The following is a 72,089-nucleotide window of genomic DNA, read 5'->3' as shown; positions in this document are numbered from 1 at the left end:
ATCCCAAAAATCCTTTATGGCTCAGAATTGTGGGGCCTCTCTGCCGGCTACCAAATTGAGCCTACTCAAAATGCGTTTATGAGAATAGTTCTAGGTTTACCAGCAGGGACACCAGCAGCACACCTAAGAGCCGAGCTGGGATTACCTTCGATTGCAGCTCGCATCCATTTGGCCAACTTAAGACTCTGGCAGAGAATCCTTAAAATGGAGGACGCAGCTCTGGTTAAACAATGCTGGCTAGAACAAATGCACTCTGAGGGCTGGGCCTCAGAATGTTTGAAGTTATTTATAAAATACGATCTTTCTCAATCCAAAGTGCTTGATCTTAATAGAATAGCGCTTCGTAATTTAATCTTTGAGAATGATGCAGGCCAAGATCGAGCCTATATTATGATGGCTTCCTTTTCACGTTGGTACCCACGTTTTAAATTAAACCATTGCATGTGTAATTATCTTGATACTCTAGACATACCTAAAATCAGAAGAGCTTTTACGGCTCTTCAATTTCAAGTCATGCCCACAGCTTTTCTTGATGGCAGGTACAAAGGCATCCCTCTGGCTCAATGCCAATGTTCTTACGGTTGTTCTGCCATTGATGAGATTGACCACTATTTGCTCCATTGTCCTCTTTATGAATAACCTAGGGAACAATTTTTAAAACTATTTTTAGAACCAATAGCATCTTACCCCGACGAGACTAAGGTCATTATACTTTTATCGGACTACTCCAGGTCAGTCTCCCTTGCGGTACCAAATTTTGCGATAGCCGCACAAAACTGAGGGAGTGTTTTATTTATAGGTTAACAGACCCATAGTATTGTATATTTAGTCTGTATTTGTTTATGTATATGTGTTTGCAAAAGGCTCATGGCTAAGATGCAATAAAGTTGTTGTTGTTGTTGTTGTAAAAAAAATATATTTAGAGCGAATTTCTCCTGATATCCTTACAGGCACATCGTTGTAGGCAATTTTGATTAATGTACACATTTTTGCAAACAATTTCTCATCATATAATGCATTTTTGCTTGTTATTTTCACTCATATATTCATTTTTATGGACCTTTTCCCCTAATATACACATTTTTGTAAATCTTGTTTGGTTGGCAAAGTTAATTGCAAAATTCAAATACATACAAATTTCAGAGGATGGTTGTGATTCAGTTCCCATATTGTTCTGGAAAATGCAATTTCAATGGATTCAGCTTGAAATGTAAAATGAATCGAAATTCTCATTCATCCCTAGTGTTGGAGTAGGGAGAAGCCCATATATCACCAAGCTCCTTGGGATAACAGGGTCCTTGCTGGAAGAGGGAAATTCCCCGATATAAGTTTTTCCTGGGTATTCTACAGCCATGAGAATGGCTGTATACTACAGTCAGTATGGATTTTTCTCATTCTGTAATGTTAAATTGAAAATACCACCTATGCCATGCTGATACTTCCCTTAAGCTCATTTCAAAGCAAAACCTTACAAAATTTATAGTCCTGAACTCAGAAATGCTGGCTTACCAACCCTCTAAATTTTAATGGAGATACACAAAACAGTCAGAGAGAGTGGAGAGTACAAAGTGCAAAAGGAGAAAAAAAAATCCAGACTCCTGTTACTGACCTTGCCCCACAATCTGACCTCCATCTTCCATAGTTTAAAAATAAAAAAAAATACCTGGTTCATTTTAATTAAAGAAATTTAGCATTGAAGTCTATCATAACATTGGGCATGCTCAGTAAGAACCAACTGTCAGTGTTCTAAAAGACAGACTCACAGCTGCTTGATTTAGCTAATCAAGGGACCACACCCACACCAGACAATTATTTCACTTTAAACAGTATTTGGGATTCCCCCAAACAGTAATGGAAAGTGTAGTTTGTGAAGGGTACTGAGAGAAGACTCCTATGAGAGAGCTCCAGTGGCCAGACAGGTTTAACAGTCAGCCACTCTGACTGAAGCTCTGTGAGGGGAACAGGGCCTTTCCTAGCAACTCTCAGCACCCTTCACTAATTAAACTTCTCAGGTTTCTTTGGGAGAAGCCATGACTGTTTAAAGTGAAATAAAGGTTTGATGTGGATGTGGCCAGTGATAGCTTTGATTTAATCTTGGGTGGGAGACTACTTGTGCCTGCTGTATAATAAAAAAAGTGGGGGAAATGCTGAAAAACAATGATACCGTTCACAAGGTTTTCCTTTTGGAGAGGAAAGGAGCTTCCCTTCTGTCCAGTGCCCACCCACCAAATCTCCTCCCCTCCCCTCTCTCCCTCCTCTTGTCCCTCCCTTCCTCCCTCCCCTTGTACCTCCCTCCCCTCCCTGCCCTACCCCCAGGTGAGTTTCACCTATGCTAAGCATGATTGCACAGGAGTAAATCCCACTGAACTCAAACAGCATGAAAATGATCAAACCTGCCCTTCTCTCCTCCTCCCTCCTCTCCCCTCCCTCTTGACCCTTCCCTCCCCCTTCCTTTGCCCCTCCCTCCAAATCCCCTTCCAATCCCCTCCTTTCCTCCCCTCCTTTCTCCCCTCCTCCTCTTCCTTCCTCATTGTCAATTTTACCTATCTTAAGCATGATTGCATTGGAGTAAATCCCATTTAACTCAAAAAGCATGCAAATAATCAAACCTGCTCTCCCCTTCTCCTCCCTCCAATTACCTCCCTTTTGCTCCTTCCCTCCCTTTTTCTTTGCCCCTTCCTCCCCTCCCCTTCCAATCCCCTCCTTCCCCCTCCTTCCACTCCCCTCTCCCCTCTCCCCTCCCTTCCTCTTTCCCTCTCCTCTCCCTTCCCCCTCCTCCTCTCCTTTGGTCAGTTTTACCAATCCTAGCCATTATTGCAAAGGAGTAAATCCCCTTGCTTTGCTCCTCCTTCCCCTCTTCTGCCCCTTCTTCCTCCCTTCTTCTTCCCCTCTCCCCTCATCCTTTTTCTTTCTCCCCTGCCCACTCCAGCCCTCCCTCCCTCTTCTCCTCCTCGCCACATGGTCAGTTTTACCTATCCTAAGCATGATTGCATGGAAGTAAATCCAAGTGAACTCAGTAAGCATGCATATAATTCAACCTGCTCTCCTCCCACTCTTCCTTCTCCCTGCTCCCCTCCCCCTGCTCCCCTCCCCCTGCTCCCCTCTGCCCTTTCAATTCCCACAGGAAGTGGATTAGACTGTGAAAGACCAACCCAAATTGTGTTTGCTTTTTTTAAAAAAATTGTAGGACATTACAATATCTCAGAGAGGAGGTCAGGTCTCCTGCTCCCCTGGTGCATTCCCTAAAGCTGCTTAATTTCTCTGCTTTTTAGTTTGATAGAAATATCTGTGGGCTATAGGTAAATTCTTAAACCACAAGCTGTTTTTGCCTATTATTGAATCCATTGTTGTTTTCAGCTAGTATCCTTCTCCTATTCAAGTCAATGGAGATATCTATCTTGTATTCCCAAAAATCTGAAAGGATGGAAGTGCATCCAAACCAATGACATTTTGGCCATAAGATCTTTGCTGATGGAGGGATTTCCTGCATACCAGTCTTCCCTGGAGATTTTCTACCACCCCATTCTCCTATGCACATCAATAGTGATATCTCTTTTTTCTCCCAGGAACAAGAGGCTGCATTTCACCAATGGCCCACCTCACCAATAACATTCTCTCTTCCCACCTTTTCCTGAGGATACATACTCTTTTCCTCACTGCACACTGCATTCCATATGATTCCTATTGTATCCACCCCAAAATGGTAAAGTCCGCCTTTCAGGAAGAGCCACTGCAGCTTTCACTTTGAAATTTGGTTGGCTTCAGTCCCTTAGAAGCAGTGGGCATGCCTGCAAATTGCATCCTATTTTGGCAGAAATTCAAGAAGTTATAGATTTTTCTTTTGTTTAAAGAACCACACTGTAAAGGCTTTCTGCATGAAACCCCTGGATGCAATTTATCCAGCAGCAGTCTGGATCCAATCCCTGGATGTGGAGAAATTCATTATCTTCCAAGGTGGTCTTGAATTTATCTTGTACATTACATTTGATCTGAAGTGCTGAATTGTATATACCTTTCCTTTGGATTTCTCAGTATGGGATGCTGCCTGATGGTAACCATCAGCCCATCCACTCAGCCACTGTTAGATTTCTGACTCTTCCTTCTCTCTCTCTCTCTTATTTTATCTTTATAGTTTAGTCATTTGCTTAACAATGTTATATGCAGGACTGTTGCCTCAGGCATATATTCTCAGTCACCAGCACAGGGAAGACAGAGATTACTTAGATAGAGCAGAAGCAAGAAAGATGGTGAAGGGGAATTTAGGGGTTCACTGAACTGGGGACCTGGAGAAATTGAGGGCACAGGCTTGTAGCAAAAAGTAGGCCTTTATTAAAAGGAAACGCACACACGGCCAGGCTCCCATGATGTTGGTGGAACTCTGCAATGTGGTGCTGAATGCCTGGAGTTTTATACATTTCAGGACAAAGAAATTAGCATTAACCAATCACAGGTCTCCAACCAAACATTATCTAAGCATTAAAGCCAATCAAAACATTCACAGCAACTTTCATACCAGCACAGTTCTATATTCCAGCCTATCAAACCCTTGAAAAGTAAAGGGACTGTCCTGTTCTAGTCTTCTTCCTTCTTACCTTTTCCTTGAGCTAGTCACCATGGATATCTCGCATACCAGTCAGGACTGTACCAAGGGCATAAAAACGTAGCTGGCCTACTACTTCTTTATTGTATTAAGACCTTATACATTTCTAGGAGAATATATTTTACTATATGTATACACACACACACACACACACTCCACAAGGTGGAATTCTTTCTTCTCCCTAGACAACTTTTAAAGATACAGAAGACCTCTTGGTTGCCAGGCCGGGCCTCCAAGAGGTCTTCTGTATCTTTAAAAGTTGTGCAGGGGGAAGGGAGAATTCCACCTTGTGTTTTTTCTCGTTACAGCATTGCAAGGACACCTGCACTTGGCTGACTTTCTCTTCTCCTAAAGATACAAGATCAGTCTCAGGCCAAAAACCTGGCAGCCCTAGTAATATGTACAGTGAGGAGAAGAACAAACAGCTTCTGCTTTAAGTTTACACACACACAAACACCCTTGGCCCCTAATCAGCATCTTAGTCTTACATACTTACACACACACACACACACCCTGTAAGTAGGTCAGAGAGCAAACAAAGTGAAGATTGTGCTGACAATATTTCAAATCTGATAGTTTACAAAATAACTACATATACATACTAAAAAATATGCTTAAGCTACATGCAAAAGCCTAATTTATTTGTGAAAACAAATAAGCCTGATGGGTACCTGAAGATAAGTAAAGTAGCATAAACAAAGAGGATATTATAGTATCAGTTATGGAAAACAGAGAGCCAGTGGGGTGTAGTGGTTAGAGTGTTGGACTACAACCTGGAATACCAGGGCTCAAATCCCCACACAACTATGAAGCTCACTGGGTGACTTTGGGCCAGTCACTGTCTCTCAGTTGCTGAGGAAGGCAATGGTAAACCACATCTGAATACCGCTTACCATTAAAACCCTATTCATAGGCTCGCCATAAGTCAGAATCGACTTGAAGGCAGTCCATTTCCATTTTTATGGAAAACAACATCAGAGCTCAGGAAAGACCTTTCTGCTTAAGCAACAAGGTTCAGCAGCAAAAGGAAGGCTTTTATACTCCTTCTTGCTCAGAAAGATCCCATGGTCAGGCTAGGTGGGTAGAGCCAACCTAGAAAGTTCTTCAATAAGGCCAATTAATGCAATTCAGTGGTTCATCACACAAGGCAACCACCCAGACCACATCTTTGACATGTTCAGTTATACAATATTCTATTTTAAAACTAGGTTCATTTGACAATATTCCTACCATCTTCTATGAGAAGGCCAAGGTTAGGGATGGGATTCTCTCTGCGCTAATCCAATCTTCCCTGCTCGCCACCAGCATCACAGAGGAGGAGGAGGCAGGAGAGAAGGGTGGAAGGATAGAGCGGCTGTCATGGCAAAAGCCTCCCAGAGCAAAGCCAGACTGCAGAGGAAGAACAGGAAGAGAAATTGGCTGTTTCAGACAAAGTGTTCTATCCAATGTTAGTCTTACTCAGTATAGATCTGCTTAAACTAATGAACATGACTATCTTAGGTCTATTAATTTTGGTGGGGCAAGTCAGTCTTAGCTGAATATACGGTCTGTAGCATAGAAACAGAAAAGCAGCAGAGGCAGAAGCAGTGAATACAACATCATGCATTTACAAGAGTTCCTACTCTGAAAGTTAATTTCCCATGAGGTTATTTGATATAGTTCAAAGTTGCAAGTTTTGCTTTTTCATATTAGACAGGCTGATGTTGTTGCATTTTTTAAAAATCCAGATGTGATGAAGTATTAGAGGTGGGGATGAATCCAACAAAGCTTTCAGTATATTACAATGTGGAGGAAATAATAAGGTGTTTGCCAGGTGTCTTGTGTCTTGAGGACCACCACAAAACTGTTGGTTCTGCAAAGGTGGAAGGGATCCAGAAGAAAATGTAAGTCAGGTTTCACCTTTCCCTTTTGCCACCAATCACAGTATAACAAAAAAAAGCATCCAAAGTTCTCAGAATATAACTTTTTGTTGACTCCACTTCATATTGTCTACCATTCACAGCAGCCATTGTTGCACAGCCCAATGGTCAGTTATGCCTGATGCTCTGCAGCAGAAGAGGCCAAAGTAGTGCCCTACAGGGTTTGTATTCAACTAAGACCTACTCAAAGTAGACCCACTGAAATAAATGATCCTATGTTATTTTTGTCCATTAACTTCAGTGGATCTACTTTGCTTAGGACTACCAATAAATATCACCCAAGGTATTACTGAACTACAATTTTCATCATCCATGACCATTAGCCATGTTGGCTGGGACTGATGGGAGTTAGAGTCCAACAATATCAGGAGGGCACCATGCTGGAAAACCCTGCTTCAGAGTCTTTGCATGCCAAAACATTCATACACCAGGATACCATTGCATACAAACCCACATTTATAACAGAAATCCATAAATTACATTCTTATAAGTCTACTTCAAGCCCAAAATCCTGGACATGGCAACCTTAATCTCTTTATTTCTCATGCTATAGATCACTGGATTCATCATGGGTGGAACCACAGAATATAAGACAGCAAATATCATATTTGTATGGGAGGATACATTTGGTATGGGTCTCAGGTAGACAAGAGCTCCAGCAAACAGGAACAAGGAGAAAACAATGAGGTGGGGAAGACAAGTAGAGAAAGCCTTTTGCCTTCCCTGTGATGAGGGCATTCTCAGCACTGTACTGAAGATTTTCACATAAGTTACAACTATAAAGATAAAGCAGCCAAATGCTACGGCAACACTTAAAATAAGAAGTGCATCTTCAATAAGGTATAAATTAGAGCAGGAGATCTTTACTAGCTGAGGAACCTCACAGAAAAACTGATCAACAATATTGGAGCAGAATGTCATTGCAAAGGTGGTGCTAGTGTGCAATACAGCATAGAGAAAACCACTAAGCCATGCACTGGCCGCCATCTGAATGCAGGCACCTTTGTTCATAATTGTCTCATACCGTAACGGATTGCAGATGGCAACATATCGGTCATGTGCCATGACGGTGAGGAGGGTATAATCTGATGCTGCAAAGACTAGAAAGAAATAAACTTGAGTGACACATCCAGAATAAGAAATCAACCGGGTATTTAAAAGAGAGTTTGCCATTGATTTGGGTATGGTGACTGAAACAGAGCCAAGATCTGTCATGGCTAAGTTCATCAGGAAGAAGTACATGGGGGTATGAAGGCGATGATCAAGAGCTACTGCAGAGATGATGAGAAGGTTTCCTGTAATGGCAGCCAAATAAAAAACCAGGAACACAAAGAACTGAGTTATCTGCAATTGTCGGATATGAGAGAACTCCAAGAGCAGAAACTCTTTTACAGATGTTTGGTTGGACATTGTTTTTCCCTTCTCTGTTTTAAATGGCAGAATAACCTATGAAAGGGGGAAAAAAGGAAAAAAAGCTGTTAAAATTATTGCTTAATTTAAAGAATAGTTAATCTAGAGTGCTATTAATTTAAATTCAATTTAGTGACATCAGTGAGGCGGGCAAGAATCAGATATTCTTAGCAGAGCTTGGAAAAGTTACTTTTTTGAACTACAGCTCCCATCAGCCTAATCCAGTGGCCATGTTGCCTAGGGCTGATGGGAGTTGTAGTTCAAAAGAGTAACTTTTCCAAGCTCTGATTCTTAGGTATGCTGGTTATGGGTTTCAAAAAAGTCAAAGAACAGAATGCGCCACAGTGGTATTCCTGTGGAGAAATTCTCATCTCATATGTCAATAGCTAAGCAAACCATTGCTTGTGTGAATGACAACGTGTGAGATTACCCATAAAGAACATGCAACTGTATCTCCTATTGGTCCTGAAAGCTATTGTATTAACATTAAATATAAATCACATCACTTGAGAGACAAGGTCTTTATAAAAATGATTTGTTTTTTTAAAATATCAAGCAATATTTATACAACATCAAGATATACAGAATATAAAAGCATAGAACAGAGCAGGGGCACCCAGCACAGTGGGATTGTGCCTTGCTGACACCCTCCTGACAGTGGTGTTGCTGCCACTTACTAGCCCCAACTTCCCCACTGTCCTGCCCCACCTCCACACCAGCCCAGGAAGCAGCAACGACACTGCGGTTGGGAAAGTGACAACACTTTGCTGCTCCTGGAGTAGAGACAAAACGAAACAAAAGACAGAATAGAAATAGTTGTAATAAGCAAAAACATACTGTAAAATCTGTCTAAGAATCTGAAGGAATTAGTTCTTAGTTATTTTCTGAGCTGTCCCAAAGGAGAAGTGAAGAAGCCAAGAACATGCTAGGGCTGGTGTCGGATGCCTGCTGAAACTTTATTTGAATCGACTCTAATATTCACATCAGGGATGGGGAACCAATAGGACTCCTGATGTTGTTAGATGCCAGCTCTGTGAGGGGAATAGGGTTCTCCTAACTCTCAGCATGTTTAACAAGCCACACTTCCCATGCTTCTTTGGGTGTAGCCATGATTGTTCAAAGTGGAATAATAGTGCTTTAAATGTATGGTGTGAATGTGGTCCATGTTAAAGAAGTTTTTTCCTCTGAACCCATTTCAAAGCATTTTGTTTTTTAATTCTTGCCAAGATTGGACTATAGCAGGTGAAAAGCAGAAGTTCACAAATACTGACTAGAAAACACTCAGCTAATAGGAAACAGCTAGCTGAAGAGGACAGGGTTAAAAAGGTAATGACAAGAGGTTAGCTACATTAAATCAAGCTTAATATGAGAGTAAATATAGCTCATATTTTCACCCTTTTAATATTTCTACAAGATCATGAAACAAAGGTTACAGGTTAAGCTGTTTATGCATCAAGACTTAACAATGAATCAAAATGTTACATTAAGCTCTAGTACAGAGGCTTCTGGGATCACATATTTACCTCCGTAATATCCATGGCAAGGAGGATTACTTTGACAGCCCCTTTTAATCACTGCAATTAATTGAACAGTACATGGTCTGCCTTATGACGTAGTAGTAGTAATTATTATTAGCATTATCTTTCTTATTAAATCCATAGTGCCTGCCTGTGTCTTACTGTTATACTTAGTGCCTATCTATCTCTGTGTATTACTGGATTACAGTGCTATTGTTTGCAGAAGCATTAACTGTTTTCAGCAGCAAAGCATCACAGAATACACTTCAAAAATTCATCATCATCACACAATCATACTTCTATTGTTACCAGTTATATGTCTGGCCATGATGGACTTTCCATATAGTGCCTCCAGGAGCAGAGATGGAAGCAAAGGCTGAGTTTTTTTCCTCATCAGAATCAAATGCACCTTCACTTTTCCAGGCAGAAGCAGTGATCATATGCAGCAGTTGCTCCGAGGCTGATGGGATAAAGCTCACCCCTCTCCTTCTTACTACTCCTGCACGGGCACTTTTTGTAGAGCAAGAGTCAGCAGGCAGCACTTAGCTACAATAGCTGGAGGAGAGGGCAGCTTATCATATGTAGAGTTTGAGAAAGAGTTTGCAGGAGAGAAATTTTCAGAAGTGGCAACCATTTAGTTGAGGAGGAGAATGCCTTCATCAGCTCTCCTCACGAACCCTCCTCACAGGTGTGCCAAAGGCCTAGTGGTGGGCAGTGGAAAGGAGCAGGCACAGACACTACTGGTGCCAAGGGATTCCCCATCAATAAAAACTGCCTCTGCTCATCCTGTGAAAGTCCTCCTGAAAGAAGTCCCCCTAAATTTTGGGTTCCCATAAAAGCAGCAGTATATGGCTTGGATTCATTTTGAATTGCCAGCTTATTCCAGCTAGGATGCCTGCCTGCATTTTCAGAGCACTATAGCAGCAGCAGGCTCAGAATGCACTGGCTTGGGAATGCAGAGGCAGGGTTAGTGAAAGTAGGCAATAAAGGCAACAGAGTGAGACTAAAAAGTCCTCCTCTCAGGATTGCATTTAGTTAAGTCCTACTCAGAGTAGTCCCATTAAAATTAATGAACCTAAGTAAGTCATGTTTATTAACTTCAATGAGTAGCATTAGCATTTAATACCACCCTCAATCTCAAATGCCACCCCACCTTCCACCTCCCACCTCTGAAGGAGCTTAGATAGGCAACTATGGAAGAAGATTTTGAGTGGAGAAGCATAGGTCCATAGTAAAGGTTAACTCCCCCCTTAAAAAAAATCAACTTAAAAGGCACCTAGCACAAAAGCCCCTGGACCCCTTTGTCTGGATTTGGCAGATTTGTTATCTAGAGGCACTTCTTATGGTTTCCTACTTTTCAGACTAATTACTGACAAAAGACTAGGGGAGACGATGTGATTCTTTTTTTTGTCCCACCCCAACACTGAAAAGGCTGTCCTTGTAGGAAAACCACTGTGGCTATCTTTATGGAATTTGGCAGGAATCATGCCCTCAGAAGGATCTGCCAAGGCTTCACATTTCATTTCAATGGGGTTGTTCACACATTCATTTGAACATTCTTACCAGGTGTTTATGCACCTTATGCACGTGTTTGGATGTACCTTTATTGCTACAGCCTTTCTAACACATGAATGCTCCTGTACTTGTCATTTTTAAAATCCTCCATGATGTCAGGTGCCACCTAGATATATCACTGAACTGAGGCTTTTCCAAAGTTAGACATACCAAAAAGAAGAGGAAGCAAGCCTGCCCCTCTCCCAAATATACTGCCAGAGATGATCTTCAGTCTTCTATCAGTATTCCACATATGTGACTTTTTCTTAACTATGATAAAGTAAAGTAAGGTAAGGTAAGGTAAGGTAAGGTAAGATACAAACATTGGTTGGAATCCAACATTGTGAGAGTGGACTTCTGTTCATGCAGTGGGACTTCATCTTCTTCTCCTCCCATTGCAGCCTCTCATGTGCCCTCAAAATATGTTCAGGATAGTTGGGTACCCCCTGGAGAAGATTTTGGGTGTGTGTGAAGGGATGCATGGGAAAGAGAGAAAAGGGAAGTCCAATTGTATGAGTGGAAGTCATTCTGCTTATGTATGACCAGGGTGGTATAAAACACTTTTTAAAAATAAAATAAAAGCAAAAACTGAACTTCTCCACTTTGAAGCTTTCCATTCTCCCTGTTGTACTTGGATATATGCCACAACAGTCCCATTAATATCTCTGTGAAAAAAATGATGAACAAATAAACTTGGAAGGTGTATGAAAATTAAATAAATGACATTATTTATTTATTTATTTATTTATTTTTATTTTATTAATTGTGCTTTTATACCGCCCTTTAGCAATAAGCTCTCAGGGCGGTGTACAACAATAAAAACAGGTTAAAATACAAGTGAGTATAAATAAAATGCACTATAAAACATATGTGAAAACCAGATTGCAACAAAAAAAATTAAAATTAACATTTGAAATTTAAAATTTAAAAAGATTCTCAGTATCATAATCACCATCACTATAATCACATATCATTTATTTTCATTTATTTTCCAAATTTATTTTTTTGAGAGCATTCCCCATGCATTATCTCAGTAATCCTTACAGCATGTTAGATCACTATTGATAATATCTACACATAGGAATGGACAGCAGAGCTGAGGATGAGGATTGGTGGCTTCTCTCACACTTATAGTTAGTCTCATGCTTACAGTTTGATCTGGTTTACTCCTCATACTCTTAACTACTATACTATACCACCTCATCTCACCTAATCCCAGGGGTGAGAAGTGGACAAAGAATAAATGTACGACGGGGAAAAAACATGGAAAATCTAACAGTATAGCTTAAATGAATGACTTACTTTTTAATTCATAGAGTTTTCCTCTTGACATGAAATTCTTCTCTATCAATTCGAGAAGATCATATAAGCAAGTGATGTAACTGTAATGTTCATTCTTTCTTGTGAGCCAATCACCAAGAGTGCAAGAAATATATGAAAATACTGGCTCAGGAATGAGATTTATTAATGAACCTTTGGGGAGCCTTGTTCTCAAGAGTCCAGCATAGCTAAGTAGAAGAGGCAAAAGTGAAGTCTAAACTTTTGCTTCATGTTTACTGAAGAACCTAAACTTATAATTAATAATAAATGAACTGGGCTCTTATATAAGAGAAAATGTGCTTATACATGTAGTTGATGAAACTGACGTCATCATACTTTGGACACATCATGAGAAGACATGATTGACTAGAGAAGACAATAATGCCGGGAAAAACAGAAGGGAGTAGAAAAAGAGGAAGGCCAAACAGGAGATGGATTGATTCCATAAAGGAAGCCACAGACCTGAACTTACAAGATCTGAATAGGGTGGTTCATGACAGATGCTTTTGGAGGTCACTGATTCATAGGGTCGCCATAAGTCGTAATCGACTTGAAGGCACATAACAACAACCACAACATGTAGTTTGTCTGTCTCTGTCATGATGACATTAGCTTGTTTGCTCCCTTTTTATTTGATTCACACACCAAAAATGGCCACTTGGCCATTTTTCACATTACAGAAATAGTGAGGTGTGATAAATGTATCTGCCTGTATGTGTCTCTGTGTGTGACCAAGAGGGAAGAGTACTTAGATTTATTTATGTTCTTGTTTCATGAGCCTGAGGTCAACCTGAAGGGGGAGATGGATACTAAGAACAAAAAAGATGTTTAAGAAAAATAAGTTGGCTTGAATCCGGCCTAATTGGTTGGATGCATATACCATATACATGGGAGTCATGAGTAATCTAGGTGTATCCTGCCAGGGCCCTGTCTATGATTAAATATTGGGATATCATCCGCCATGCCATCTGTATTATTTTTAGGTGCATGGCTTAAGAATGGTGATAATTTTCATCAAAAGGCCACCATAGACCCTTTCTTCCATTTGGACATGGAACATAAGGGTCTCTGGTTCAAATGCATGACTCTGGCACAAAGCCAGTCCTTGGCAGCTAGTCAGGGATTCCAGTGGGACCAATCCCATGCAATTTCCTGGAACTTTAACAGCAATGGCAGATGCAATTGTCACTCCTGCAGGTTCCAGCACACCTGTGCCATATACAGGGGACCCCACAGCAGTTAAGGTTGTGGCAAGAATAAATCCAATTCAGGTGAGCAGCAGCAGAAGGGTAAAAATGGGGAGCTGGCCAGAGTGCACTGTAAGTCTCAAAGCCCAGTTTGGGTCATCTGATTGACAAAGTTACTGAGGGCTTATCCTGACCAGGCTGTGGCTCATTATTAATGAATCAGTTTCACTGAAGGTTTTTTTTTTTTTTAATACAATACAAAGGGCCTCACTGCCATATCGAGTCAAAAAACTAAAGCTCAGTAAAAGGGCTGGGGGTAGTTGTTCCAGCCAAATTAGGGGAAAAGATGAGAGCCAGCAAGATATCCAGATCCTTCCCCAGCTTTTCCCATTTCAGTTCTTTTGATTTCCCCCCTGGGGATTGTCCCAAAGAAGGACCAGGTAAATTTCACCTGATGCGCAACCTGACCTTTCTTAGAGGAACATCTCTCAGTAATGGCCTATCTACTGAACTGTCATCTGTCAAGTATGCATCATCTCATTAAGTAGTGTAAGTAGCTAGGTTCCGTGGCAGATGTGCACTGCTTGGTAAGTGTAACATTAAGTTGGCATTTAGGTTGTTCCCACTTCATCCAAATGGTGCAGATCTCCTGGGTTTCAAATGTCAGGGCATGTACCATGCTGATATGGCAATGCATATGCAAAGTTTAGTTCCCTGCATGACCTTTGAAACGTTTAGTTCATTCCCTTAGTGGGTCTTCACTGTATTACCTGGATGATTTCATCTTTATTGGTAGAGCAGGCACCAAATATTCACCCACTTGGGGCATTATTTTAATGCTGACACAGAATTTTGGGAAGTCCCACTGGCCCCTGAGAAATTGGAGTCTTCACTACCTGAATTAGAACCAACAGGCAGTGTTGCTGCCTCTCCCGTGGACAAGTTGGTGGCACACATAAAATGTTGGGTGTGGTTATTAAAGCCAAGAAACTCACTCTCAAGCAGCTACAAGAATTAATTGGTCTTCTAGTTTTCACCTCCAAGATCATTTTCCCTGACATGAACTCTTATTAGGCAACTTCATGATGCATTAAATTCGATGTGATGCACATTTGGGTGATGGATAACTTTTCACTGATTATCACAGAATTTCATTCTGCAGGCAGGATTTGTTGCGGAAGCTGAGCTTCAGATAATGTGGGATGTTACAGGGAGATTCAGTTTTGGCCTTGTTTTTAGGAGTAGATGGTGTGCTGAGAGGTGCCACACACACACCCCTACTTGCACACACACACACACACACACACACACACTTGGCATGCTTCTGGAGTCACTATTGATCTAACTTTTCTCAAATTATTTCCTGTTCTGTTATCTATTCATTTGTGGATGCAGGACTTTAGGGATAGCATATTTATTTATTTATTTAATATCTGTGTGCCATTTTGCTAAAAGCCAAGTTGAGCTTGAAGCAGTCACATCAACAATAAAGCATTAACAAATTAAACATAACCGTTTTTATGAAAAACAACAATACATCCCAATACAGAAAAATATACAATAAAGATACACAAATCAATCAATCAGTACAATAAAGGGACAATTAATATAATAAATTTATCAAACAGTATAAATCACAAAATGTGTATCAGTCATACTAGATATATTCCAGGAACATCAATCAACCCTGCAGCCAAAATCTTCATCAACATCATCATTAAACAAGCCATCTCCACTTTGCACCCAGGGTGCACATACTCCTCTCCTGCTTCTTCCTTGAGGGGGATAGTTTCATCAAGTGGCTCTCACCATTGGGCAAAAACTAGTTCTCTGAGTGTAGCCAACCAGCCAGCAGACAAAACATCCACCAACCCTACATTGTAACAAGTAGAGCCTGAAAAGGATGGGGGAATCCTATGAGGCATAAAACACCCCCTCGACTTTTCTGTTTCTCACCCAGAGGGGATGTTCCATGACAGCAGGATATTACCATGGGGTGCAGAACAACTTCCATTCTCTTCTTCTAGTGATCCTCACACCAAATAATAAGTATTTTGTACAATGCAACATGGTTATATATGAGCCTACTTTTTAAAAAGAAAAATATAAGGAACAGATTAACAAAATAAAACTCAAAGAAGAAGTGACACCTTTGTAATAAACCCAAGGGAGACCCAAGATTCCCTTTGATATTTTCCCTTTGGGGTCATCCCATTGGGGCTGGCCTGCTACACCATGCGTGCAAGCTGTTTTATAGCTCAATGAGCCCAGTCACAACTGCCCAGAGTTTCCTTGTCACCGTTTTAGTGTGATAATGTATTTGTAGTATATATCATTAACTTCCAGACATCTTTGTTTGCTTGGGCGTTGCATCTGATCTTGGTGTGTCTTTGTTCAGCATGTTCCAGGGTTGCAGAATAGCTTCACTGATGTCTTATTTCACTTCCAGATGGAGTATTTTTGAGAATAGGCAACATGCATTTCCCTGGAGCTGACTGTGTTACCTGCAAGCCTGTGGAGATGTGGCAGTTATAAATTCAGTGGGTCATTGATTCAGCATTGGATGCAAGCAGCAGGACACCTTACTAGTGCTAATGCAGGGAATTTGATCCAGTTCGAACTCGAAAGCTTTGTGGCCCGTCCCAATTGAGTACATAATGCAATACTTATTGTTAATAGGTTCTCTCTGTTAGAACTGTGGGAGGTGCACTTCCATGATGGTGTTCCACAACCAAAAGTAACTTCCACATGTTAGTTATGATTTCCATATCCATGTATGAGTGGTGGGAATATGTTGATGTTGGAGGGGTGGGCTAAAAATTCCCCCTTCCTGATATGAGAAAATTATTTACTTCTAATGTTCTTGTATTGGGGAATGGCTATAGATCAGTGGTGGAACATCTCCTTTGCATGCAGAAGTTCCTAGGTTCCATCCCCAGCATCTCCAGGTGGGGCTGGGAATGTCCCCGTGTGAAATACTGGAGAGCTGCTGCCAGTCACTGTAGACAATATTGAGCTACACCAATGGTCTGACTCAATAAAAGGCAGCTTGCTATGTTCCTTAAAGTTATTAGGTTAAAAAACAACAACACATTTTTTGTTCTTCATCTTTTGAAATTTCTATATTTTCAGTGGTCATATTGATCACATTCTGTGGGAATATTTAAATACAATAATACAATAAAATCAAGCCAACAAAGGTAAACAAAAATAATCAAACAGCAGCAAAATACAACAATACAAATAATAAAACGCATTAAAATGCCTGGGAATATAAAAAGGTTTTCACCTGGCGCCGAAAAGATAGCAGCGTCAGCGCCAGGTGCACCTCATCGGGGAGACCATTCCATAGTTCGGGAGCCACAACCGAAAAGGCCCTATTTCTAGTCACCACCCTCCGAGCTTCTCGATGGGATGGTACTCGGAGGAGGGCCTTAGATGTTGAGCGCAGTGTACGGGTAGTTTCATATTGGGAGAGGCGTTCCACCAGGTATTGCGGTCCCATGCCATGTAAGGCTTTATAGGTCAAAACCAGCACTTTGAATTTAGCCCGGAAACAAATAGGAAGCCAGTGCAGATGAGCCAGAACGGGTGTAATATGAGCTGACCTTCTTGTCCGCGTCAACAATCTGGCCGCTGCATTCTGGACTAACTGTAGTTTCCAAACTGTCTTCAAGGGCAGCCCAACGTAGAGCGCATTGAAGTAGTCCAATCTAGAAGTTACCAGAGCATGAACAACTGAGGTGAGGTCATCACTGTCCAGATAGGGACGTAGCTGGGCTACCAATCGGAGATGGTAGAAAGCATTCCTTGCCACTGAGGCTACCTGAGCCTCAAGAGACAAGGAAGAGTCGATAAGAACTCCCAAGCTACGAACCTGTTCTTTCAAGGGGAGTGTAACCCCGTCCAGAACAGGGTGAACATCCACCATCTGGGCAGAGAAGGCACTCACTAACAGCGTCTCGGTCTTGTCTGGATTAAGCTTCAGTCTGTTAGCTCCCATCCAATCCATTATCGCGGCCAGGCAACGGTTTAGTACGTTAACAGCCTCACCTGAAGAAGATGAAAAGGAGAAATAGAGTTGCGTGTCATCAGCATACTGGTGACAACGCACTCCAAAACTCCTGATGACTGCGCCCAACGGCTTCATGTAGATGTTGAAAAGCATGGGGGACAGAACCGATCCCTGCGGGACTCCACAATGGAGAGTCCAGGGTATCGAGCAATGTTCCCCAAGCACTACCTTCTGGTGGCGACCCACCAAGTAGGAGCGGAGCCACTGCCAAGCAGTACCCCCAACTCCCAACTCTGTGAGTCTTCCCAGAAGGATACCATGGTCGATGGTATCAAAAGCAGCTGAGAGATCAAGGAGAATCAACAGGGTCACACTCCCCCTGTCCCTCTCCCGACAAAGGTCATCATACAGGGCGACCAAGGCTGTTTCAGTACCAAACCCAGGCCTAAAACCGGATTGAAATGGATTGAGATAATCAGTGTCATCCAAGAGCCCCTGGAGCTGGCCGGCCACCACCCGTTCCAGAACCTTGCCCAGGAATGGAACATTCGCCACAGGTCTATAGTTGTTCAAGTTATCTGGGTCCAAGGAGGGTTTCTTCAGGAGTGGTCTCACTACCGCCGCTTTTAGGCAGTCAGGGACCACTCCCTCTCGCAAAGAGGCATTGATTACCTCCTTGGCCCAGTCGGCGGTTCCGGTCCTACCAGCTTTCACCAGCCAAGAGGGGCAAGGATCCAGCACCGACGTGGTTGCCCGCACCAGTCCAAGGATCTTGTCAACATCCTCAAGCTGCACAGACTGAAACTCATCCAATAAATAAGGACAAGACCGTGTTCTGGATGCTTCATTGAATCCAGCTGCTATAATATTGGAGTCTAAGTCCCGACGAATGCTAGCGATCTTGTCCTGGAAGTGTCCAGCGAACTCATCACAGCGGGCTACAGATGAATCTATAGTATCCCGAGGGCCAAGATGTAAAAGCCCTTGTACAGTTTTAAAAAGCTCCGCTGGGTGGGAGAGTGATGCCTTAATACTGGCAGCAAAATATCTCTTTTTTGCTGCCCTCACCGCTGCTGTATATCGCTTAGAGCAGGCACTTACCAAGGCATAATTTCATTCGTCGGGAGTCTGCCTCCATCTGCACTCAAGCCTCCTCCTCTCTTGCTTCATCACTCTCAGCTCCGGGGTATACCATGGGGCTGCATGAGCTCTACATAGGAGGGGGCGCATGGGAGCGATCGTGTCAACCGCCCGGGTCATCTCCGTATTCCACAGTTCAACCAGAGCTTCAACAGGAGCGCCAGTCTTCTCAGTCGGAAAATCCCCCAGAGCCCTTTGGAAACCCTCAGGATCCATTAATCTCCGGGGGCGGACCAGTTTAATAGGTCCCCCACCCTTGCAGAGGGAAAGGGTCACTGTGAGCCTAAACCTCGGCAAGCGGTGATCTGTCCATGACAATGGGGTAGATGAAAAAACCCCAACCTCCAGATCACGATCTCCCCGTCCAGTGGCGAAGATCAAGTCAAGGGTATGTCCCGACACATGCGTCGGGCCAGTAACAAACTGAGACAGCCCCATGATTGTCATGGATGCCATGAAGTCCTGAGCCGCCCCAGATAAAGCAGTCTCGGCATGGACGTTGAAGTCCCCCAGTACCAGCAGTCTAGGGGACTGCAACAATACCTCCGAGACTACCTCTGTCAGCTCAGTTAGGGAATTTGTTGGGCAGCAGGGCGGGCGGTACACCAACAAAATTCCCAGCCTGTCTCTCTGGCCCAGCGCAAGGTGGAGACACTCCAATCCAGTCGTCACCTGTACAGGGTGCTCGGTGAGTGAGAAAGAGCTCCTATAGACTACGGCGACCCCGCCTCCCCGACCTTCGGCTCTACCATGATGCTGAACCGTATACCCAGGTGGGCAAAGCTGGGAAAGAGCAACTCCTCCTGTATCACCCACCCAGGTCTCGGTTATGCACGCCAGGTCAGCCGCCTCCTCCACAATTAAATCATGAACAAGGGAGATCTTATGCTGGACCGACCTGGCGTTTAACAACAGCATATGGAGATCCGAAGGCTGACTGATAGGACAACCAGCAGTCCTGGGGATATGAGGAGAACAGGAACGGGTCACAGACACTACTTGTCTGGGACGGGTTCCCCTTACCTGGCAAGTCCTCCTCACAACACCATACCTCCCATTACCCGTCTCTACGCTAATTGGGGCCCCCGAAGGTCTCCCCGGTTGGTGTATAATACATTCTCCGAGGCACATATTAAAACAGATAAAAGCACCAATACACAGACACCGAGTCACATTCACACGAATAATAAAACACACAAAACACACACTCACACACACACACACACACTTGATCAATAATACAAATACAGTAAACATACACAAAATACACTCAAATAGTATTAAATCGTTCCAACACATTCCAACTAAAGACACATAAACACTAACAGCTCAATCATTCACAAAAAAAAATAATACACATTCAGCATATGTATTACATCCAGGTGGCAGCAATGAGTTAAAATGTTGCAGTCTCAGAGTCGCACCTAGGTTAACAACACTGATCGTTCTTAAAGGGACCGTATACACACTCATACACAACATGCATTCAGCAAACACCAAACATCCAGTTAAAATTCACACATCAAACATAATCTCGCACTCCGCACATGGACGACAGTCCTGGTCCTCTCCTCGTCGCAGGCACCGTCCTCAAACGTCAAGACGAAAATTCAAATGAAGTTCAGATGACGGCGATGGCAAAGAGGTGCAAGCTGCCAAGGCCAAAGGCACCCCGCAGTGATAAGATGAAAATCCCAAACGGCAGCGAGAGACGTGGCGACAGCACCAGCAGCATCAGACACAGCCACGCCCATGGCAAAACGCCGCAAACGGGACCCGCAGCCCGGCAGCGACCAGCCACCGCCCCCCGACAAGCGACAAGGGAAACCAACCACAGGGAGAAGAGCAGAGCCCAACAGCAGCAACGAAGAGGGCACAGCAACCGCGACGAAGGAAGCAGCAACCAGGACACAGCGACAGCGACGGTGACGGCGGACGGGAACGCTGCGGCGGCAACACCAAAAGCTGCAACGAAACACAGCGACACAGGCAACGGGGACGACCCAGGTCACCCCAGCAGGCAGCACGCAACGGCAGCAGCCCAGAAGATAATGCAAGCAGCAACAAACAGCAGCCGCAAGAGGCACACAGCGCAGCACACACCAGCCGACAAAGGTAAAAGGCCTCACTCATCTCCGGCCTCGATTTTCCATTCCCTTCAGAGCCCACCGCGACCACTATCCAGCCACTGCTCCACTGCGCCACTGTTCTCAAGGCAAATTCTCGGGGTAAGGTAAGATGAATAATACCAAATACAGTCCCAAGCAACTTCCTCACACTCCTGAACAGGCACAGGCACAGGCAAAGAATATTTATGTCCAAAAGATGTTAAAATGATGTTAAAATGATGTTAAAAAATGATGAGCGGCAGGAGCTCCAAACACAAGCTCCTACACCTAAGCCGCCACTATTATGCCCAGTCTTGATATTATCCTGCTGGGCTTTTATTTTATCCATGAGAATGGTACCCTTCTCTCACAAATTCAGTTTTGGGGGGTGATCCACAAAGTCTTGTTAGCGTTGAGGCTTGATCCTCTCTCATATGGTTTGCATTCCTTCAGGAGTGGAGTAGCTATGGCTGTGGCTCTTATCTTGGTAGATGGCAATGTGCTTTGTTTAAGAGTTACATTCACCCCTGATGGTGGGCTTAACTTAGTTGGGGTTGCCTGTCTATCAGAGTTTGCTTACTTCTTTTCTTTTCTTTTTTGACAGTTCTTAGACAGTTGTCCTTTACTGCCAATGTCCTTCTCTGCAAACACTCCACCATTTGACAGAAATAAAGGGGGGGGGAAGCAGAAAGTAGCAAGCATCCAAAAAGCCAAGAATGCAAAAGGGGAAACCCCAAGATGCTGAAAAATGTGGTGTTTATATTATTTTATTTTTTTTTAAAAGCCCAAAGCTTTTTGGCTGCTATGTTGTCTGGCCTTCGTCAAGGGCTGTAAATAAAACTGCAAGGACACACAGCATTATTACACATATAATCCAAAGTGCATTACAGCATGAAATCATATTCTCCATAACTAATCTGTACACAAAGTATTTTCACTTACGTGGACTGGTCTGCAATATTCTTTCCTTAAACATAGGGGAATTATGAACTGGTTACACCAGAATTAAGAGACTTAGGGATATATAAACACATGAGCATGCTCATGTGAATTCTTCTTGGTGGTTGTCTATCATTTCAAGCAATTTTGCTGGAAGGCCAGACAACATAGTGGCCAAAACAAGTTGGGATGTTAAAAAAAATAAAAGATAAACACCACATTTTTCAGAAACAAAGGAGAGCCAGTTGTTCCAGCATTGGGACACAGTTACAGATGTCTGAGTGGGTTTCAGTTCACTTGGATGGAAGAATATACTTTGAGGTGAATATTTACCTATATTGAGCTTCTTAGAATCTACTGGCTCATTTCCTAATGTTTTGCTCATTCATCCGTGCAAGAATGAACTGTTTCAACAGACCAGTTTGTCTCTTAGCCATATTTATTTATATCCCACAAAAGCACTAAAAACACTTTAAAAAATCATAATGAATAACCTATTTTGTCTGCAATAGTGGGCTCCTAAACATTTCATGGTGTGGTCTTGGAAAGCTATTTTTGGAAACAAACATTGCATTCAAATAAAAATAACAGGATGTGAAGAATGGTCAACAGAGAGGTCAAGAAATGGCTCTCAGCCAGGAAGGGCTGCATATATTCCCATGAGGGTATATGTCACTGTCTACCTCAACCACACCAGGATGATGGTGTCCACCTCTCCACCAAGAGAATGTGACTTATTTCATGAAGATCTGTGGCAAGGTCATGGCCTATTGTGGGTAAAATAAAAGATGTGGCCAACCTGACCACTTTTTCTGACCTTTACTATGGGGAGATAAACATTTTTGCTTTGGACTGCCTTGAAGTTGATTCTGACTTATGGCGGCCCTATGAATAGGGTTTTCATGGTAAGCGGTTTTCAGAGGGGGTTTACCATTGCCTCCCTCTGAGGCTGAGAGGCAGTGACTGGCCCAAAGTCACCCAGTCAGCTTCATGGCTGCGTGGGGATTTGAACCATGGTCTCCCAGGTCATCGTCTAACACCTTAACCACTACACCACACTGGATCTCTAGGAGATAAGCATATTAGGACTATTTTCAAAAGTAAGCATCCCAAGGCACTCTTGGTTGAAGGACACTTTTCCAACAACCTTTAAATGCCTACTGGCTCAGGAAGATCCTTGGTCTGGTGCTCCTGAGGCCTGGGGAGTGTTTCCTGCTGAAAGCCGGACAGGAGAGTAGGATCTGCAAATCAGGTCCCATACACCCACTGCTCTCCTATGTGGGGGGATAGAAAGATTTCCTCCTGTCACACACTTTATAGTGACAGCACTTTGCTGGTGTAGCTTTGTCTACAGTTATAGACAGGACCTATTTCCTTCTTTGTCTACACAGTTTGCGCCTGCAGGCAGTAGATTAATTTTGCTCAGTGAGCTGCAAATACTCAAGGTATATTGAATAAATATAAGGTTAGACCAGTGTAATGTCTCTTGAGTCTGGGTGTGCGGACAAAGAAAGAGTCTACCCTATAGGGACCTCAACCCTGGTTCTTCATGGGGTGTGTATCTTTATGATATGTGTGGTTTTAATACATGTGCTACATTTTAGGGGTACACTTAAAAATAGTGTAATAGCTGGGAACAAGGCACTAACATCAAGAACATGCTATTGTTTACCTTAAATTTTAAATTATGTTGTACTTGGCTTATTTCTCACCTTAAACTTTTTAATGGGCCACTGAATATATTATCAAAAATGGTAACTAGCAATATTATGAGATCTATTCCTAAATATATTTTAATCAGTGACTGAGAAGAACTTAGTGCTCATTCTACCCAGACTGTTAGCAGAAGTACAGACCAGAAAATTAACTTCTCTTTACATGCCTTGATTGAGGATTTGTTTTTGACTTATGGGACCAAGCCTCATGGAACACAACTGTGGATTTGTGTTGGACTCTTGAGTCCAAGCTTCCAAGAACACAATTGCTAATTTGTGTTGAGCTCCTGAGACCAATCCTCCAGGAACATAAAGATTATGTTAATAATTCTTTGCCCCATTGTAAAAGCTTTACACCGCAAGGGCATACAAACATTTTAAACTGCAAGTGTAGACAACCTTTCTACTGTGTCAAGAAGAAAAGGAGACAGTGATTTATTTATTTTTTAAAGTTTCATGAGTGGCTTGAAGAATACAGAAAACTCTAAAGCAGCTGAAAAGAAGAAAATACATCTGGAAATCTATGAAGAAAAATAGTAAGATTGATATGCCTGTAACTGTTGTGATCACCTGGGTAGGTTTTTTTAAAGGGCTGAATGCAGACAACACTACTATATTGTATGTGTGTAGAATAGGACATCCTGCTTGTTTCATGGTCTCTTCTAGAGCTGATATTGTATAATCTATACTTAGCATACCCATTGGCCTGGTTTGCATGACATGCTAAGCCAAACCTAAGCAAGACTATATGGATGTGTGAGCTTCCACAGAGGAGCAATTAGCAGCCTTGCTCCCCCATGGTCCTTTTTACTGTTGTGCTAAGCTACACCAAGATTTGTCTTAGTGTGTCATTCAAAATGGGACTTGGGGTTAAGTCCTTTGTTAACCATAAAATGTAACCAAGAATAAAACTTAATTATAGCTCATACTTTAGTGAGGTTGAAGTGTAACCAACATTCCTAGTTTAGACAACACTTTGAACATCATCATCATCATCATCGTTGTTGTTGTTGTTGTTGTTGTTATCCGCCCTTCACCAGCAGGCCCCAGGTCAGGTTACAGCAGTTTAAAATTTAATATGAAAAATAGTTCAAACAAATTAGCTTGGCTTAGTTTAGCACAGCATGGCAGCAAAAAAGTCCAGGGGGCATCAAAGCAGCTGTGGACTCCAATCCAGGATCCTGAATATTCATGTGGTCTTTCTAACAGAAGGTTTGTGCTTCAGCAAGCTGAATACAACTTGTCTGCAATATTGCAGACTGTCAGGTGATTGAAGAAGAAGGGCAGAGCAATCCAAATTGGGGGAAGCCGGAGCAAGAGGAGCTGGTGGAAAGGCACCCAATTGCCATTTGGAAGTCTCTGGGCCAACTGAATGCTGGCTCAGTTGGGAGCTGCACATAGGGACCGGAAAGTAACAGCCAGGTCTGACAAATACCCCTACCAGGGAGTAGGTGCTCTCCATTTACTTCCATTGCAATTGTTTTCTTAGGCAGACCCTTTCCCTGGTATAACTTTTGCCTGGAACATGAGTTGAATGTACCCTAAGTCCTCCCATCCCATCCTCCTATATGTCCCCAGAAAGCCCCTTTTTCAAGCTTTCTGCCAGCTTCTGGGGTTTCTGCCAGCGTCACCCAACATTACCCAGCTAAGCTGGGACCTAGCTGGAAATCCACTATATCCATCATCCCTCAGCCTGACATAAATTGTAGGTTGGTTTGTGCCCTAATTTGTGGCCTGCTGGTCACTTCCTTTGTCTTTTGTTTCAGTCTCATATTACACATACAAACACACACTGAGCCCCTGGAGTGCCATGGTGGATGAGGTGAATTCAGGTTGCTGGCTAGCATTTTGTCTTGTCAGGCAGGGCAATCCTAAATCTTCTTAAACTAAAATGGCATAAAGTACACACGATCGAAACTCCACTCACACTAGCCATTAAAAATGATGTCCGTTTAATTTTTTAAATTTTAATTAACACAATGTATATACCGCTTGATAGCAAAAAAACCTCTAAGCGGTTTTAAGAAGACATTAAAATGATTGCTAAAACAGTTAAAATAATTAAAAAACATTTTAAAAACCATTAAAGCAGCAACAAACTAAAACTGTTAAAACACATCAATGTCTGTGCTATGATAATGTTACTAAATACCTGGCAAGTTGGTCACTACCAGGTTGTAAACCAAGGTACAGTGGTGAGCAAACCTCGTTTGCCAGAGCGAATGAATTTTGCAGTTTAAGATTTAAATGTCTCTAATCAGCTCCAGAGCCTTTTGCTCAGCTGTTCTACAGCAGCAGCACTTAACGACCCCATGATTGCTTCTTTCTTTCTGTTTCTTCCTAAGACTAGGGGTCACACTGTCTCTAGTTGACTAGGGTTGACGCTGTCTTTAAAAGACTGTATCTAACTGTTACTACTTAGAGTAAACCTATTAAAACCAATGGACCTAAGTTAATCATCACCATTAATTTCAGTAGGTCTACTCTGATTAGAAATAACAGTTGGTAGAATGAAAAGAGATACAGTGGATGAGCATGTGTTATTTTGATAAAGATAATTACTGATTACATTTATTTATTTGTTTATTTGTTTGTTTGTTTGTTTGTTTGTTTGTTTATATACCGCCACATAGCTGAAGCGCTCTGGGCTGTTTACAACAATTCACAACATTTGAAGGGGATGTAACACAAAGGGAAAACACACACACACACAACACAAAATCCTGCAGAGAGTTAAACAACAAAGACAAGGGAAAGAAAAGAGACCCTTTAATCCTCTTTGAAGAGTTCAATTTTAAGAGATATTTAACCAGAGGGGACTCCAGGAAAAAAAGAAAAAAAAATGAAATGGACTGCCATCAAGTTGATCCCTATGAATAGGGTTTTCATGGTAAGCGGTATTCAGAGGTGGTTTACCATTGACTTCCTCTGAGCTGAGAGGCAGTGGCTGGCCCAAGGTCACCCAATGAGCTTCATGGCTGTGTGAGGATATGAACTCTGGTCTCCCAGGTCGTAGTCCAACACTCTAGCCACTACACCACAAAAAGATAGATGAGTTTAGTTTTAGTTTATTCAATAAAGTATCAGTACAATACAAAAAGTATATTGTGAATACAGAGGTATTGCAAAGACATTATCACAGGAGCAAGGATACAGCTATGAGCATTAAATGCACATCTACTATGACTGAAAGCTGAGGGACAAATTGGACAGCAAGAATATTTGGGGAGAGTGCAGCTTTTATTTATTTATTTATATTATTGCATTTATAGATTGCCTTTCTGCCAAACCATCCAAGCTTCATCCCTCCTGTTCATAAAAGCCAGTTATTTTAATTTTAATTCTGATACTGAATTACAGTTTAAAAACATTGGGTTGGATTCAGTTAATGAACTTAAATTAGCTATGTTTATTAATTTTAATGGCTCTGAGTAGGACTAGCACTGAATACCAATTGCGTTTTCTAAATATGGAGATGATAGGGAGAGACTTCTGCCCTCTGAATGTTGATGTAGCTTTATTTCTCCTTATACCACAAGTATGGCAAGGATGGAGACGGAACTCTAATGAATGTCATGACAGAATTCACATCCAAGAGGCATTGAGAAGTGCTATCTACCAGTTTTGATGCCGTGATACAGGTTCCTCTTTCTTTACCTTTCATTCACTTCCTTCCTTCTCTTCCCCCCCCTTCCCCACACATACTCTTTCAAATCTGATAAATATTTTTTACCAGAACAGGATTTAAACTAACATTTATCTTTCTGTTTCCTTCCAGAGGCAGCAAGTGCTTTAGTAATGAATGACAAAACAGACAATGAATCCTCCATCTCTGAATTTCTGCTCCTTGAATTCTCAGCAATCCGGGAACTGCAGATTCTGCACTTTTTTCTGTTCCTGGGATTGTACCTGGCAATTGTATCAGGGAATCTTCTCATCATCTCTGCAGTAGCCTTTGACCACCGCCTTCACACTCCCATGTATTTCTTTCTGATGAACTTGGCCATCCAGGACATAGGTGCTGTTTCAGTTACTGTTCCTAAATCCATGGCTAATTCCCTCATGAATACCAGACACATTTCTTATGCTGCATGCGTAGCTCAAGTCCTCTCATTTGTTTTCTTTCTGTCATCTGATATTGCCCTTCTTACAGTCATGGCATATGATCGATATGTTGCCATTTGTAATCCATTGCAATATGAAATGGTGATGAACAGAACAGCCTGCACCCAAATGGTTGTTGCTGTATGGACTGCTAGCATACTTTATGCAGTCTTACACACTAGTGGAACTTTTGCAACCCCTTTCTGCTCAAACATTGTGAACCAGTTCTTCTGTGAGATTCCACAGTTACTTACACTGTCCTGCTCTAACTTCTACCTAATAGAAATTGGAGTTGTGGTAGTGAGTGTCATCCTTGTGTTTGGCTGCTTGGTCTTCATCATTGTCACTTATGTCCACATCTTCAGTGCTGTTCTGAAAATCCCTTCTGTTCAGGGAAGGAAAAAGGCCTTCTCCACTTGTATACCCCACCTAATCGTCTTCTCCGTATTTTGTTTTACTGTATGTTTTGCTTACCTCAGGCCTCCCTCTAAAACTCCATCTGAACTGGACTTTGCATTAACCATGATGTATACCCTTGTTCCACCCATGTTCAATCCAATAATCTACAGCATGAGAAACAAGGAGATAAAAAATGCCTTATCAAAGCTGCTGGGTTTGAGGCCCTCTTCTATGAATATCTTGTCCAGACTTGTTTAGAAAAGTTGAATTGTCTCTCTAAATAAAATCATAGGGAACCAGATCAGTGACAGTGACATCTTACAGATAAATTTAGATATGCAGATTCAAAATTCCCCATTACTCATAATTCCTCCAGCTCAGCTCCATCCGTCACACTTCGGCTTGTCAGATCACATGGCCTGCTAATCATATATTTATGTATTTATTAATTTTGAAATTTATACCCAAATATTCAGATGAATGATTCGCATGGAAGCCTACACTTTCACAACACAGCAGCCTCTGTCTGATGGATGAGGACAGAACATGTTTTCTTTTTGCTCTGTTATCCCAGAGTATGCAAAAGGCAATTGGAAAAAGGAATATTATTTCTATCAGGAAGCAGTAAAGTGAGTTCTTTCCACCTACTCCTTCTCTGGCTAGTGGATGGTACTAGGCTCGTCTCCCCCTTGTTGTGATGTTCTTTCTGGGATGTTGAAGGTGAAGCCTCCCAGTGGTGTTTAGTCTTCTGGTTGATGATAGAGGCCCCAGGATTCTTCCACTCAGCTCCATAATTATTGTTGCTTTAGCCTTTCTTGTTTGAATTTATATTTATGTATTTCCATGGCTAGGCATAAAGTAAGGTACACAGGATTGCAAAAAGTTTTTCATTAAAAGAGGAGAAAAATATTTCTTTTGAGGGACCACATAACCAAATGAAGGCATATAATGGCATCTGCCACCAGCCAGAATACCAAGGGCCATTGGGAGTCTAACCCCCCTGTCTTCCAGGAAGTACAACATGGCAAAGGAGAGACTAACCTGGTCCTGTCCATCAGATAGTGACACTTGATTTCCTCTTCTCTCCCCAATTATCTTTGTATTGTGCTTATTAGATTGTGAACCTGTGGGCAAGGACTTATCTTTTAATATATGTACAGTGCTTTAAGTATTTAGGCACTCTGTAAGGTAACAACAGCAGCAGCAGCAATAATGATAATGTTAAAGTGAGGGCACTCATTTTGTTCAGCTCTAGTCATTTTCCATCTGTTCCAGGCCTGCACAGTTTGTCTCCCATTAAGTTGAAAAAGGACTGGTCTGAATGTTCTTTTGAGAACATTTTAGCACATTTGTGGGGTGTGTGAGGAAGGCAGAAGACAAACCAAGGCACTTTTGAGGGCAGGAGATTTACAGTTTTGACATTCTATGGGACACTGGCACTCTCTTTGTTTTTGTACACCTTTGATGGTGCAGTTTGGGTGAGTAAACTGACCACCCTCTTACCTTACAGGACTGTTCTGCTATGTTCCCCCACTTCCACAATGCAGTGTTTAGGATGCTGTGACATGATGTAGCTTTCTCCTTTGGCCTCGGATCAGGGGAGATAGGGGCCACCACTTCCTTACAAAGGTAAACTCTGTTTCAAACAAGAAAAAGTGTAAAAGACACACACACACCAAAAGAAGCCACTTCCAGTGACTCACAGACTGCTAAAACTGTAAATTTCCTGCTCATCCCCTGTTCCTGAAAGTCCAGAAAATTTATTTAGAGAAAGTACATCACCATATTGCAGCCTAAGAACAGACCTGAAACATGTTCGGACCAGCCCTACCGCCAGCTATGTATGCCTGCTAATTACAGGGTCAATGAATAACCTGGTTTTGCGACCTGTCTAGAGCTGCAAAATTTAGGAAAAGGTACAAGGTATGAGACAGGCCATAACAGAAAGCTCTATACCATGCTGGAGGGTATCACCACTAGGATTGCATGCTAGGATTGACCCAAGGCATTCATAGTCATCTGGTATGGATAGAGAAGTAGCCAGTTATAAGATAGTGGTATCTGTGCTGGTTGCAGAATTCCTTATCTAGAAGAGGTGGGACACATAAACTAAGTACTCTTCTAAGCTGCATCTGATTTTTTTGGATACTTTGTGCAATATGGTAACACTGTTAGGGGGTTGGGTTCTTTGCTTGTCTTGGGGGTCTTGGTAAATGCCTACCAGTGCCACCCTCTGGATCAGGACCCAAGTGGATCTTTCAGTAAGATACCCATGTGACTTTGATTTAAAACCAACCGACAAACAAAAACCCTTACCAGTTCTTCTACTATATTAACATTTAGATTTTCCACTCATTTTGTGTATTCAAAAGATTTATTGATTTAATTATTCATTTGTTTGATTTTCATTTGTTTTCATAACTCCCATTTCATCTTTCCAAAACAGTTTCAATAAGAGACCTAGACAGTCTGCTGTCTGTAATTTCAGTGTTTTCCATTCACATAACATGGATTTTTCAGGCATTTTATTATCTTTACAAAAGATCACACCTGCCAAATTTCAGATAGCTAAGGGACAAAGGTCACACAATTTATAGGAAATTTAAAAAGGCAGACTGACACAGCATAACTTCCCCCTCCTCCTCCAGCAACCTTTCTGTAACATTTACAGGCTACTGCATAGTGCTTTGTTTTTATTTTTCTTAGGGTAAAATCAAAGTGGTATTTATACTAGGCTGAGGGGAGTTGGAAACGGCAGATTCCTAGCTGAGCTGGCTGAGTCCTGGCTCAGCCAGGCTATACTGGCAGAAGCCCCCCTCCCAGCACAGCTGTAGTGCACCCACAGGGCAGCTGGCCCAATCCAGCTCAGCCATGCATCCACCGGAGAAGCCCAGCCTGACATAAGGGAAGCTGGTGGAGCCTGGTGCAAGGCCTCCAAAAGGGGCATTCCGGGGGCATGTTGTGAAGGGGACAAGGGGAAGGGGACTCATGCTACAACCTGGATCCCTTTTGGCTCCATCCTGACACCCCCCAGTCCCAGCAGACATGATGCCAGGAAACAGAGTAACAGAAGGAAACATGCATTTTATTTCTTTCTGCTGTGCCCTGCTGGCACAGTCAGCATCCTCTTCTCCCAGTGGCTCCTGGGTGGCAACTGAATGTGGTGGCCCCTCCCACCAGCTCTGCTTCTGCTTCTCTGTTCCACCAGCTCTGCTTCTGCTACCTCTGGTAATTTGGATTGCTCTGCCAGATTACATAGCTAATTTTTCCAAAATAAATAACAAAAATGTCACATGATTTTCATTGGAAATGATGAGAAATTCTGCTTTAAAAAAACTTTAAAAATCAGAAATAGCATACAATGATCAAAAGCATGTGAGTTACAAGCCCTAGATTAAACAAGAGAGGATATAAGGAGTGGAAAGGAAAATAAAAGTATATGTAATCTCCCAGTTTTGCCTCTTAAAGTTTGACAAAAGCAAATAGTCAGCAAGAAAATTGCATCAAATAATTTAAAAAGACTGATATAATCTTTTTATCCCAACAGAAATAAGTGAGAAACCAGCAGAACTAATAGTGTTTTCATTTCAAACTCATTTTTTAAAAATTCCCATTTGTTTTTATAACTGAAACAAACAAGGCTCATTTCCAAAAACACTGAATGCGCACCACTAGTGCCATTGTAATTATTTATCTGTTTTGAACATTCCTCAGGTACACTAATACATTATTTCTCAGGGAATGTTGATGTTGCCAGTAAAGTTCAGTTGTGCACATGGAAGCAGGCAGGGATAAGAAGACAGAAATAAGGCATTAGAATCCACATTTCTTGTGGAATTGAGAGAGGTGAAAACTTTTCCCTACCAAGTTTTTACTTGGCAATTGACAGGCATCCATGGAATAGTCAGGTGCATATCTCTGAGGTGGTGTGATGGCCTTACCAGCAATGGATTGTGGATTTCATTTTCAGTAACAGTTTGAATTATATATTCTTAGAACTTGCCATGTGTATACCTTTGTGTTTATAACAAGGTGAATTGGCAGCCTCCAAACACTCAGGACTATGTATCCAAATATGGAGAATTACATTTTTGCATGTTTGTGAGTGTTCTCCTTATTTTGCTTCTTTCCTGTGTTACTATTGATTTTACAGAGGTTCTAACCTAGAAAATTATGTTTCACTCATTATTTATCATAGAAGGCTGTGTCAAATATATTTCTATTTTTTTCAATGCCTTCCTATTGGCCAGTGCCATTTGATGGTGAAGACGCTTTTTTTGTTTCAAACTGGAGGTTATATTCTGTATCTATTAACAGTTGCATCTGAAATGGCAACATTGATATTATATATACAGATTACAATATGTATATTATGATTATATACAATATGTATATATTATATGATTACATAATATGATTACAATATGTTGCTACTTAAGCAATGAATATGACTGTTTGAAAAAAAAACCATTTTTTTTTGGCCAAAGCGCATGCGTTCAGCCTGCTATGCTTAAACCACTCCAGTTAAGAGAGGGTAGGCATGACCCACTCTTAACATAAAGCACACCTAGATATTTGCATATATATATATTCACCTCCCACTGTTTTATCTTGTGCAAGAGGAGACACTCCTCATGACCATTAGAGACTACTCTGCACAATCAGTAGTGCCATTATTTCACAATTGTATAATTTACATTAAAAACTTCCAAAAGTAAAGTATTGCTGTACTTCACATACTCACAGAAACAAAAGTCAATAGGGGGAAAAAAAGAATGTACCATAAGAAACTTCACTAAAATTGCAAAGTATATCAAAAATATTTACAGTGAATATCTGAACTAAAAAGTCCTATATTGTTGCTTTCTTCCTGCGAAAAGGAGACCAAAACATCATAGTACATGTTTTGTTTCTGTCTAACATGGCTGTGCATGAAGACATTCCAAAGAATATACATTATACAGTTAGGAAGATGCAGTGCACCATTTTTCATTATCCAGAACACTTCTTTCTCTGAATTAAAAGAACAAAGTATAGCAACCAATTAACAATAAAATAAAATAAATAATAAATGATAGTTTAATTAGAACCAAAGCACATCACAGCATATGCTCAGAGAACATATTTGCAATGCAAGGTTCAGCCCTAAAAATGTGAACTAAAAAATCTTCACTCAGGTGCAGAGTCAGGGCTGGCTCCAAAGGGTGAACAGGTGGGGCCCTGGCTGAATGGGGCCTTGTTATGGTGGAAGAGTAGTGCTCCCCTAAAGTGGCAGACTCTCTGTCGTGGATAGCAGGAGGGAGCTGCCCGCCTGCTTGCTGGCCAGCCAATGCCCGCTTGCTTGCCCTCCCCTGCCTGTTTGCTTGCCCTCCCTCCCACCACCCCCTCATCTGCCCTCCCCCACCCCCTCACCTGCCCTCCCCCACCTGCTCACTCGCCCTCCCCCACCTGCTCCCCTTGCTCACTTGTTCGCTCCCCCAATCCCACCCACCCACTCAGCCCCCACCACTCACTCACCCTACCACCCTCCCCTGCCTGCTTATTTGCCCTCCCCACACCAACTCACTCACCCTTCCCCCAGCCCACTCACTCACCCACTCCCCTGCTTGCTCACCCCCCACTCACTCGCCCGCCATCCTGCCCCCCACCCTCTTGCTTGCCCAACCTCTCCCTCTGCCTGCCTGGTAGGTAGGTAGGTAAGTAGGGCATACATGCGTGCAGATGCCAGTGCCCAGGGCAAGCTGGTGCCCAAATGCCCTGGCATGCCTGCGGCCGGCCCTGTGCAGAGTGCATCACACTAGTGATAAATTGTAATCAGGGTGTTACATCTGAGATTCAGGAGAATATCTTTCAGTCATGAGAAAGAATTGGGAGTCAATCAGTATAGACAAGTTATCACCTTGGCAGATCTTCCATTTTTAGCCACACAGGGCCATATTGTCATTTGCTTCTGTCCCTTGAGTTATGCCATTTAGAAATAATCAAAGCAGCATTTTCATCCTTTCAGCATTCAAAATTTTCTGCACTTTAGCTAGGAGAGTGGCTTTTTAGATACAGATTGCCAAGGTATCGCTCCTGGAAGAAGGTTCAATCAGCAGGACTGCAATGGTGTCTATGGAGTTTTCTTCGCCTGCACCTGCCCCATCAGAGGTTCCAGTGGATCCTTCCTTGGGCACACCACTTGGTCCTGTTTCTCCTCCTCCTGTGGACCCTTCAGTCATACCTCTTGGTGTGGTTGCGCCAGCACCTGTCTTGGTATGTGCTGCCTTCAGCAATTTCTGGTGAGTCCCCTGCACCTCACACTTCACTGGTACTTACTTTGCTTGCCCCTTCATCCACCCAAACTACCCAAGGAGGGCTTTCAGCTTCTCTGGGGAGGGTGTTCCAGAACAGCAAATGGTCTATATGGGGGGAGTACTGGTTCCAATACAGCCTCATCTCCCATGGCCTTCAGTGACTTGGCAGCCTCCAGCTTCATCAGCAGCACAGCAGTCACCTTGCCTCTGCTAGCTGGTACATATCCTCAGAGTGACTCATCTCTTCCCCTGACATTCACACCCAATCACACCCAATCTTCAGAAGAAGATTGGAGGGGGGAATACATCAACATTTTCTCCCTTCTTTTCCATGAGGCGGAGGTGAAACCAAAACAGGGTGAGGAAAGTAAGGACAAAGTGGCAGAGAGTAAGAAGGCAGAATGCATTTGGCCCAATTGGTTGAATGCCTATAGAGTATATATGGATGTCATGATCCAGGCCTACCTGTCCAGGGCTTTATCTATAATAAAGTACCAGGACATCATTCATCAGGCCTTCAAGGATTTCTCGGGAACTTCATGGTTGCATTATGATGAGAATTTTAGGCAAAGGGCAGTCCTTGACCCAACCATGCTCTGGGATGTTTTGTTCCTCTGCATAACTGCAGCTCAGCCAGCTTTTGGGGACAGGGCAGATAGTGGCCACCTTTTGGTGAGAGCACAGATGTTGGCCGCTGGCTCTGGCCAGGGGCTACAACAGGTTCCATCCCAACAGGTCTGCTGGGCATATAATAGCTCAGGCCATTGCACCAGTAGGCCTTGCCGCTTTAAACATACCTGTAGCATCTGCGGTGGGAGTCACCCAAGTGCCTTGTGTGGCAAAGCATGCCAATTCTGACAGGGTGATAGCAAACAGGCCGAACCCAACTGTCAGTGTAGTAGTGCAGAACCCCCACCACAAGGCTAGTAGCCCTATAAAACTGGCTTCCCTGTCCCAGTTATTGGAATCCTACCCGGACCAAAGGGCTGCCAATTATTTATGATCTGGGTTTTCAGAGGGTTTTCGGATTCCCTATTCAGGTCTTAGACTAGCTGTGTCCTCCTCCAATCAGTCCTCTGTTTGTGTGCTGGATGCTATAGTCCTGGCTAAACTGGCCAAGGAAACAGAGGCAGACAGGATTTCTGGTCCTTATTCTTGCCCCCCCCCCTGGGCTTTGGGTTTCTCCTTTGGGCATTGTCCCCAAGAAGCAGTCTGGGGAATTCCGCCTAATACATAACTTATCCTTCCCAAAAGGGGAGGTCTGTAAACAACAGTATTTTATTTATTTTATTTATTATTGGATATATATCTCATCCTTCCTCCCAGTAGGAGCCCAGGGATGCAAACAAAAGCACTAAAAACACTTTAAAGATGCTGTCTTACAGGAAAGTGTGTGTATGTGTTACACTTCATTCGATGAATGGTTAGGGTAGTACAGTGTGTTAGAGTGGAGCATTATTGGTTAAATACCTGCTCCTTGTTCACCGGCTGGATGCTGACCTTCTGGGCTTCAGTCTTCAGGGCAAATACTATGATGACAAGGAAATGCCCATGCACTGTTCTGTCTCTTGCTCAGCCTTTGAAGCTCTCAACACCTTCCTTGAATGGGAGCTAAGGGTCAGGTCTGGTTCTTTATTACCGCCCATTACTTGGATGATTTCTTGTTTGTTGGAGCAGTGTTCCCACTTAATCAACACTTTCTCAAACCTCACAGAGGAACTGGGAGTTCCTTTGGCACCAGAAAAATCTGAGGGTCCAACTACTTCCCTTATGTTCTTGGGCAGCTAGCTTGACATCGTTTCCCAATCCTCTCGGCCTCCTGCTGACACATTACTGTGCACAGTTGGATAAGGTGGTGGTGGTTAAAAAACTGACTTTGCTACAACAAGAGTTGGATGGTCATCTAGTACATGTGTATAAAGTGATACCACCCAGTAGGGCATTCCTCAGGCATCCTTGTGATGCCATGAGGGGTGTTCACTCCTAGGCTCATTTCATTCAGGTATCTGCTAGCATGAGAGAGGACTTATGCATTTGGCTTGCCTTCCTCAAGGAATATAATGGCCTCTCTTTTAGGAGGGAAGAGTTGCTTCAAGAGGCTGAGCGGCAGGTGATTGATGCCACATAGGTTCTGGGCTTCAGGGCCATCTTCAGACACCAGTGGTGCTCAGACCAGTGGCCTGAATTTTCTCCCATAGTTGTAGCTGTGTACCCATGACCCTTGGCTTTTCAGAACCAGATTCTCCAGTTGTGGTGCGACAATCAGGCCATGGTGTGTGTTGTTAATGCCCAGACCTCTAAATCCATTCAGGTGATGTATCTGGTGAGGGTATTTGTTTTGCAGTGTTGTTATGCATTTTAATATCTTATTTGTATCTCAGAATATTCTGTGCTTCCTAAACTGCATAGCTGATGCCCTCTCTCATTTCCAGATGGAGCATTTCCAATAGTTAGCTCTTCATTCATCTCTTGACCCCACACTGATGCCAGCTTACCTTTGCAACCTTGAGAGCTAGAGGGCAGCCATCAAGTCAAATTGGCACCCAGAACTAGATGGGCTTACCAACGCACTGTAAGGAATTTCAGCAGTTCAGGGTTTCACAGGATGTGCCTCAGGAATGGCCCATCCTGGTGGATCACTTAATGCAGTTCATGGTGTCCCTTAAGGCTTCTGACAGGGTGGTGGGCACCATAATGGGTTATTTATCTGATCTGGCTTTTATTTCTAAGGCAGAGTGTCAGAAGGCAGAGCTGGGGTCAGATAGATCACCGGATGGAAGGAAGGCGCCTGGAAAGGAAGCAGGAGGTCCCAAAATACTCAGCCTTGGCATCCCGCAACAAGACCCTTCCCACTGCAGGGATGGCAGGTAATGCAACTGAGGGACAGGGAGGGGCTAGGCCAAGACTGTCGGAAGAAGAAAAGGAAAGACGACGCCGGGAACGTTTATGCTTTTATTGTTCAAAGCCGGGCCATGTGTCCAGAGACTGTGGACTGAAAGGGGGGAAAGCCGAGCCGTCGGGAAACTAGAACACCGAGCCCACGTGCAGGCTGGTGGACTGGGGGCAGCATTGTATAAAGGGCCCCCAATGATCCAACCTCCCTCAAAGGGGGTGTTGGTCTTGCCTATTTGGATTACAACTTCCAGAGGAGTGGTGTTTAATTCCACTGCCTTAATTGACAGTGGAGCCTCCACAAATTTTATTGATGCAAAGTTAGTCAAGCGTCATGGAATTTACCGGTGGAAACTGGACGCTCCCCTAGCTGTGGAGACTATCAATGGGAGACCCCTGAAGTCAGGAGAGGTGACACAAGCCATGGAGGAAGTAAAACTTCAAATCCCTGGGCACAAAGAGTTCATTTCGCTATACGTGTCAGATCTCTCGAACTTTGAGGTGATTCTGGGAATGCCCTGGCTAGCAAAGCATGAACCCAAAATAAGTTGGAAGGAGGCAGTGGTGTGGTTCACCTCACAGTATTGCCAGGAGAACTGTCAACCTGAAGGAATCAAGAACACCTTAGCGGGGGCAGTGCAAGAGATCGAGGAAGTGACCCTGCCGCCAAAGTATGAAGAATTCAAAGATGTGTTTGATGAAAAAGAGGCAGAGACTTTACCCCCCCACCGCCCTTACGACTGTGCGATTGATCTAGTGCCAGGAGCCAGCATCCCATCAGGGAGAATCTACTCTCTCACAGAGAATGAGAGGGAGGCCCTGAAGGAATTCCTGGATAAAAACCTGAGGCGAGGATTCATACCCCCCTCACAATCCCCTGCTGGAGTGCCACTATTGTTTGTGAAAAAGAAGGGGGGGGACTCAGACCCTGTAACGACTATCGCGCATTGAACCAGATCACCATCCCCAACAGCTACCCGCTGCCCCTGATCTCAGAGTTGCTGGACCGACTGTGCTCTGCAAAAATCTTCACGAAGTTGGATTTGAGAGGAGCGTACAATCTGATCAGAATGAAGGAGGGAGATGAATGGAAAACAGGATTCTTGACCGCTTACGGACAGTATGAATACCTGGTCATGCCGTTTGGGCTTTGTGGAAGTCCAGGAATTTTTCAAAAATTCATGAACGATGTGTTTAGGGACTTGTTGGACACATATGTAATCTGTTACTTAGATGATATCCTGGTGTTCTCAAAGAACCAGGAAGACCACGACCAGCATGTGAAGACGGTGTTGAAGAGACTGAGAGAAAATCACCTGTATGCTAAATTAGAGAAATGTGGATTTGACCTCAAGTCTCTAGACTTCCTTGGATATCGAATCTCAGCGGAAGGCGTGGAGATGGACCCAGGGAAAGTAAGCTGCATATTGGAATGGGGCCAACCTGTCACCAAAAAGAATGTACAACGGTTTTGGGGTTTGCCAATTATTACAGAAAGTTCATTCCAGGGTTTTCCAAATTAACAGCTCCTCTGACTGACTGTTTAAGGGGGAGGAAGAAGTTTCAATGGACAGAGAATGCCACCGAGGCCTTTGAGGAGCTGAAGAGAAGGTTTGCTACTGAGCCCATTCTGCGCTTTGCTGATCCGAACAGCCCTTTCGTAGTGGAAGCAGATGCTTCAGATTTTGCCATCGGGGGGATCCTGCTACAATTAGACCAAGAAGGGAAGGAGCTGCACCCCTGTGCGTACTTCTCTCGGAAGTTAAAGCCTGCAGAGAAGAACTACACAGTTTGGGAGAAGGAGCTGCTGGCCATCACGGACTCTTTTGAAAACTGGAGACAATACCTAGAGGGGACCTCTCATTGAATTGAAGTGCGCTCCGACCACAAGAATCTTGAAAGCCTCCAAACAGCCAGAAAGCTGAACCAGAGACAGATAAGATGGTCCCAGTTCTTCACTAGGTTTAACTTCCAGATTACTTACCATGCCCAAGCCAAAAACCAGAGAGTGGATGCCTTATCCAGACAGCCACAATACAAAGAAAGTGAATCTGAAGACCAGCCTCAGTACATAATCCCGCCAGAGAAATTAACGTTGGGAGTATGCCAGCCTTCATGGGAAGAGGAACTCAAAAAGGCACAACAAGAAGATGCAGACATGCTAAAATATCAGCAGGAGACGGGACAAGGTCAAGACTCAGAAGTAACCTTTCACTGGAGGAATGAACTGTTATGGTTCAAAACCGCCAGATATGTGCCAGAAGGGGAATTAAGGCTCAGAATCCTACGCCAGTGTCATGATTCCATCACAGCGGGACACTTTGGGATTTACAAGACCATTCAGAACGTGGCCAAGGACTTCTGGTGGCCTAAAATGCGTCGGGATATTGAGAGTTATGTAAAGTCCTGCTCTGTCTGTCTGCGGACAAAAACACAAACAGGGACACCAGCAGGACTGTTACAACCGTTGCCTGTCCCACACGAACCCTGGAAGGACCTCTCCATGGATTTTATAACTGATCTACCCAAGTCCCAAGGAATGACAGCCATCTTAGTAGTGGTGGATCTACTTACCAAAATGGCACACTTTCTTCCTTGTGCAGGGGCCTTAGAGGCTAAAGAAACAGCCAAGTTATTCATAAAAGAAGTCTACCGGCTGCATGGATTGCCAAACAGCGTAGTCTCAGACCGAGGAACTCAGTTCACAGCCAAATTTTGGAGAGCAATGTGGAAACAGTTGCAGACGGAATTAAAACTCTCCTCCGCCCATCACCCCCAGACAGATGGGCAGACGGAATGCTTGAACGCCGTTTTGGAAAGATATTTACGAAGTTATGTGTCCTATCAACAGACTGACTGGGTATCATATTTGCATTTTGCAGAGTTCGCCTACAACAATTCTCTGCACTCCAGCACTCAACAAACCCCGTTCTTCGCTAATTATGGATTCCATCCTAAAGTCTTTCCAAGCAGCTCAGAAGGAATGCTGGTACCGGCAGCTGACAACTTCCTTAAGGAATTGCAAGCGGTGCAACAGACACTGAAACAGCAGTTAAACGAAGCCAAAATGGAGTACAAGCGAGTTGCTGACCTGCACAGGAAGGAGGGCCCCCCCCTTCAACCGGGAGACCAGGTATGGCTGTCCACCTGCTTCCTCCAGATGCCGGGCAAATGTAGAAAATTACAAGACAAGAGGGTGGGTCCTTTCGAAACAGAAACTCAAATCAATCCCGTGGCGTACCGACTGAAGCTGCCTGACATGTTTAAAATACATCCTGTGTTCCATCGATCCCTCTTAACGAAAGCCGCCCCTCCCAGTGAGTTACGGCCGGAGGAACCTCCCGGAGCTCCACTCCTGGTAAATGAGCAGCTTGAGTTTGAAGTTGAGGAGATCTTAGATTCCAGGATCAGACGCCGCAAGCTGCAGTACTTAATTCACTGGAAAGGCTATGGGGTGGCTGACAGATCATGGGAAGATGCAGCTGATGTGCATGCTCCAGAATTGGTAAAACTTTTCCATCAACGTTTTCCCCACCGTCCCAAGCCAGACAAGGGGAGGGGGGCACAGCCTGGGAGGGGGGATGGTGTCGGAAGGCAGAGCTGGGGTCCCAATCCCGGGGAGCTGGATCCCGGAGAGTTGGGAGAAGAGTATTCAGATGGATGGCAGAGGGAAGGGGGAGGAACTTCCCCCCTTTGGAGCGAAGATGAAACAGAGGAACTGCCAGTGATAAGGTCGCTTAGCAACGGGGAGCCTGAGCCCTCCCTGGACATTCTCACGCCTCCCCCTCTTTCAGGCTCAGAGCAAGAGGGGGAAGAGGGAGGGCTGCTCACAGCCGAAAAGCGGGGAGGCAGTTTACCATCAGCCCCTCCCCTATCCCCCATCCTGGAATCGAAAACTTCAGAAGAGGAGGGGGTGATGCTTCCCCCCTCACCGCGCACATGCAGACAGCTGAAAAGACAGGAGAGAAGGGGGGGAAGGTGGGCAGTACCTGAGGTGCAGTTAAGGAGGAGCGAAAGATTGCGCGCCCATTTGGCCCCTTCTTAAAGAACAGGCGGGAAGAAGTCCCTTGCTCTGTCAACTTTCTCCCAATGCCGCAGGACCTGTATCCCTGTATTGCTTCATGAGAAAACGCAGTCTTTGTTTGGACATTACCCTAATAAAACACGAATTAACTACAACCGCTGGTCTGGTTCCTGAGTCACATCCTGGGCCTGACACAGAGGGAAAGAGGGAGTTTATTTCAGACTTCAGGATCAGGAAGGTGCTGAAAGATTGCATGTGTTCCTGCCCTGCAATTCCTGATAAGCATAAGCCTTTTATCCCAGACATACACCTACAGCTGCTGCCCAGGTTCCACTAATTGTGTTCTTCCCCCTATGAGGCTGATATGTTTACAGCAGCAGCTCTTACTGCCTTTTATGGGGTCCTAGACCCTAGCGAGCTCCAGGCATGTTCCAAGAATGATGTGTCTGGGAGGGCCTTGGGTTTGGGGGATTGCATCATTTCAAATTCCTCCATACAGCTTACTCTGAGGACATCTAAGGCAGACCAAAGAGCTAAGGGCAAGTTGATAGTGTTGGGCTTGTGCCCTCTGTTGAACTTATGCCCTGTGGCAGGTATGCTTGTTTATTGTCCTTCCAGGCCCATGGGTCAAGGCTGTTTGTTCATTCCCCACAGGGAGGAGCGGTCTTATATATCCGCTGATCCCTGTCTCCTAATTGGCCCTAAAAACACCACCTTCTACTCAATATGGGTGGCGGCAAACACCCCCCCTCAAAGTGGGAACGCCATTATCAGTTTTGGTCCATGTTACAGAGACCCTTGTTGACTAGTGGGTGAGAGCCCAGAGTGTTTGGTCTTCACTCATTCGAGACTGGAGTGGCTATTACCACAGTTCTCGTGGGCCTCCCCCCAGATGCAAACCAAGCCATAAGTAGATGATGGTCTGCTGCGTTCAAGGCCTATGTTAGGTACTAATTAGCATTTGCCTCTTGTTAATTGTCATTTTTACCTTTTTTCATGTTTGGTTCACCTTCCAGTTCCTGCACACATTGTCCTATGTGGACTCTCCATTCTTTTCTGGGCCCACCGGAGGGCTGGCTTATCTCAAGTCAGGACACAGTTGCAGCTTTCAGCCTGGGCCATGCTGCAGTGGGAAACTCGGAGGGGAATGTTGTGTGTGTGTGGGGAGGATTTCTTCCTACAGTATCCAGGGTCTATTCTACTGGACCCTGTCCTCATGTTTAATAATCCTCCTCAGTGAAAATGATTATGTGCAGCGTACCAGTTTGGATTTGCTGCGGAATATGACACACAAATTGAACTGGATTAAGCATATATTTCCAGGGCTGTTCACTGGGTGGTCAGATCTGCTTGAAAGGCAGGTGTGAAAGGGGCTATTCACACAGGCGGGGTTGACAGAGCCCAGAGGTGGTTTAATAGGAACATTCATAAGTTGCTCTTAGCTTTGAGATGGGCATTTATCCCCCATCATAGAATTCATTACAATGCACCCCATTTGTTCAGGGATGATGGGCTTCATCTTTCCATCGCTGATTGTGACTTGTTTTTGGAAGACCTGCAGAGAGGTCTAGCTGACCATTTTAGGGTGGGTAGAGATGATCAAGCTGCAGCTGATCACCTCTTGTGGTGTGGAGTCCGGGCAGGTGAAGAGGTTGGGGAGTAAAAATTAGGTTTATGAGGCATTATGGGGCTGGGGCCACCCTTTAGGGAACTATCATTGCTTCAGGCATGACCTGGTGGTACCCCTTGTGTCCTGGCTTGAGCATTCGGTTGAAGGCAAGAATAGCAGTGTCCAGGTTGGGTTCACACCCAAGGCTCACCTGGTAAAGAGGGAGGTATTTCCGTCTCATCTTTGACCAGGGAAGCACAATCTGCAGCTGTTTACATGCCCAGGGGGTTGGAGAGGAATATTTCCCTACTACAATTAGCTATAGTTTGCCTGCTCAGACAGTTTGAATTTGGTTAATTTGGTTGATTGGGCCTTCAGGTTTTTCCAAAGTTGTTATATTTTAATAAATATAACATTATTCCAGCTCCCGTGTCTGAGTCTTCCTTTGGGTGTGGGGGCAAAGAACATATATATTTTATTGAGTTCCTCAAGTACCATGATGCATGGGGTGAATTCAGTGTTCTGCAATTTCTTTTATTATGTTTCCTATATTATTTCTTACCTTCTACTCCTTGATCATGACCATTGATTTCAATGGATAATCTGAGTATAAATATTATTGGAGATAACAAAAAGACATACAGTGGACTTACTAACAGATTTATTAAATTTTTGATCCAGATAAAATGGTTAGGTTAGATTTAATCTAAAAAAAATTACAACCAATAAACTAGTCAACTAAGAAAAATTGATATATTTAAATAAAGATTCTGTTTGAGTTGGATATATATATCTGTTTGATTGCTTTAACTTGTTAGTGTATACTTGTTTCTCTTGTGAAAAAATATGAATAAAATATTTTAAATACCTGTGAGGCAAACCATGGCTTAGCACAATGAAGCAAATGTACCAGTTCCCAAAGTGAAGATCACAGCCCCTGTGCTACTCATTCCAGGGTCCTGTTGCTCCTCCACTACCCTTTGCTGAGCCATGATTTGGCTCAGCATTCCATCTGAACCTGGGTTCCTGGTTTGTCTCACTCCACATAAACCAAGAGCTGTAACTAAGGTTGTTCTTGTCATGGTTTGGCTCAGTGTTACGTGGGATCTGAGCCACAATCATTTAGAGCAAAATTGCCCCTTCAAGGCAGTGCACAAAATTTTACAAGACAAAGCAATAAAATAATCATTCATTGCATCTGCTTCAGATTGATCAATAACTGTTAAAACATGTTAGCCGTGATTAATAAAAACAATAAATAAAGAGTTTAAATAATGGTTAAAGACACAGTTACAATATCATTTGGGGAAGCAAACCTACAGCATGAGAAGCAAAGGCATAAAATGCTTTCTTAACGCTGTTGGAAATGAGTTTCTCTACTACTGATATACAACAGTGCCACTTACATCTTATAGATAAATTCAGATCTGATGCTTCAGAATTCCTCCTCTTTCACATAATTAGTCTTCTGCCATTCCTCCTGCACACTATTCATATTTTCATTTGACAGATCACACTATCTGGTGATCATTAATCCATTAATTAATTATTTTAAGTTTATACCCCACTGTTCAGTTAAGTGATCCTCTGACTGATGAATTGAAAGAGACCATAATTCCCTTCTGCTCTGTTGTCCTGGAACATGCAACTGGAATAGAGCATTCTTTTTGTCGGGGAAACAAGATCCCTGCAACTCCTCTTCCTCTAGCTAGTGGATGGGACTAGGCTGGTTCCCCTTGATGCTCTTTTTTAGGGGACAGGGGGCACAGCTTCTCAATGTTCCTTGGTCCTTTGGCTGTTGCCACAGAACCCAAGATTCAGCTCCCTAACCTTTTTTTGTTCTTGACTGAATTTATCTTCTTCTATGGCTAGGCATAAACTAAAGCACTCAAGACTGCAGAATGTGTTTTTCATCATAGAAGCAAATGAGCTTTGTATTGGCATATTGAGGGCTAAGACTGGAAACAAATGGTATATATTATGGCCTCTGCCACCAGCCAGAGCACCAAGGATCACTGAGTGTCTAAACCCCCTGCCCCCCAGGAAATAAGACATGGCAAGCAATCCATAGGCCAGTAATGCTTGCTTTCCTCTTCCCTCAAAAATCCTTTCAGTATCATGTCAGTAGTATAGAAAGCATACCTCCTGTTAATTTAGCCCAACCCCTTTCTGTTTGATGACATCACTGGATTCCCCACCCCAGATGTTCCACCACTAAATGGACAGGGAAGACATGTTTCCCCTCTATAAGCATGTGGTTTCCAGTGAACTCATGAAGTTTCAGTTCCCTAAGTCAAAATGTGGTGCAGGAAATGAAAGCCAAATGATTCCATTTCCAGCCTCCTCTCCTGATTGGCTCCATAGACGTATGTGATCCCTCTGTGGATATATCATCCCACCATGGACCATTAGGGAGAATTTATAAACCCATACATTATAGAGATGAGTAGAAATGGACCCCAAAGTGGTCCATTTCCATGCTCCTCCCTGGATATGATGTGCCACATTGGACAAATAGGTTTAGATTTTGAATCCCAGAGACGTTTCCTAACCACTCAGGAAAGTGGAGGGGCATTGTTGATAAACAAGGATAAAATTAGTAAAATATAAAAATGTAATATTGAAAACAAATAATTAAAAAATCCATCATGAAACAGTATCTGAGAAGACTATTCTCTTCATGTTTGCTTTGCTATTCTTATGTAGCTACCAACACTAAGCTAGTAGCTGGCTCCTGCTACTAGCAGAAGTACAGTCCAGAAAGTTAACTTTGCTCAGAATACCTTGATTGCTAATTTGGCTTGGACTTCTGAATCCAAATCTCAAGGAATGTAATTGTTGTGTTGGCTTGGACTCCTGAGACCAAGCCACTAGGAATGAAAAATCTTGTATTCTCCACCCCATGGTAAAGCTTCATACTGCAAGGGTATACAAATGTCTTCAACTGCAAGGGTGCACATATCTTTTCATGGTGTCAGAATTAAAAGGAATGACTTATTTGTTCATTTACTTAGAAATAGATTCATTGATGACTTGAAGAATGCAGAATACTCTAAAGAGGCTGAAGCGTAAAGAAGAAATGATATCTGGAAATTTACTTTCCATGAAGAAAAATGGTAAGTTATTTTTAGCATTATACCTTTAGTGATCACCTGGTTTATTTTCTGACAGTTGAATGCAAACAACAACACTATATTACATCATTGCAGGCTAGGACATCCTGCTTGTTATATACTCTGTCCTGGAACCTGAACTATAATCTTCACCTAGTGTATAGAATGGCTTAGAAAGACTGCACAAACCCTCTGCCTATTGACATCAGGCAGGCGCCTTCGCTGTATTCTTTCCAGTGCTTGCTTAAAACAATTTTGTTTAGGAAAACTTATCCACATACAAGCTACATGTGCTTAGAATTGTTTATAACATACTGTTAGCCCAAGGCAAGAGACAGACTCAGAGGTAATTATCTGCCTAATTGACATGTAAATAGAGGGGCAAACCATGTGGAACACTGTAATTTTCTGTAAGTATTTTTGTTAAAAATTATGTTCTTATTTATTCTGTAAATAAAAAAATATAGCGTATTGAATTGGCAAGCACCAGAGCAAGTGGAAACAAAAAAAGGGAAGATCGGGAATGAACAACAGACTATTGGAACGTAAGCAGACCGGAACAGCGAACCCCATCCTTAAGTATTGGTTACAAGAACATAATTTGGTTAAGCATTCATTGTTCCCTTTTCTTCCACAGTCAGGAAGCATTTCAGTAATGAATAAAAATTTAGACAACAAATCCTACGTCTCTGTGTTGCTGCTCCTTGAATTCTCAGCAATCCGGGAACTGCAGATTCTATTTGATTATTTGCATTTTATTGTATTTACTGTAATTACTGTATTATTGTATTTTATTGAATTTGTTATGTACGCCACCTAGGGTGGCTTCGGCCAGATAGGCGGCCTAAAAATTAAATTATTATTATTATTATTATTATTATTATTATTATTATTATTACACTTCTTTCTCTTCCTGGGACTGTACCTGATAACTGTATCAGGAAAACTGCTCATCATTGCTGCAGTAGCCTTTGACCACCGCCTTCACACTCCCATGTACTTCTTCTTGATGAACTTGGCCATCCAGGACATAGGAGCTGTTTCAGTAATTGTTCCCAAATCTATGGTCAATTCCCTCATGAATACTAGGCACATTTCTTATGTTGGATGTGTGGTCCAAGTTTTTGGATATCTCTTCTTTGCAGGCTCTGATTTCTTTCTCAGGCAGCCTCGGTGACACGGAGTGCCTTCTACCAACTTCAGTTGGTGGCCCAGCTGTGCCCCTATCTGGACAGGGATAACCTGTCTTCGGTTGTCCATGCTCTGGTAACCTCCAAGTTAGATTACTGCAATGCACTCTATGTGGGGCTGCCTTTGAAGATGGTTCAGAAGCTGCAGCTTGTGCAAAATGCAGCAGCCAGATTGGTAACAGGGACCAAACAGTTCAAGCATATAAATCCAATGTTGGCCCTCTTGCATTGGCTGCCTGTATGTTTCCAAGCTCAATTCAATGGGCTGGTTTTAACCTATAAAGACCTAGATGGCCTGGGACCACAATATCTGATGGAATGCCTCTCCAGGTACAAACCCACCTGTACACTACGCTCAACATCAAAGGCCCTCCTCTGGGTGCCTACACTGAGGGAAGCTGGGAGGCTGGCAAAAAGGGAGAGGGCTTTCTCAGTGGTGGATCTCTCTGATGAGGTGCGCCTGACACCAACACTGTTATCTTTTTGGCGCCAGGTCAAGCCTTTCCTCTTCTCCCAGGCATTTTAGCATGTGTTTTTAAATTGTTTTAAATTTTTAAATTGTGTTTTAAATTGTTTTTAAAAGATGTGTTTTAAATTTGTATATTCGTTTTTAATGTTTTTAGTTACTGTAAACCTCCCAGAAAGCTTTGGCTATGGGGAGATACACAAGCAAACAAACAAACAAGCAAGCAAACAGCCTTCTGGTGACTGCGGTGGCCTGAAGACACTTAAACGCTGCTTACCAGAGGCAAGTAGGTTAGATTAAATATTCCGTACCCAGGCTCTCTAAGCAGGCGTGAAGGAATGATCCTGTCACTTCAGCTGGACCTGGAAACCCCCTCATTTAACGAAGATTTCTATTTTAATTTCCAATCAGATTTATTGTTTGTTTAAGTGGTATGCTCCAAGCAACTGTGGTTGTTGCTTAATGTATCATGCTTAATGCCATCAGTAGGGCCTTACCCCATGACATCACTAGGACTCGCCCCTGAAACTTCAGCATTTGGGATGCTTCTACCCGACAACTCTATCATATTGCTCAGAAATGAAAGTTTTCAATAAATAATAGAAACTTTAGGTAATAGTTATCCCTTGTGTCTGAAGAACAGAATCACAAACAGGTTTACTCAAAAGTTCCTTTCACTGTTCAATGGAGCTTACTCTCGAGTAAATGTGCACAGGATTGTAGCCTTAATTTTATTGAATGCCTTATTTCCTTTATGTCTCAACTTCTACAAAGAGCTCAACATGGCATACGTATTCCTGCAAATCCCCAATAAATCCTCATAATAGCCCTATGAGGTACTTTAGGCTGAGAAGGTGACTAGCCCAAAAGTCACCCAGTGAGTTTCATGGCTGAATGAGGATTTGAACCCAGGACTCCCAGGCCCGAGCCCAGTAGTCTTATCACTGCACCACACTGGCTTTTGCAGAACCTGTACACTACAGTACCTGTATATATCACAATATCAATTACCCACTATACTTTTCTTCCTTGGACTTTTAAAACTGATTGAAATCAATGGTAATATAAATTCTGTTGTATGCTTTATTTTTCCTCCTAAACTTCAAGAGAGGGAAATATAGCCAGGGCTCTTCCAATAATTTGATGACATAGATCACCAGTGACAATGGTGGGGCAGAATGGCAGTGGCACTGAGACGGCAAGGTTGGGGGTACTTCAGTGGAAGGTAGCACTAGCCTGCAGGTGTGTACCCACCTGCTGCAGGATGGTGGTGCCACCAGCCCTGAACTGGCAGGTGCCTTGCCCCCTCCTCATTTAGTGAGTGGCAATGCTGCCATTACCAGGAGAGCCCTGTGTTTTACTAGAACCCCAAGAGCCACCAACTACATCCAGCTGCGAAAGACATACATCTAGTATGAAAGAACATGATGTCTCGGACAAGTTGCTGAGCACAGGGTTATCAGAACTGAGATGAGCCCACAGTCTTTCCACACATAGATCTATTCCTACTTTCCACAAGTATTCTTCATTTCAGTTGTCAAATTTCCAAACAGGTATGTGTCCTTTTGTTCCTATTGTTAAACACCTGGAAGCCAGAAGTGCTTGCCAATTGACTACAAATCTCCCAGGGATCTACCAATTGATTACAGTCTACCTTCTGGCCACCACTGCACTAAATCATTCGTATGGGCACAGGCCTAGTTGCAGGATTGTTGTAGCATGGTTCAAAGGAGTGCTTGCAAGAATGAAACTACAATGGCAGAGGTAAGACTCTTCAAAACATTGTCAAAGGCATTCTCAACAAAAAAACCCAAACAATGTCACCTTTCCAGAATCCAAGAAGAATTTTTTTTTATTTGCTCATCTCTGTGCAACTCTCACCTTCTGTGTCACGAGTCATGCATCAAAATTAGACACACATGATGGTCAAACACAGGATAATGACTGCCTCCATTAAAAACCGCCAGAAGTAGCTGCATCACACACTCAGCTGCTTCCTATGGTTGCAATACTCTAGATCAGGATGGCTTTGGGTATCAATGTTTGTATCATTATTATTACTACAAAACCCAAGATCCACCAACCAGAGCAAGCCACAAACTATCTACACTTAGAGTTAAATAATTCTTAGCCCAGGGATTTGTTTGGAGTTCCAGAACTGAACTGAGCTCACAGTATTTCCACACAAATATCCATTCCCAATTACCAACCCCCAGCTTTCTGCTTTTCTGCAGTATAATGGTGGGGTGGTCATTTTCTTCTTGTCATTGTGAAACAGGAGTGTGAAATTCTCACTGATCTTCTGCAGGCCATCCTGAGATACAACAATACATTTTGATCGACTTTCTGTCCACACTGCATTTAAAGTGCTATCCAAAAGCTAAACATCATGACATAGATCATAAAAAGAGATACTGGTGACCACTTTTTGATACTGAGCTACAAACATTCCCACTTAAAAACCATAAAAAAAACACAGCCCAGAGCTTTCCTGTTTCCCAAATACCAGGAAAGGCTTTCAGGAGACAGAGTAAGCTACAGTGGGAGCAGCAGTCTGGAAAGCCCAATTGATAAATAATTTTTCCTACATTTATATTTTGAAGGTGGTTCTGTGTATTAAAAACATGGTATTATCAAGAAAGAATCACGTGTACCATGTTGGAAGAATTATTTCAGTTCGTACTCATTTAAGCAGCTTGTTTTTGATGCAGCCCCCTCCTCCTCAAAATATTTTCATATATAAATATTCAATATATTTAGGTCTTAGCTTACACAGATTTATCTATAAGTCCTATTGAACTCCAGAGGACTTATATGTCAGTAGAGATGTATAGGATTGTTCCATGAAACCCTGCATCAAATAAAACCATACATACCTTATGAATAACAGGCAATGAAAAATGCAATATCTTTATAGCTATGATTATGACAATTACAGTAGCTGGTATTTTCTTCTTAAAAGTTGGTGTTTTGACTTTAAATATTTAAGAATATGCAGGAAAAATGAAAACAGTAAAACTACATTCCCCTTTCTGCCAAAATTCCTTCTATTGAATGTACGTCTTGAGGAACATTCCTCAAGGAACTTAAGCCACATCCGTAAGTCAGCATGCATACCGGCAGAAACTCGGATGCGATGAAGCATAGAATGCACTCATTTCATTGCATCACAAAGCCATCTCAAAAATGCCCTGCCTGATGCTATCACTTTGGATGCAAAAACCAGGTGACCAACCAACTCCTGGAGTTGCAAGAGAGTGAGCTTCTTGACCAGCATGGCTGTCCCTAACTTGCCCCTCAAAGCAGAGAGCTTGTCCTCTGGCAATCGAGAAGACTGTGCCACAGTGTCGAGCTGAATGCCCAGAAAGGTAAGACTAGTTGCCAGACCCTCAGACTTCTTGGGTGTCAGAGGCACCCCGAGGTCAGAGGTCAAATCGGCAAATGCATCAATCAGACACTGACAACAACAGGTGCCAGCAGGACTAACAAACAAAAAATCATCCAAGTAATGGACAGTGAGGGACAGCCTGGACTTGGCCCTAGCCGCCCACTTCAGGAAGGTACTAAAAGTCTCGAAGGCAGAGCAAGAGATGGAACAACCCATTGGCATTGCCCTGTCAATGTAATACTGGTCCTGAAACTTAAAACCCAACAGGTCAACATCATCTGGGTGCACTGGCAGCAAGAGAAAGACCAGCTTGATATCACACTTCACAAATAAAGCCCCTTTCCCCCCTTCCTTTATTACCCTCACTGACTCATCAAAGAAAGTATACCTCATTGAGGCATATTCCTGCAGTATGGCATCATTCACAGACCTGCTCCTCGGAAAGGACAGATCCCCTGCCCAGGAAGTAAAGCATGGCAATGGATAGACTAACTTGGTTCTGTCCATTGGTCAGTGAGGCTTGATTCCCTCTTCCCTTAAGAATTCCTTGGGTAGCAGGTCAGTAGTACAGGAAACATACCTCTGGTTAATTTACTTAAGCCTCACCCAAACTTCTGTTTGATGACATCACTGCATTCCTCAGTCCAGATGTTCCACCCCTGAATGTAGGGTTGTAGAGAGGGAAGGCATGTTTCCTCTTTATGAGCATGTGATCCTCAGTGAACTTATGAGTCAAAATGGAATGCAGGAAACAGAAGCCTAATAGTCTCACTTCCAGCCCCCTCTTCAGATTTGTTCCATAGAAGTATGTGATCCCTCTATGGATATATCACCCAACTATGGATGAATAGGGAGAGGTTATAAGCCCCCTAAGTCATAGAGATAAGTAGCAATGGATCCTGGTCCATTTCTGTCCTTTTTCCTGGATATGATGAGCCACAGTGGACAAATAGGCTTAGGTTTTGAATCCCAGAGACCTTGCCCTAGCCAATCAGGAAAGGGCACTAAGAATACAGGGCACTAAGTACAGTCCAGAAAGTTAACTTTCCTCAGCATCACTTGATTGTTAATTTGTCTCGGACTCCTGAGTCTAAGTCTCAAGGAACACAATTGTTGTGTTGTATTGGACTCCTGAGACCAAGCCAGTAGGAATGAATAATCTTATATTCTCCACCCCATGGTAAAAGCTTCATAGTGCAAGGGTATACACACATCTTCAGCTGCAAGGGTGCACAAACCTTTTAATGGTCTCAAAAAGAAAAGGAGTAACTTATTTGTTCATTCATTTAGAAATAGTTTCAGTGGTGACTTGAAGAATGCAGAATACTCTAAAAAAGCTGAAGCATAAAGAAGAAATTACATTTGAAAATCTACTTTCTGTGAAGAAAAATGGTAAGTTATTTTCAGCATTATAACTTTAGTGATCACCTGTGTAATTTTCTTAGGGCTGTATGCAAACAACAATACTACATTATGTCTTTGCAGCCAGGCATCCTGCTTTTTAAATGGTCTCTCCCAGAATCTATATAATCTACACTACAGCTTGTGTACAGAGTGACTTAGCAAGATTGCAGAAACTGCCTGCCTATTGACATCAGGCAGGTGCCTTCACGGTACTCTTTCCAGTGCCTGCTTAAAACAATTTTGTTCAGAGAAGCCTATCCAGATATACAGAAGCTACATGTATATAGAACTGCTTTTAGGTTATTGTTGATTGTAATTGACTTTGGAATGTTTTTAAATCGCTGTGTTATTGTCTTTTAATTATAATTTTAATGATTTATTTTATTGTAAACAGCTTTGAGGTTTTATTACAATCAAGTGTTATAGACATCTTGATAAATTTCAAAAAATGTTCAGCAGTTGTACAGTATCACAGTTTAAGGGCAGACTTACATCTCCTCTCCCAACAAAAATAGGGGACATCCTTTCTTCAGTAGCTTGTGATAACTGAGTAGACAGAAGTTTGTTCTGGCCATTAATTTCAATGGGTTTACTCTAATTAGAACTGAGTAGAGTCCACACACAAAAATGCAGTGAATGGAAACCCACTAACACTTCAACATTCTCCTCTTAAAGGGATTTATTTATTTATTATTTATTTATTTATGTAATTAAGCTTATATACCGCCCGACTAGCAACAGCTCTCTGGGCGGTGAACATTAAAAATACAATAGAAATAACACAAAACTGTACACAAAACTGTACAGTCTAAAATCAAAATATAATAATTTACAATTAACAGGAATTAAAATGCCTCAGAGAAGAGAAAGGTTTTAACCTGGCGCCGAAAAGATGATAGTGTCGGCACCAGGCACACCTCCTCGGGGAGACCATTCCATAGTTCGGGGGCCACCACTGAGAAGGCCCTAGATCTTGTCACCACTCTCCGGGCTTCCCTATGAGTCGGAACCCGGAGGAGGGCCTTCGTAGTAGACCATAGTGTACGGGCCGGTTCATATAGGGAGAGGCGTTCTGACAGATATCGTGGTCCCGCGCCGTATAAGGCTTTATAGGTAAGTACCAACACTTTGAATCTGGCCCGGAAGCATATTGGAAGCCAGTGCAAACGGGCTAGCACAGGTGTTATATGCTCAGACCGCTTAGTTCTTGTTAGCAGTCTGGCTGCCGCATTTTGCACTAGCTGTAGCTCCCGAATCGTCTTCAAAGGTAGCCCTACGTAAAGCGCATTGCAGTAGTCCAGACGCGAGGTTACCATAGCATGTACCACTGATGAGAGATCCTCCTTACTCAGATAGGGACGTAGCTGGGCTACCAACCGAAGTTGGTAGAATGCATTCCGGGCCACCGAGGCTACATGAGCCTCAAGTGTGAGGGAAGAGTCTAAGATGACTCCCAGACTACGCACCTGTTCCTTTAGGGGGAGTGTAACCCCATCCAGGACAGGGTATATATCCACCATCCGATCAGAGAAACCATCCACCAACAGCATCTCAGTCTTGTCAGGATTGAGTCTCAGTTTGTTAGTTCTCATCCAGTCCATTGTCGCAGCCAGGCAACGGTTCAGCACGTCGACTGCCTCACCTGAAGAAGATGTAAAGGAGAAGTAGAGCTGCGTGTCATCAGCATACTGATGACAACGCACTCCAAAACTCCTGATGACCGCCCCCAGCGGCTTCATATAAATGTTAAAAAACATGGGAGACAGAACCGAACCCTGCGGGACCCCACATTGGAGAACCCACGGTGTCGAGCAATGTTCTCCAAGCACTATCTTCTGGAGACGACCCGCTAAGTAGGAGCGGAACCACTGCCAAGCAGTGCCTCCAACTCCCAATTCCGCAAGCCTCTCCAGAAGGATACCATGGTCAATGGTATCAAAAGCCGCTGAGAGGTCAAGGAGAATCAACAGAGTTACACTCCCTCTGTCTCTCTCCCGACATAGGTCATCAAACAGGGCGACCAAGGCAGTCTCAGTGCCAAAACCAGGCCTGAACCCCGATTGAAATGGATCTAGATAATCGGTTTCATCCAATAGCGCCTGGAGCTGGTCAGCAACCACACGTTCCAGGATCTTGCCCAGGAACGGAACATTGGCTACTGGTCTGTAGCTGCTGACATCCTCTGGGTCCAAGGAAGGTTTTTTTCAGGAGTGGTCTCACTGCCGCCTCTTTCAGACAGCCAGGGACCACTCCCTCTCGTAAAGAGGCATTAATCACTTCCTTGGCCCAGCCAACTGTTCCTTCCTTGCTAGTTTCAATTAGCCAAGAGGGGCAGGGATCCAGTACCGAAGTGGTCGCACGAACCTGTCCAAGCACCTTGTCCACGTCCATAATTCAGTTTAAAGAGGTACTTAACTAGTGAGGGCACCAGAAAAATAGTTAATGTTTAGTTTAATCAATTTCTTAGTCACTTCCCTGTAAAAAAATCCTAAAGCAATTTACAACAAAATTATATGTATATATACATACATAAGAAACAAATAGAAAAATACAATCTCAGTACAACACAAAAGGTACTTTGCTGAAACAAATATACTATGAAGACCCTTCTTAGGAGAGCAAAGATGTTCCTAGGCCCATGAAATACAAATGTATTGTGATCGAAAGCTGGGGGAGCAAACTGGACAGCAGAGAGATTTTAATGGACAGCCTCTCTCTCTCTCTCATACTCCATTTTAGACTACATTTCTGCCAAGGGACCCAAGGCAGTTTACAATTTCAAAATGTAAATGTATATATTTCACCAATTTATATACTGCTTGACTCCATAACTTCTGAATGGAGGACAGTATGGTTGAAAAGTCACAATGAAGATAAAATCATTTAAAACAAAACCAGAAAACTTAATTAAAATCCCTGTCTATTTCTTTTCTGCCACATATTCCCCTCTCCCATAAACCCTAGAAATGTTTCCTTTTATTAGGCATATATGGAAGCCTTTTATTAGGCATATATGGAAAATAAAAAGCCTTTTATTAGGCAAATATGGAAAATTTCTTTATACAACTCTTTTTGGGGGGTGAGTGATGCAAAACCTTTATGTTTAAACTTGTTATGTGCCTTCAAGTCGATTACAATTTATGGTGACCCTATGAATCAGTGACCTCCAAGAGCATCTGCCATGAATCCCCCCCCCATTCAGATCTTGTAAGTTCAGGTTTGTGGCTTCCTTTATGGAATCAGTCCATCTCTTGTTTGGTCTTCCACTTCTTCTACTCCCTTCTGTTTTTCCCAGCATTATGGTAGTTACTAGTGAATCATGTCTTCTCATGATGGGTCCGAAGTATGATAACCTCAACCTCAGTTTCATCATTTTAGCTTCTAGTGATAGTTCTAGTTTAATTTGTTCTAACACACAACTATTTGGCCTTTTCGCAGTCCATGGTATGAGCAAAGCTCTCCTCCAACACCACATTTCAAATGAGTTGATTTTTCTCTTATCCACTTTTTTCACTGTCCAACTTTCACATCCAAACATAGAAATTGGGAAAACCATGGTCTGAATGATTCTGACTTTAGTGTGCAGTGATATATCACTCCATACATTTGAACTAATAGAGCTGATTTTTATATCATTTATATCATTTATGCCAATGAGATTTTAATGTTCTGTATTATTTTTCCTGTATTTAAATAAATTGTTTTTGTAATTTCCATCATATATATGTGTTTGAGTTATTATTACTTTAGTTCTAAATCAATTCACTACAATCATTGCAAAATACAGAATATCTATTCTTCAAAAGCAATGCATTTCATTGCAATATGTGGGATGCTTAACTTAAGAATTAAGTAATTGGAAGCACAGCCAACCCTTTATCCCTCTCCTCAACAAACTACAGGAATTATGACACTTTCATGGGGAGATGAGGGGGATCAGTCAGTGTGGTCTGTTTTTTTTTCCGTCAGTGGTACCTGCCTGTAAGTTCCTACTGCCTCAATTATTATACAATCCAATACGCACTCACCTGGGAGTAAGTGCCATTGAACCCAATGGAGTTTACGTCTGAGTAGACATGTATTGGACTGCACCTTAGTTATCCACATAGCGTCATTGAGCAGAAGGAATCTTTCCCTCCAAGTCTTTTTCTGTCTCACTTCCCTGCCAAACTGACCATGCGAGTGATTGTCTAATTCTGATGGATGACATTATTTCCCCAACCCTGTGCTTTGGCTTTAATTCTGTGTTGTCTTGCTGCTTCTGTCTGAAAGTATGTGTGCCTCCCTCTCCACTCCCTCCTTGCTCCCATCTCCCCTCACTTGATCAAGCATAGCTGAAAAAAATATGTACAGCAGAGGAGGCTTATGTGTCCCTTCATAACCATTAACTTGCCTCTTTTGAAGAGTACTTTATGTTGGGTTTAAGCAAGCTTGCATGCCCTCTTTGATAGGGAGCTGTCCCCTCTAGCTAGAACCTGGGAGACCAGGCTTCGAATCCCCACACAGCTATGAAGCTCACTGGGTGACCTGGGGCCAGTCACCGCCTCTCAGCCTCAGAGGAAGGCAATGGCAAATCCCCTCTGAATACCACTTACCATGAAAACCCTATTTATAGGGTTGCCATAACTTCTTAAAGGGTGGGGTTATTTACCTTCTCTTCCTCCTTCTTTCTTAAGGGATATTGATCTGTTTAGCATAATGCTCCATTAAGCTCAGGAGTGAGAAGCACTTATTTATTTATTAATTTATTATTTAATTTGTATCCCTCCCTTCCTCCCAGCAGAAGCCCAGGGCGGCAAACAAAGCACTAAAAACATTTTAAAACATCATAAAAACAAATCTTAAAATACATTAAAACAAAACAGTGTTAAAAACATTTTTAAAAAAAGAACTTAAAAAAGGGTTGAAAACATTATTAAAAACATATTAAGTAATTCTAACACAGACTGGGATAGGTCTCAACCTAAAAGGCTTGTTGAAAGAGGAAAGTCTTCAAAAGGTGCACAAAAAAGATAGCAGAGATGACGCCTGCTTAATATTCAAAGGGAGGGAATTCCACAGGGTAGGTGCTGCCACACTAAAGGTCCAATTCCTATATTGTGCAGAACGAACCTCCTGATAAGATGGTATCTGCAGGAGGCCCTCACCTGCAGAGCGCAGTGATCAACTGAGTATGTAAGGAATAAGACGGTCTTTCAGGTATCCTGGTCCCAAACTGTATAGGGCTTTGTATGCGAAGACTAGAACCTTGAACTTGGCCCGGTAGCAAATGGGCAGCGAGTGCAATTCTTTCAGCAGTGGGGTGACATGTTGGCTATACCCTGCCCCAGTGAGCAGTCTCACTGCTGCATTTTGCACCAGCTGCAGCTTCCGGACCAACCTCAAGGGCAGCCCCACATTAGGAAGCTGTGAGATTAACCCTTTCCCTTTAGTATAAATGGAAAAGAGCTGTTTGTGGGCTCATATAAGGTAAGAAGTGTGGACCTTTAAACCCTATCGCTATGAGAAAAGCTTCATCTTTAATCCAAAATTCAGCTGCAGTGTGAACCAGCCCTTAGTACTGATTGTTCTCTTTTCTTGCACAGGCAGAAAGCATTTCAGTAATGAATGAACATTTAGATAACAAATCCTACGTCTCTGTGTTTCTGCTCCTTGAATTCTCAGCAATCCGGGAACTGCAGATTCTACACTTCTTTCTCTTCCTGGGACTGTACCTGATAACTGTGTCAGGGAATCTTCTCATCATCGCTGCAGTAGTCTTTGATCGCCACCTTCACACTCCCATGTACTTCTTTTTGATGAACTTGGCCATCCAGGACATAGGAGCTGTTTCAGTAATTGTTCCCAAATCTATGGTTAATTCCCTCATGAATACTAGGCACATTTCTTATGCTGGATGTGTGGTCCAAATTTTTGGATATCTCTTCATTGCAGGCTCTGATTTCTTTCTCCTCATAGTCATGGCATATGATCGGTATGTTGCCATTTGCAATCCGTTGCAATATGAAATGGTGATGAACAGAACAGCCTGTACCAAAAGGGTTGCTGCTGTGTGGATTGCTGGCTTTCTTTATGCAGTGCTGCACACTAGTGGAACTTTTGCAACCCCTTTCTGCTCAAATGTTATCAATCAGTTTTTCTGTGAGATCCCCCAGTTACTTACACTTGCCTGCTCTAACTTATACCTAGAAACTGGGGTTGTTGTGATGAGTGTTATAGTTGCGTTTAGCTGCTTTGTGTATGTTGTTGTCACTTATGTCCACATCTTCACTGCTGTTCTGAAGATCTTTTCTGTTCAGGGAAGGAAAAAGGCCTTCTCCACTTGCCTACCCCACCTCATTGTATTTTCTGTATTTTGTGTCACTCCAAGTTTTGCTTACCTCAGGCCTCTCTCTAATACTCCATCTCATCTGGACTTTGTATTAACTGTGTTGTATACTATTGTTCCACCCATGTTCAATCCAATAATCTACAGTATGAGAAACAAAGATATAAAAAAGGCTTTGTCAAAGTTGTTGGGTTTGAGGCACTCTTCACGGTCATTGACAACATCCATAGATATGTAGATAACATATATTATGCTGACAAACAAACAAACAAACAAACAAAGAAACAAAGAATCGGACTGCCTTCAAGTCAATTCTGATTTATAGCGACACTATAATAGGCAAAAACCCTTGCAGTTTAATCTTAACTTAGCTTGCACTTAAACCACATTTTTTAAACTTATTACTAAATTTCTTTGCTTTTTAATTCAGGAGGTAAGGAATGGGATCCTCTGCACGTTTGTTGAGACTGGATTGACCATTTGCACGTTCACTGAGTTCAGTGGAATTTATTCCCCTGCAATCATGCTTAGGATAGGTGAAACTGACCATAGGGGGATGTGGAGGAGAAGGAAGGGCAGGGGTAGGGGAGGAAAGGCAGAGGGTAGGAAGAAGATGGAAGCAGGCAGGAGGGGGAGGGGAGGGGAGGAGGAGGCAGGTTTGATCATTTGCATGTTTTTTGAGTTCCATGGGATTTACTCTTGTGCAATCATGCTTCAGATATGTGAAACCGACCTGAGGAGGGGCAGGGAGGGGAGGAGGAGGGCAGGGAGCGGAGGGACAGGGAGGAATTAAAACTGTAATTTAAAACTTTTTGTTTTTATTTTAATTATATTGAGTATTATTTAGACTGATATTGCATTTCCAATATTTAAATAATATATATTTTATGCTGAATCGTATAGTTGTTTGTACAATGATTGACCACTTAAGAAGACTTTGTCGAAACGAGTTTGATCATATGTTTTGATACTTTATTTCAGGAGTTGTTTTTGTATATACTGGTTATATTTACTCTTGTTCATTTAGCTATGACAGATGTGTACATGTTATTCACTTTTTTTTTTAATAAAGCATCCACATCCATATCATAGGCAGTTTTGAGTCTGATTTTTTAATTCCCAATTATTTGTTTTTCCAAATGGTTTTCAACATAACAACTGCATCTAACTGATTTCTATTCAGAATAGACCTATTAAAATAATGAACCTAAGTGAGTCATGATGATTGATTTCAATGAGTTCATCTGAGTAGAAATATAATTAGAGATAAAAGGAGATACAGTAGACGGAAACTCACTCATTTTTTTAATAAATTATTGATCCAAGATGACACCAGAAAAAATGGTTAGGTTACATTTAGTTTATTTAATTTGTCCATTGCCCCACCCCCCAAAAAAGTGTTTTAGAATGAAAGTTTTAAAATACAGTACAACAAAAATGACATAGATGCTTTTAACTCAACACTAGTAGCATCAACAATTCATAGCTGCTTATGAAAGGATAACAAGAATGCATTGAAAGAAAGATTATGCATCAGATCTCTATATACCTCAATTTGATTGACATTTAATTGCTACTGTCAGGGCCGGATCTAAAGGGTGGCCAGGGGGGCCCTGCCGGAGGTCCCTGAGGTCCACAGGGCCCCTGAAGGACCCCTCATTATGGTGGGGGAGTTGCACTCCCTTTCCATGGCAGGCTCCCTGCCACAGATCGCAGGGAGGGAGCTGTCCATCTACTTGCCGGCCCACCCGTGCCCACCTGCTCACTCTCCCCACCCCCAACCTCACTTGCCCTCCCCCCCACTCACTCACTCACCTGGCATCCCGAGGGCCTCTCATTATGGTGGGAGAGTAATACTCCCCTTCTGCGATAGGCTGCCATGGAATGCAGGGAGGGAGCTGCCCACCTGCTGGCTGGCCCACCTGCCTGCTCCCTCCCTCCCTCACCCTCCACACCTGCTGGCTCCCTCGCTTGCCCTCCCTCCTCTCCCTCGCTCAACCTCCCTCCTTTCCATCGCTCGACCTCCCACCCGACCTCCCGCTCCTCTGCCTGCCTGGTAGGTAGGTAGCTGGGGAGTGTGTGTATGTGCCAGGGCCCAGAGCATGCTGATGCCCAACAGCCCTGGCATACCTGGGGCCAGCCCTGGCTATTGTATATCTGCTTGTACTATGAAAAATATGAATAAAATATTTTTAAAAATGCTGAGCCAAACCATGGCTTAGAACAATGAAGCAAATGTACAGGTTTCCAAAGTGAGGATCCCAGCCTCTATACTCTTCCCTGGCTTTTGCTGCTGCACTACCCTGGGATAAGCTATGGTTTGGCTCAGCATTACATCCAAACTTGGGCACCTGGTTTGTCTCACTCCAGATAAACCATGAGCTATCCCTAAGTTTTTTTCTTGCCATAGTTTGGCTCAGTGTTAGATGTGAATCTTTTAGAGTGAAATTGCCCCTTCAAGGCAGTGTACAAAATTTTACAAGATATTGTCAATAAAAATACTATCCATTACATCTGCTTCAAATTTAAAATTGGGGTTGGGAAACATGTTTATTTATGTTATTTATTTATTTAAACTATTTCTATTTGGCTTTTCTACCCTACAGTGGGGCACTTATCTATATGTTCGTATGCCACCATGAACTCTTTGAAGAAATGTGGGATATAAATGTAATAATAAATAAATAAATAGCTGTTAAAAACATTAGCAGTGATTAATAAAAACAAAAACAATAAATAAAAAGGATTAAAACACATTTACAGAACAATGTCAGTGCAACACAAAATATCATTTGGGGAAGCAAATCTATGGCAGAAGAAACCAAGGATTAAAATGCTTTGTCAGAGCTGTTGGGTTTGAGTAACTCTATTACTGAAATACACATCTATGCCAGTTATAACTTAGATAAATTTAGATCTGTTGTTTCAAAATCCATCCTATTTCAGTCTTCTTCCATTCCTCCTGCACATCATTCATACTTTTGTTTGTGAGAACCCATGACCTGGTGATCATTAATCCATTATTATTATTTTTAGATTCATACCACCCTGTTCAGTTGAGTGATCCTCTTCTCAGTGTTCTTCAGTCCTTTGGCAGATGGTATAGAGGCCAATTGTTGTCTCATTCAGCTCCATAATCATTTTCATTCTTGACTGAATTTAGCTTTATATATCTTCTTCCAAGCCTAGACTTAAAGCCACACCAGACTGCAGAATGTGTTTATCATCATAGAGAAAAATGAGCTTTGCATAGGCATATTGAGGGCTAAGATTGTGGAACCAAATGCAGGCATATATGGTGACCTCTGCCACTAGTCAGAGCACCAGTGGTCATTCTGTGTCTGAAGCTCTTGCCATAGGAAGTGAAGCATGGGATAGACCAACCTGGTTCTGTCCATTGGCCAGTGATGCTTGCTGTCCTCTTCCCTCAAGAATCCCTTTGGTATCTTGTCAGTAGGATAGGAAGTGTACCTCCTGTTAATTTAGCCCAACCCCTTTCTGTCTGATGACATCACTGGATTTCCCATCCCAGATGTTTCACCCCTGAATATAGGGTCCTGGAAAGGGAAGGCATGTTTGTCCTCTATGAACATGAGATCCCCAGTTAACCCTTGAGGTCTTAGTCCCCTAAATCAAAATGGTGTGCAGGAAATGGAAGTCAAATGTTTCCATTTCTAGATTGACTTCATGAGATATGTGATTCCTCTATGGATATATCACCCAATCGTGGTCCAATAGGGAGAGGTTATAAGCCCCTAAGTAATAGAGATGAGTAGCAATGGACCCTGAAGTGGTCCATTTCTATCCTTCTCCCTAGATATGATGTGCCAAATGAACAGTGAACAAATAGGCTGAGGTTTTGAATCCAAGAGAAATTCCCTAGCCAATCAGGAAAGGCGACTAGGAATAAAAAGCGGACATTGTTTATAAATAAGGATAAAATAAATAAAATTAAACTTAATACAAATATTTTTTAAAAAACTATGTTGAAACAGTAGTTGTGAAGACAATTCTGTTCATGATTGCTTTGTCTTTCTTATGTACCTACCAACACTGAGCTAGTAGCTGACCACCAGGGGTGTATTTGTCCAGGGTCTAGGTGAGGTTTTAAACCTCTTACATAGGGTTGCCAGGTTCATGGCCTGAAACTGATCCTATATCTTTAGAAGAGAAAGTCAGCCAAGTGCAGGTGTTCTTGCAACACTGTAATGGGAAAAACCAAAAGGTGGAATTCTCCCTTCCCCTTCCACAACTTTTAAAGATACAGAAGACCTCTTTGTTGCCAGGCCCGGCCTCCAAGAGGTCTTCTGTAAGTTTTACAGGGGGAAGGGAAAATTCCACCTTGTGGTTTTTCCCATTACAGTGTTGCAAGAACACCTGCACTTGGCTGACTTTCTCTTCTCCTAAAGATACAGGATAAGGATCAGGCCAAGAACCTGGCAACCCTACTCTTACATTTTTGGAAGCAGTATTCCAGCAGCGTCCCTATGTCTCCAGCATCATATGAGTTAATCAGTAAGAAAGGGGAGTGTGTCTGAAAAGAGTATTCTAACAAGTTTCCTTGTTTGCAGCCAATCAGAGTGAAAGGAGGCGAGTCAGCCACTGAGAAGACTCAGTAGCTAACGCCCTCCCCTTTCATACTGATTGGCTCCTAGTGATGTCTGTTGCTGTGGGAGAAGGCATTAACAAGGAAAGAGAAAGCAGTAGTGAAATCTACCTAGATTATTCTATAATCTTAAAAGGTTGTATAATTTTAGAAGAGGGTGTGATTAACATGAAGAGACCCTGCACTTGTGAATCTGCCACTACACTACTGCTGGCTGCTATTACTATTACTAGCAGAAATACAGTCCAGAAAATTAACTTTGCTTAGCATGCCTTGCTTGCTAATTTGTCTTGGATTCCTGAATCCAAGCCTCAAGGAACACAATTGTTGTGTTGGCTTGGACTCCTGAGACCAAGCCACTATTAATGAAAAAAAGTTCTATTTTCCACCTCATGGGAAAAGCTTCATACCACAAGGGTATGCAAAAGTCTTCAGCTGCAAGGGTACACAAACCTATTCATAGTCTTAGAAAGAAAAGGTGTTACTTATATTTCATTCATTTAAAAACAATTTTATTGGTGACTTGAAGACTGTAGAACACTCAGAAGTGACTGAAACATAAAGAAGAAATGATATCTGGAAATATACTTTCCATGAAGAAAAATGGTAAGTTATTTTCAGCATTATAACTTTAGCGATCACCTAGGTACTTTTCTGAGGGTTGAATGCAGACAACAATACTATAGTACATCTTTGCAGGCTAGGAAATCCTGCTTGTTATATGGTCTCTCCTGGAAGCTAATTAATCTACAACTAGTGTAGAGAATATCTTAAAAAGACTGAACAAACTCTCTGCGTATTGACATCAGACAGGTGCCTTCGCTGTACTCTTTCCAGTGATTGCTTAAAACAATTTTGTTAGATAGGTCTATCCAAACACATACAAACTACATGTATTTAGAATTGTTTTCCACATATTGCTCATTTTAATTAGTTTTTGAATATGTTTAAATAGCTGTGTTTCTGTATTTTAATGATGATTTTAATATTTTATTTTATTGTAAATGGCTTTGAGGTTTTATTACAACCAAGTGTTATAGACATTTTGATTGATAAATAAGTAAATAAATTTTTCAGCAGTAGCAAAACCATTTAAGGGCAGAATTACATCTCTCGCCTCCAACATAAATAGGGGGAATCCCATTATACAGCCATGAGAGTGGCTGTATACTATAGCCAGTATGGATTTTTCGCATTCTGCAATGTTAAATTGAAAATACCCCACATTCCATTCTGATGCTTCCGATAAGCTCATTTCAAAACAAAACCTTACAAATATTCCTGAACCCAGAAATGCTTGCTTAAGAACCGTCTTCATTGTGATACAAAAAATAGTCAGATAGAATTGAGAGTTCAAAGTGTAAAGAGAGAGAGAGAAAAGTAGACCACTGTTGGACTTTTTTTTCTGAGAGTTCTCATAATCTGTTGAAATTAAATAAAAATCAGCCATGTTTACAGAGTACCTCTAATCCTATTACTGGCCTTGGCCCATACTCTGGCCTTCATCTTCTGCAGTTTAAAGTTAAAAAAAAAATGCCTGGCAGATTTTTAATTAATTTAAGAATTTAGCATTAAAGTCAATGACAAGCCCGGGCATGATGAGTAAGAACCAACTGTCAGTGTTCTAAAAGCCAGACTCATAGCTGCTGGGCTTGCCTAATCAGGGGGCCACACTGACACCAGACTTTGATTTCACTTTAGACAGTCCTGGCTTCCCCCAAAGAAGCTTAGTTTGTGAGGGTGCTGAGAGGAGACTCTTATTCCCCTAACAGAGCTCCAGTGGCCAAAGTGGTTTAACAGTCAGCCGCTCTGACTGATTCTGTGAGGGGAACAGGGCATCTCCTAGCAACTCTCAGCACCCCTCGCTAACTACACTTCCCAGGGAGAAGCCATGACTGTTGAAAATGAAATAAAGATCTCTGATCTTAAATGGATTCAGTTTTAAGAGATACTTAATCAGTGAAGGCTCCAGGGGAAAAAAGTGAGCTTGTATTTAGTTTAATCAATTTGTTAATCATTTCCCTATAAAAAAAATCCTAAAGTGATTTACAAGTTTAACAGAGCCTCTCTGACCTCAGCTGGAAGGGAGCTCAACAGAATTGAGCCTGTAGTCTGAAATCATGGCCTTTGGTGGATACACGTTTTGCTTCTGAGCCATGGGGAGCTCTCCTGAAGACTGTAGGGATCACACCAGGATATAAGGAATCAGGTCATCCTTATGGTATCCTGAAACAATGTTTTTAAGCATCTTGAAAATTAATAAAATAATATTTAACTTGGTCATGTAGCATATAGGCTGAGAACCTTTCCCCTTAAGAGCTAATTACTTCAGTTTTAATGCTGAATAATAGATTAAATTTGTCCTCTAGCCCTGGCAAAGTTTGTATGCATCTACTATTACACATTGTTGTTGTTATGTGCCTCCAAGTCGATTACGACTTATGGCAACCCTATGACTCAGTGACCTCCAAGAGCATCTGTCATGAACCACCCTGTTCAGATCTTGTAAATTCAGGTCTGTGGCTTCCTTTATGGAATCAATCCATCTCTTGTTTGGCCTTCCTCTTTTTCTATTTCCTTCTGTTTTTTCCAAGCATTATTATCTTTTCTAATGAATCATGTCTTCTCATTATGTGTCCACAGTACGATATCCTCAGTTTCATCATTTTAGCTTCTAGAGATAGTTCTGGTTTGATTTGTTCTAACACCCAATTATTGGTCTTTTTTGCAGTCCATGGTATACACAAAGCTCTCTTCTCCAACACCACATTTCAAATGTGTTGATTTTTCTCTTATCAGCTTTTTTCACTTTCCAACTTTCACATCCATACATAGAGATCGGAAATACCATGGTCTGAATGATCCTGACTTTAGTGTTCAGTGATACATCTTTACATTACACTAGTGGAGTGGTAACTCACAACTTCAGGGTCTCTTCATGAAAGTCACAGCCACATCTTGTTTCCCGCTTTCTGTTGTTGCTGCATTGAGAGTGACAACCTTGTTAATGCCTTCTTCCTCAATAACAGACATCCCTAGGAGCCATAAGTATGAAAGGGGAGAAGCTATCAGTAGCTGATTGACCTCCTTTCACAATGATTGGCCCCATTCAGCAGGAAAGGACAAGGAAACATGTTAGAAAACTGTTCTCAATGGCTAACACACTTTTTTGTGATGATTGGTTCATAAGATGCTGGAGATATAGGGACCCTGCTCCCAAAAAAGTAAGGGGTCTAAGACTCCTTAAGAACCTGGATGACTACACCCCACTCTCCCAGTATTGAAACAGTGCTACAGCTTTTTCAGAGAAGCATGTATTACATATATATGGAGATGAGTGCTCTAATCCTTTATAAGAGGCAGATTTATAATTTCTTTATTTTCTGTTTGTTCACTTCCTTCCTTAATCTCTTCTCTCCCTTCCATTGAAAACCTATTAAAATGTATTAAATATTGGTAGAGATGGTGCAGAATATTTAAAAAATTGGAATTAATACTGAATTCTGACTCAATCCTCATTCCCAATTTTCCTTTAGACTCGCTCTGTCTCTTGGTGTGCATTTGTGACTGTCAGTGATGCCAGTTATTTAAAAAAATAAGTTGTGACTGAAAATTACGTAATTATCTTTGTAATCAGCTTTCCTCTGAATTGCTGCTGTGTGTATGAGGTGTTAACGATTGCTAAAATCCATTAAACACCCTCTATCCGTTTTATTTTCTTTTGTTTATTGTTACAGTAATCGCCTTTCAAACTAATGTCTAATCTATTTCTTTTCTGCCAGGTATTTGCCTCTCTCATAAATCCTACAAATGCTGCCTGAAAAGCCTTTTATTAGGTACAAGATATATTGAAAATGAGACTATAGAACTCATTTTTTGTGTGTGATGCAAAAACCTTCCATTTGAACAGATAAAATTGATTTTTATATTATTTGTATCATTTGTGTCAATGAGATGTTAATGTTTTGCATTAATATTTCTGTATTTAAATGCATAATTTATTTCATTTCCATTGTATGTGTATGAGTTATTATTACATTAGTCAATACATTGCAATCATTGCAAAATACAGAATATTTATTTTTCCAAAAACAATGGATTTCATTGCAATATGTGGGTGGCATAATTTATGAATTAAGTAATTGGAAGCACAGCCAACCCTTTATTCCTCTCCTCAGCAAACTACAAGAATTATGTCAGTTCCATGGGGAAATAAGGGGGGGCAGGCAGTGTGGTGTTTGTTCCATCAGTGATACCTGCCTACAAATTCCTGCTGCCTAGATTATTATGCAATCCAATGCACACTCACCTAGGAGTAAGTGCCATTGAACCCAATGGAGTTTACTTCTGAGTAGACATATACTGGACTGCAGCCTTAGTCAACAATGCAACTTCATTGAGCAGAGGGAATATTTTCCTCCAAGCCTTTCTCCCTCACTTTCCCAACAAACTGACCATGTGAGTGATTGTTTAATTCTGATGGATGAGATTATATTCCCCATCCCATGCTTTGGCTTTAATTCTGTGTTTTCATGCTGCTTCTGTTCCTCCCTCCCCACTCCCTCCTTCCTCCCGCCTCCTGTCACTCGATCAAGCATGGTGGTTAAAAGTGCACACAGCAGAGGAGGGTTATGTGTCCCTTCATAACCACTAATTAGCCTCTGTTGAGGAGTACTTTATGTGATCGATCTGAATATTATTGAATATGATGATTATAATTGAATATCATTAATGTAAAGCAACAGACCAAAGCAATCAGTGAGCAGCAGTGAGCAATCACGAAGTTTGTAAATACTAACATAATTAAGAATCTGCTGGTAATGCCTTTTCTGCATTTTACTTCTGGCTGCAAAGCAAAGCAAGCAATACAGCTCAGCCACCATTCTTCTGTTGGTGTGGTGGTGATGCTTGCATTAAACTTCAACTAGAACAATGTGTGTAGCATTGTGTAGCCCCCACACCCCATCAAAGCTTACTTTTAAAATACAAGCATGTACGGCACTCAGTGAATGAAGTGGTTTGCACTTCAATGACTTCCTTGCAGATTTAAAGTCATCATCAACATAGGTTCAGTTGAATTGCAATTGACAACTTGGGTGCACATTTGCCACACTCCCAGACCTGGACCCAGACCCCCAGACCCACTCCCATACCTCTTCTTAAACCACACAGCAGCACCTTGCTGGAAGAGCAGCACCTGGATGAGCATTTTCCATTCCCCAAATTGGGCTTCATGAGATTGTGGGGCAACCTGCTGTCAGTTGCTTGACTCTCATTTTGCAGCAACATTTTTTATAATCACACAATTTAAACTTTAATTTTAAAAAGACTAAAAGCAGCAGCTTCAGCTTGACTCATTGTCTGAATAAGGTCAAGGAAGGGCAGTGGCCCAGACTTAAGGTGCCTGTGAGTGTATGTGTGTGTGACACTATGTGTGTATGTGTTACTGCTTGACTGTGAAATGTTAAATTGTCCTTCAGTTTTGACATTGTTACGAAATAATGGAAGGAAGTGTGAAATAGAGTGAGTCTAATAAAAAGCAGCTATGACTGTATGGGCATAACACTCCCCCATAATAATAAGTAGGAGGAAAACTGTGAATTTACTGAGAATTTACCAGGGGAATAAATAAATGATGCAAATATCAATGCAGCAATCAGGCAGGAGAAGGGGGGAAAAAAACCTAATGTCATGCCCTACCAAATCGTCAAGCAGCACATCTGTTAGCCCAAAGCAAGAGACAGACTCAAAGGGGATTATTTGCCTAATTAATATATAATTGGGGGAAAACATCCACATGGAACACTGAAATTTTCTGTAAGCATTTTTGTTACAAATTATGTCATTATTTTTCTGCAAATAAAGAATAGTGGATTGAATCAGCAAGTTCCAGATCAAGAGGGAATAAGAAAAGGGAGGATTGGGAATGAACAATGGACTATCGGAACGCAAGCGGACCAGAACTAGGCAGTGAACCCCATCCTTAAATATTGGTTACAAGAACATAATTTCGTTAAGCATTCATTGTTCTCTTTTCTTTCATAGGAGGAAACCATTTCAGTAATGAATGAACATTTATATAACAAATCCTACATCTCTGTGTTTCTGCTCCTTGAATTCTCAGCAATCCGGGAACTGCAGATTCTGCACTTCTTTCTCTTCCTGGGACTGTACCTGATAACTGTATCAGGGAATCTTCTCATCATCTTTGCAGTAGCCTTTGACCACCACCTTCACAGTCCCATGTACTTCTTTCTGATGAACCTGGCCATCCAGGACATAGGTACTATTTCAGTAATTGTTCCCAAATCCTTGGTCAATTCCCTCATGAATACTAGGCACATTTCTTATGTTGGATGTGTGGTCCAAGTGTTTGGATACATGTTCTTTGCAGTCTCTGATTTCTTTCTCCTCACAGTCATGGCATACGATCGGTATATTGCCATTTGCAATCCATTGCAATATGAAATGGTGATGAACAGAGCAGCCTGCACCAAAAGGGTTGGTGCTGTGTGGATTGCTGGATTTCTTTATGCAGTGCTGCACACTGGTGGAACTTTTGCATCCCCTTTCTGCTCCAATGTTATCAATCAGTTCTTCTGTGAGATCCCACAGTTACTTCCACTTGCCTGCTCTAACTTACACTTAATAGAAATTGGAGCTATTGTGATGAGTTTTATACTTACGTTGAGCTGCTTTGTGTACATTGGTGTCACTTATGTCCACATCTTCAGTGCTGTTCTGAAAATCTCTTCCATTCAGGGAAGGAAAAAGGTCTTCTCAACTTGTCTACCCCACTTCATAGTCTTCTTTGTATTTTGTTTCACTGGATGTTTTGCTTACCTCAGGCCTCCCTCTAACACTCCATCTCATCTGGACTTGGTATTAACTGTGATGTATGCTATTTTTCCACCCATGTTCAATCCAATAATCTACAGCATGAGAAACAAAGAAGTAAAAAATGCTTTGTCTAAGTTATTGGGTTTGGGGCACTCTTCAGGGTCATTTACAACATCCACAAATATATAGATAACTTACATATTATAGTGAGCAAGCAAGCAAGCAAGCAAGAAAACATATATTTTATTGAGTTCCTCAAGTACCAAGATGCATGGGGTGAATGCAGTGTTCTGCAATTTCTTCCTTTTTCTGTTTCCTATATTATTTCTTCCTTTGCACTCCTTGATCATGGGAATAGTTCAAAGGGAAATATGGGGACTTTCAAAATAGGTGGTGATATATTTTACCACAATGATAATTGCAATTTTTGTCAGATTAAAAAAAATAATCCATTACAATGATAATGTAATGAACAAAAAGAAACACATTTAAACTGAATGCACTTCCACACAAGTGTGCATTTTCTAAAGTGCATACATGTCCTCCTAAAATACACATTTTGTACGTGATTTCTCAGAAAATATGCATTTTTGTATGTATATGTGTTCTTGTGAATTTTCTGAAAAATAAAAATTATCTCATAGAATTCTGTTGAATATGGCCTAACCTAGGATGGTTCACACCCATAAAATTTCTGTATATTTTGAGAAATACATCTTCTAATTTTAACATTTTTGAGCTAACTGATTAGGCCTATGAAATCACAGCAAACTGGGGGAGGGGAGATATCTAAGAGTTAAACGTGTTCATTTGAGAAGGCTTTTAAAAATAAATAAAAAGTGGGGAAAATGTTTGACAATTATTAACTGTCAAACTTACCTTGAATATATCTGAGTGTTTATTTTGGTAAACCAGCAACCGCTCCAGCCCTGTTGGTTCTTTGAATGTGCCTCCCTTTGCAATATGATGGTAGTGGTCCCCTCCCCCCTACACACACGTTCCCATGGGGGCTGGAGTACACAAGCCTATTGGTACACCTTGCATGTCATGGTTTTCAGCATGGCAAATCAAAGTATTGCATCCAACTGATTTCTATTCAAAACAGACTTATTAAAATCAGTGCACCAAAGTGAGTCATCACCATTGATTCAATGGGTCTACTCTGAGTAGAAATATTATTGGAGATAACAAAAAGAGATACAGCAGATGGAAATTGAATAAAAAAATAATAAATTGTTGATCCAAGACGACACCAGAATGAATGGTTAGGTTAGGTTAGGTTTAGTTTATTCAATTTGTTCATCGCCCCACCTCCCAGAAAAGTGGTTTAGAATGAAAGTTTTAAAATACAATACAACAAAAATCAAATAGATGATTTTAAGATAAACACTAATACCATCTACAATTCATAGCTCCTTACGAAAGAATAGCAAGAATGGATATATTGAATAAAATAGATTATGTTTGAGATCTCTATATACCTTGGTTTGATTGACTTTTCATTATTAGTGTATACTTGCCTGTACTATAAAAATACTAATTAATTAAAAAAAAAAAAACCAAACCATTGCTTACAACATTTAAGCAAATGTAAAAGTTCCCAAAGTGAGGATCACAGTCTCTGTGCTTCCCTGCATCCTGCTGCTGCACCACCCTGGGGTAAGCTGGGGTTCGGCTCAGCATTGCATCCAAACCTGGGCTCTTGGTTTGTCTCACTCCAGATAAACCATGAGCTGAAACTAAGGTTTGTTCTTGCCATGATTTGGCTCAGTGTTACATGGGAACTGAGCCACAATCTTTTAGAGTGAAATTGTCCCTTTAAGGCAGTGTACAGCATTTTACAAGATATAATAATAAAATAATCCATAATGCCTGCTTCAAATTTAAAATTGGAGTGAGAGAACCATGTTTATTTGTGTCATTTATTTATTTAAAATATTTCTATTCCGCTTCTCTACTATCCAATGGGTCACTTATTTGTATGTTTGTATGTCACCATGAGCTCC

At 42.1% G+C, this 72,089-nt stretch overlaps 4 protein-coding genes across 4 annotated transcripts; 3 read left to right on the top strand and 1 right to left on the bottom strand.

Annotated features, from left to right (window-relative positions):
* Window positions 1-7,011: 7,011 nt before the first annotated feature.
* On the bottom strand, window positions 7,012-9,944 carry LOC133366133 (olfactory receptor 14I1-like). The gene is made up of 2 exons (XM_061588888.1): window positions 9,756-9,944; window positions 7,012-7,965 (listed from the first exon to the last, which is right to left on the bottom strand). Exon 2 carries the CDS (start codon window positions 7,927-7,929, stop codon window positions 7,012-7,014), a length of 918 nt encoding a protein of 305 aa, XP_061444872.1. The 5' UTR covers window positions 7,930-7,965; window positions 9,756-9,944.
* A 10,265-nt stretch (window positions 9,945-20,209) lies between these two features.
* LOC133367789 (olfactory receptor 14A16-like) lies at window positions 20,210-28,185 on the top strand. The gene is made up of 2 exons (XM_061591893.1): window positions 20,210-20,777; window positions 27,203-28,185. Exons 1-2 carry the CDS (start codon window positions 20,210-20,212, stop codon window positions 28,183-28,185), a joined length of 1,551 nt encoding a protein of 516 aa, XP_061447877.1.
* A 29,727-nt stretch (window positions 28,186-57,912) lies between these two features.
* LOC133367788 (olfactory receptor 14A16-like) lies at window positions 57,913-58,875 on the top strand. The gene has a single exon (XM_061591891.1). The coding sequence runs from the start codon at window positions 57,913-57,915 to the stop codon at window positions 58,873-58,875; it is 963 nt and encodes a 320-aa protein (XP_061447875.1).
* A 9,913-nt stretch (window positions 58,876-68,788) lies between these two features.
* On the top strand, window positions 68,789-70,272 carry LOC133367787 (olfactory receptor 14A16-like). The gene is made up of 2 exons (XM_061591890.1): window positions 68,789-68,794; window positions 69,289-70,272. Exons 1-2 carry the CDS (start codon window positions 68,789-68,791, stop codon window positions 70,270-70,272), a joined length of 990 nt encoding a protein of 329 aa, XP_061447874.1.
* The last annotated feature ends 1,817 nt before the right edge of the window (window positions 70,273-72,089 follow it).

Source organism: Rhineura floridana, chromosome 11 (assembly GCF_030035675.1).
Source record: "Rhineura floridana isolate rRhiFlo1 chromosome 11, rRhiFlo1.hap2, whole genome shotgun sequence".
Classification (NCBI taxonomy): domain Eukaryota; kingdom Metazoa; phylum Chordata; class Lepidosauria; order Squamata; family Rhineuridae; genus Rhineura; species Rhineura floridana.
The sequence above is the reverse complement of the archived record's forward strand: the minus strand, read 5'-3'. Positions and strand labels throughout refer to the sequence as shown.

Excerpts from the sequence above, each read along its gene's own strand:
- LOC133366133 (XM_061588888.1), bottom strand. The coding sequence starts at position 7,929 with ATGTCCAACCAAACATCTGTAAAAGAGTTTCTGCTCTTGGAGTTCTCT.
- LOC133367789 (XM_061591893.1), top strand. The coding sequence starts at position 20,210 with ATGGACGACAGTCCTGGTCCTCTCCTCGTCGCAGGCACCGTCCTCAAA. Across the intron at positions 20,778-27,202 it reads GCACACACCAGCCGACAAAG|AGGCAGCAAGTGCTTTAGTA; the intron begins GTAAAAGGCCTC and ends GTTTCCTTCCAG.
- LOC133367788 (XM_061591891.1), top strand. The coding sequence starts at position 57,913 with ATGAATGAACATTTAGATAACAAATCCTACGTCTCTGTGTTTCTGCTC.